The sequence below is a fragment of the Rhipicephalus microplus genome, chromosome 5 (assembly GCF_043290135.1).
Source record: "Rhipicephalus microplus isolate Deutch F79 chromosome 5, USDA_Rmic, whole genome shotgun sequence".
Classification (NCBI taxonomy): Eukaryota; Metazoa; Arthropoda; class Arachnida; order Ixodida; family Ixodidae; genus Rhipicephalus; species Rhipicephalus microplus.
In genome coordinates, this window is record NC_134704.1 from 161,884,018 (window position 1) to 161,956,106 (window position 72,089).

At 46.4% G+C, this 72,089-nt stretch overlaps 7 non-coding genes across 7 annotated transcripts; all 7 read right to left on the bottom strand.

Moving 5' to 3' along the window:
- Window positions 1-7,542: 7,542 nt before the first annotated feature.
- TRNAW-CCA (transfer RNA tryptophan (anticodon CCA)) lies at window positions 7,543-7,614 on the bottom strand. The gene has a single exon. It is a non-coding gene; the product is annotated as a tRNA-Trp (tRNA).
- Window positions 7,615-14,520: 6,906 nt separating this feature from the next.
- TRNAW-CCA (transfer RNA tryptophan (anticodon CCA)) lies at window positions 14,521-14,592 on the bottom strand. Its single transcript has one exon. It is a non-coding gene; the product is annotated as a tRNA-Trp (tRNA).
- Window positions 14,593-17,279: 2,687 nt separating this feature from the next.
- On the bottom strand, window positions 17,280-17,351 carry TRNAW-CCA (transfer RNA tryptophan (anticodon CCA)). The gene has a single exon. It is a non-coding gene; the product is annotated as a tRNA-Trp (tRNA).
- A 6,285-nt stretch (window positions 17,352-23,636) lies between these two features.
- On the bottom strand, window positions 23,637-23,708 carry TRNAL-CAA (transfer RNA leucine (anticodon CAA)). The gene has a single exon. It is a non-coding gene; the product is annotated as a tRNA-Leu (tRNA).
- A 1,616-nt stretch (window positions 23,709-25,324) lies between these two features.
- On the bottom strand, window positions 25,325-25,396 carry TRNAW-CCA (transfer RNA tryptophan (anticodon CCA)). The gene has a single exon. It is a non-coding gene; the product is annotated as a tRNA-Trp (tRNA).
- A 1,619-nt stretch (window positions 25,397-27,015) lies between these two features.
- Window positions 27,016-27,087, bottom strand: TRNAW-CCA (transfer RNA tryptophan (anticodon CCA)). Its single transcript has one exon. It is a non-coding gene; the product is annotated as a tRNA-Trp (tRNA).
- A 10,714-nt stretch (window positions 27,088-37,801) lies between these two features.
- Window positions 37,802-37,873, bottom strand: TRNAW-CCA (transfer RNA tryptophan (anticodon CCA)). Its single transcript has one exon. It is a non-coding gene; the product is annotated as a tRNA-Trp (tRNA).
- Window positions 37,874-72,089: the final 34,216 nt, after the last annotated feature.

A 72,089-nucleotide genomic window follows, 5' to 3' on the forward strand; every position in this document is an offset into this window, starting at 1 on the left:
GTACACTTAGTGTAGCCGTTCGCACGAACGCGGTAGCATGTTTTGCTCGGCCTTCTGTCGATGAAGCACAGGTAAAGAGACAAGTAATTGTAGACAGACAAAGAAGTGAATAGACAGATGAAAATAATAAAAAAAAGAATTTGACCCGGACTTGATTCGAACACGCAACCATCTCATCTGGAGTCAGACGTGCTAAAGTTGCGCCACTGAGTCCGCTTAGAGTAAACTTTCGCACACACGCGGTAGCATGATTTGCTCGGCCTTCTGTCGATGAAGCACAGGTAAAGAGACAAGTCATTGCAGACAGAGAAATAAGTAGATAGAGAGATAGATGAAAATACTAAAGAGAGAGTTTGACGCGGACGTGATTAGAACACGCAACCTTCTGATCTGGAATCAGACGTGCTAAAGTGGCGCCACCGAGTCCGCTTAGGGTAGCCGTTCGCACACACGTGGTAGCATGTTTTGCACGGCCTTATGTCGATGAAGCACAGGTAAAGGGACAAGTCATTTTAGACAGACAAATAAGTAGATAGACGGATAGATGAAAATAACAAAAGAGAGAACTTCACATCGACGTGATTCGAACACGCACCCTTCTGATCTGGAGTCAGACGTCCTACCGGGTCGCCACCGAGTTGACTTAGTGTAGCCGTTCGCACACACACAGTAGCATGTATTGCTCGGCCTTCTGTCGATGAAGCATAGGTTAAGAGAGAAGTCATTGTAGACAGACAAATAAGTAGACAGATAGTTGAAAACATTAAAAAAGAGAATTTGACCCCGACGTGATTCGAACCCGCAACCTTCTGATCTGGAGTCGGACGTGCTACCGTGTCGCCACCGAGTCCACTTAGTGAAGCCGTTCGTACACACGCGGTAGCATGTTTCGCTCGGCCTTCTGTCGATGAAGCGCAGGTAAAGAGACAAGTCATCGTAGACAGACAAATAAAAAGATAAACAGATGAAAATAATAAAAAAGAGAATTTGACCCGGACGCGATTCGAACACGCAACCTTCTGATCTTGAGTCAGACGCGCTAACAGTTCGCCACCGAGTCCACTTAGAGTAGCCGTTCGCACACACGTGGTAGCATGTTTTGCTCGGCCTTCTATCGATGAAGCACAGGTAAAGAAACAAGTCGTTGTACACAGACAAAAAGGTAGATAGACAGATGAAAATAACAAAAACGAGAACTTAACACCGACGTGATTCGAACACGCAACCCTCTGATCTGGAGTAATACGCGCTACCGTGTCGCCACCGAATCCACTTAGCGTAGCCGTTCGCACACACGCGGTAGCTTGTTTTGCTCGGCCTTCTGTCGATGAAGTACAGGTAACGAGACAAGTCATTGTAGACAGACAAAAAAGTAGATAGACAATTAGATGAAAATAATAAAAAAGAGAATTTGACCCGGACGTAATTCGAACATTTAACCTACTGATCTGGAGTCAGACGCGCTACCGTTGAACCTCCGAGTCCGCTCAGGGCAGCCGTTCGCACACACGTGGTAGCATGATTTGCTCGGCCTTCTGTCGATGAAGCACACCTGAAGAGAAGAGTCATTGTAGACAGACAAGTAAGTAGATAGACAGATAGATGAAAATAGTAAAAAAGAGAACTTGAACCGAACGTGATTCGAACCCGCAACCTTCTGATCTGGAGTCGGACGTGCTACCGTGTCGCCACCGAGTCCTTTTTTTTTCTTTATTGCCTGTTTTCGGCTCACATAAACAATACACATATTAACTGATACACAACACAATCCAAAACATTGTAAAAACCGTGGCTCAAACGATGTGGCCACGCATCTGTTAAAATGATGTTTTTATCGTCGATAGTAATTCGACGCACGGCAACCATTCTGGGGGGAATTCCTGCAACTTTTGTTCATCCACAAAATTTCTTATATACTCTTTGAAGTACTGGGTGGGTGCTCGTGCATCTACATCAAAGTGCATGGCTGCCATCCTGGATTTCCAAATGCTATGAAGAGCCATAAGCATTATCATATCATATGGGGTACCATCGTCACTTTGTATATGCAAATAGCGGATGCTTATGCATTTATGGGGAAGTCTTTTTTGATCGTGCGCTGGAGCACGTCCCAAAGAAAGACAGCATCCCAGCAGTCAATGAATACATGCTCAATTGTCTCCTCCTTTCTGCATATTATGCAATGCGTGCCCCAAGGAACGTAGAACCCCTTTGCAGCCATCCAGGTTTTGACGGTCAGCGTACCGGTATGTAATTTAAAAAAGAAATTCTTAGCACCTGGCGATATTTTCATCGCCTTGATGCGCTTTAGTACAGTGTGGCCATGGCATACATTGTAAAGGGACCGATACATAGGCACTGGTAAAAACACATCACATAGGTCCTTGTACAACTTTCTTCGTCGGACTTGACTCAAATATTCAAGTGAAAACCGCACTGACAGAAACCTACAAGAAAGTACAACTTCGCGGAGAAAGCCATAAACACCACCAGGTACGCTGCAGGTTGATACAACCATGTTAGGCAAGTGTTGCCCCAGGCGAAGTTGACAGACAGTGCGAAGGAATGGGTTGTCGACGTCTCTAAAAAAACAAAATCGATTGACTACCTGTCTTAAAAACAAATGCGACAAGCCCAGTCCTCCATTTCGCACTCGAAGAAATAAATTGGTCCGACTCGATCTTTCCCAAGACGATTCCCTCACAAAGACAGCGAACACACGGTGAAATTTCTGGATGTTTACCCTTGAACAATGTAAGACTTGTAAGATGTACCAAATTTTACTCACTAAGAATATGTTGCAAATTGTGGCTTTAGAAAACATAGACCAATTCCAGCCATTCCACTTGTTCACTCTTTCCCGCAGGTTATCCACTTGGCTCCTCCAGTACGAGTAGCTGTCTTTGTAGCATTCGAGGGGGGCACCCAAGTATTTCACCGGTGTCGTAACAAACCTTATGCTGGAAAAACTGTCCGGGGTTTCTGCCCAGTCATTGTGCCAAAAGCCAAGGCATTTTCCCCAGTTTACAGCGCTGCCACTTGCAGCACAGAAGTTAGTAACGCATTTGACAGCATCTGCTATGCTGTCAGAGTCCGCGCAAAAAATGGCAATATCGTCCGCATAAGCCAACAGTCGGACTTCAACCTCGTGCAGCTTAAACCCACGGACACAGTCATTCTCTATGACACTCAAACAAAAGGACTCTATGTACAAGCAAAACAATAGTGGTGAGAGAGGACAACCCTGACGGACCGAACGCTTGACTGGGATGCGCTTCCCCACCACCTTGTTAACAATTAGCCGCGTTGAGCAGTCTCGGTACGCCATGACAACCCCCTCTTTGATTATTTTCCCTAAATTCACATTATCTAGGATGCACAGCAGAATTTCATGAGGCACCCTGTCAAAAGCTTTCTCGAGGTCGATTTGCAGCATTGCGACTCGCGCACCAATAGCGTCGCAACATTCGAGGATGCTCCGGGCTGCGTGTATATTCGTGAGGATAGTTCGACCTTTAATGCCGCACGTCTGATGCGGCCCCACGAGCTCCGTAATGACTGTTTGCAACCTTTTAGCTAGGATTTTCATGAATATCTTGTAATCTCCATTAGTGAGGCAGACATGGCGGTAAGAATTTACTTTGCGCAGTGCAACGGGGTCTTCCAATTTTGGTATAAGAACAGTGTGAGATGATGAAAAGGACGGGGGTAATATTTTCAGCTCGAATGCCTCATTATAAACGTCAGCTAAGACTGGTGTTATTTCAAACTTGAAACACTTATAAAAGGCGGAAGTCAGACCATCAGGGCCAGGCGATTTCCCGGGATGCATACTTTCAATAGCACTGTTAACTTCCTCTTCCGAAATGGGTTCTTCCAATAATTCTTTTGCATTATTGTCAAGCTTTGGCATCAGCGGTAAAAAATCTTTTTTAAAACGATCGACATCAACTAAGCTGGCGGCGAATAAACCATGGAAGTGCTCAAAGAAAGCACGCTCGATAACATCTGCGACATCGCTGACTTCACCCTCGTGTTCAATTTCTGTTATCTGATTACGACGCGCATGCCACTTTTCTGAGCCCAACGCCCTTTTTGACGGTGCTTCTGCCGTTATCAGTCGCTCGGCTCTTGCCCGCACCATAGCACCGCGGTATCTTTCGACATCGAACCGCTCAATTTTACTTTTCAACGCGCGAATATCTTCAAGAAACATGCCGGGCATTCTACATTCTTCGAGGAGCAATTTTTCCAGGTTTCTGCGCATGAGCTTTTCTTCTGCTCCTTTTTCTCTGCTTATAGCGCTCGAGCGTTCCAATGCCTTTAATTTAACGACCTGCTTGAAGTTCTCCCATTTTTCTCTAAACGTCTTTTTACTGCGAACTTTCATTTTTTCAACATGCGTCATTACTTCCTCCATAAATTGTTCATCACTTAGCAGATTCGAATTCAATTTCCATAGTTGCCACTCGAAGGCCCTTTTCGTTTCTTTCGTGCTAGCTACTACAAAGCTAACCAAGCAGTGGTCACTAAATGAAACGGCGTTAACACGTTATGCCTTGCAAAGCGGTACCAATTCTACACTCACGTACGCCCTATCTAGTCGGGCGTGGCTGGCTGCCTGAAAGTGGGTGTACTGCATAGCCCGGCCACCACCGAGACATTCAGCCACATCCTCCAAACCATGTTCTCTTACTATATCGCTTAAGACAGCCGTACTTGCATCCCTGTAATGTCGTTCGCTAGTTTTGTCTTTGGCTGAAAGGACGCAGTTGAAATCACCAATAATGATTAGGAGCCTATTACAATTGGTATACTGCTTTAGTTGTTCGAAAAATATGCGTCTTTCGTCAGTGACAGTCGGTGCGTACAAGCATATTACGCGCCATTCCCATCCCGAAAACAAAAGATCACAAACAATGAGCCGACCAGACGGACATGACGTTGAGGCTTCTACTTTAGCACCCAGACTCTGTCTGACGAACAAAACGCAACCGGAAGAAGTCCCTATGGCATGGCTAACTATAACAGAATACCGCGGCAAGAATTGGCGCACCATGCCCCCAGTTTCATCGTCGCCATGGACTTTAGTCTCTTGGACTGCCAGTATGTCAAGGTCAAGGTCGCTTACTAACCGATAAAGTTGACATTGTTTTCTCCGTGAGGCCAGGCCACGCACATTTAAAGTGGCCACACGGATTGAATTTTCTATTTGCACCATTGTAAGGCTACGAAAAACCCAGGGGCATGGCGCTTACCTTACAACTGCAATTCCTTCCTGGACGCCTTGTCTCAGTACAGTCCTTAAGTTGGCGAAGGCGGCTTTTCCGCCGTCTTGCGCTCCGACGAAATGATTGGCCGTGGCCGGATGAGAGGCCGCCGAGCGGGAGTCGTTTTGGCGGGTGGTTCGTCCGGCGAGGCAGCAGTGGTGCCCTTGTCTTTTTTCCCTTCGTCACGGGGACGCTTCCCCATCACAGTGACACTGTCGCTTTCAATCCCAGTCATCGGTTCAGCCTCCGAGGGGGTCTCGTCTGCTGAGCCAAGACACGTGTCGCCGGTGCTGCTTGCATCCACCTTTTCACTACTTTCGCCTACGCCTTCATATGGAAGCCCGGTGTCGGGCTTACCTGGTGCTTCACACACTCCCTCTTCTTGACGGCATGACGACCCATCTTCCACAGCAGAGCTCGGGTTAACTCCTGCTGTTTCTTCCGAGTCTGCTTCGTCCATGAGGTGCTCCAGTGCATCACTTTCCTGCGCTGGTCCAGTCACACTGGCATATGTCTTCGCGCAGTCGGCGTCTTCGTGGCCGAAGCGGCGACAACGACTGCAGCGGGGTACTCGGCAGTCGCGACGTATGTGACCGGTACTCTTGCACCGTAGGCACAACGGTGCATGGCCCGGAACGACAACGAGAGTCAGCTCTCCGGCAATCTTGAGCTGGTGCGGAATGTCATCCACCTTGACGTCGGAGTGCAGCTTTAGTCCCACAGACCGCGTCGTTGAGCCCTTTTCTGTGATGCCCGGTGCTCGCCACTTCTCCCGTTTCACTTCGAACACTTTCCCATAGAGAGTCAAGGCAACACGCACGTCTTCGTCGGTCACGCCGTGCAGCAACCAGTGAAGCTTCATGCGAACCTCGTGGTTATTCGGGTCAATGAGCAAACATGGGCGATCCTTTACCTTCACATCGATGGCGGAGAGCAACTTGCGAGCAGCCTCAGCACTCGTCAGTGTCACAGCCCATACGTGGTTCATTTGATACGCCCCCGACGCCAAAACGTCGTCGAGCGCACCAAGCTTGGCCAAAGTGTCCCTGTAGTCTTCGACGCGGTAAGGCCGGGCTCTCGGATCACCATGCATGAAAATGGTATTCGCAGCGATGCGTCCGGAAGGCAGATTGGGCAAAATCACCTGATAATCGTCGGCGCTAGGCGCAAAGACCCTGTCACCGCGGCCCGGTCGGGCCGCTGATACCACTCCGTCGGAGCCGAACATTCCGCGACCGTATCGCTCGAAAGCTGGAAGTGGAATGCCAGTTCGCCACAGAGTCCGCTTAGGGTGGCCATTCGCACACACGTGGTAGCATGTTTTGCTCGGCCTTCTATCGATTAAGCACAGGTGAAGAGACAAGTCATTGTAGACAGACAAACAAGTAGATAGACAGATAGATGAAAATAATAAAAAAAAGAATTTGACCCGGGCGTGATTCGAACACGCAACCTTCTGATCTGGAGTCAGACGTGCTACCGAGTCGCCATCAAGTCCACTTAGGGTAGCCGTTCGCACACACGCGGTAGCATGTTTTGCTCGGCCTTCTGCCGATGAAGCACAGGTAAAGAGACAAATCATTGTAGAATGACAAATAAGTAGATAGATAAAAATAACAAAAAAGAGAATTTGACCCAGACGTGATTCGAACACGCAAACATCTGATCTGGAGTTAGACGTGGTACCGTTGCGCAACCGAGTCCGCCTATAGGGTAGCCCTTCGCACACACGCGGTAGCATGCTTTTTTTGGCCTTCTGTCGATGAAGCACAGGTAAAGAGAGAAGTAATTGTAGACAGACAAATGAGTAGATAGACAGACAGATGAAAGTAATAAAAAAGAACCTAACACGAACGTGATTCGAACACGCAAACTTCTGATCTGGAGTCAGACGTGCTACTGTGTCGCCACCGAGTCCACTTAGCGCAGCCTTTCGCACACACGTGGTAGCATGTTTTGCTCGGCCTTCTGTCGATGAAGCACAGGTAAAGAGACAAGTCATTGCAGAATGAAAATAAGTACATAGACAGATAGTTGAAAATAATAAAAGAGATAATTTATCCTAGACGTGATTCGAACACGCAACCTTCCGATGTGGAGTCAGACGCGCTACCGTTGCGCCACCGAGTCCGTTTAGGGTCGCCGTTCGCACGCACGCGGTAGCATGTTTTGCTCGGCCTTGTGTCGATGAAGCACAGATAAAGGGACAAGTCATTGTAGACAGACAAATAAGTAGATAGACAGATAGATGAAAATATTAAAAAAGAGAATTTGACCCGGACGTGATTCGAACACGCAACCTTCTGATCTGGAGTCAGACGTGCTAAAGTTGCACCACCGAGTCCGCTTAAGGTAGCCGTTCGCACACACGCTGTAGCATGTTTTGCTCGTACTTGTGTCGATGAAACACAGGTAAAGAGACAAGTCATTGTAGACAGACAAATAAATAGCTAGACAGATAGTTGAAAATAATAAAAAAGAGAATTTGACCCAGACGTGATTCGAACCCGCAACCTTCTGATCTGGAGTCGGACGTGCTACCGTGTCGCCACCGAGTCCACTTAGTGAAGCCGTTCGTACACACGCGGTAGCATGTTTCGCTCGGCCTTCTGTCGATGAAGCGCAGGTAAAGAGACAAGTCATCGTAGACAGACAAATAAAAAGATAAACAGATGAAAATAATAAAAAAGAGAATTTGACCCGGACGCGATTCGAACACGCAACCTTCTGATCTTGAGTCAGACGCGCTAACAGTTCGCCACCGAGTCCACTTAGAGTAGCCGTTCGCACACACGTGGTAGCATGTTTTGCTCGGCCTTCTATCGATGAAGCACAGGTAAAGAAACAAGTCGTTGTACACAGACAAAAAGGTAGATAGACAGATGAAAATAACAAAAACGAGAACTTAACACCGACGTGATTCGAACACGCAACCCTCTGATCTGGAGTAATACGCGCTACCGTGTCGCCACCGAATCCACTTAGCGTAGCCGTTCGCACACACGCGGTAGCTTGTTTTGCTCGGCCTTCTGTCGATGAAGTACAGGTAACGAGACAAGTCATTGTAGACAGACAAAAAAGTAGATAGACAATTAGATGAAAATAATAAAAAAGAGAATTTGACCCGGACGTAATTCGAACATTTAACCTACTGATCTGGAGTCAGACGCGCTACCGTTGAACCTCCGAGTCCGCTCAGGGCAGCCGTTCGCACACACGTGGTAGCATGATTTGCTCGGCCTTCTGTCGATGAAGCACACCTGAAGAGAAGAGTCATTGTAGACAGACAAGTAAGTAGATAGACAGATAGATGAAAATAGTAAAAAAGAGAACTTGAACCGAACGTGATTCGAACCCGCAACCTTCTGATCTGGAGTCGGACGTGCTACCGTGTCGCCACCGAGTCCTTTTTTTTTCTTTATTGCCTGTTTTCGGCTCACATAAACAATACACATATTAACTGATACACAACACAATCCAAAACATTGTAAAAACCGTGGCTCAAACGATGTGGCCACGCATCTGTTAAAATGATGTTTTTATCGTCGATAGTAATTCGACGCACGGCAACCATTCTGGGGGGAATTCCTGCAACTTTTGTTCATCCACAAAATTTCTTATATACTCTTTGAAGTACTGGGTGGGTGCTCGTGCATCTACATCAAAGTGCATGGCTGCCATCCTGGATTTCCAAATGCTATGAAGAGCCATAAGCATTATCATATCATATGGGGTACCATCGTCACTTTGTATATGCAAATAGCGGATGCTTATGCATTTATGGGGAAGTCTTTTTTGATCGTGCGCTGGAGCACGTCCCAAAGAAAGACAGCATCCCAGCAGTCAATGAATACATGCTCAATTGTCTCCTCCTTTCTGCATATTATGCAATGCGTGCCCCAAGGAACGTAGAACCCCTTTGCAGCCATCCAGGTTTTGACGGTCAGCGTACCGGTATGTAATTTAAAAAAGAAATTCTTAGCACCTGGCGATATTTTCATCGCCTTGATGCGCTTTAGTACAGTGTGGCCATGGCATACATTGTAAAGGGACCGATACATAGGCACTGGTAAAAACACATCACATAGGTCCTTGTACAACTTTCTTCGTCGGACTTGACTCAAATATTCAAGTGAAAACCGCACTGACAGAAACCTACAAGAAAGTACAACTTCGCGGAGAAAGCCATAAACACCACCAGGTACGCTGCAGGTTGATACAACCATGTTAGGCAAGTGTTGCCCCAGGCGAAGTTGACAGACAGTGCGAAGGAATGGGTTGTCGACGTCTCTAAAAAAACAAAATCGATTGACTACCTGTCTTAAAAACAAATGCGACAAGCCCAGTCCTCCATTTCGCACTCGAAGAAATAAATTGGTCCGACTCGATCTTTCCCAAGACGATTCCCTCACAAAGACAGCGAACACACGGTGAAATTTCTGGATGTTTACCCTTGAACAATGTAAGACTTGTAAGATGTACCAAATTTTACTCACTAAGAATATGTTGCAAATTGTGGCTTTAGAAAACATAGACCAATTCCAGCCATTCCACTTGTTCACTCTTTCCCGCAGGTTATCCACTTGGCTCCTCCAGTACGAGTAGCTGTCTTTGTAGCATTCGAGGGGGGCACCCAAGTATTTCACCGGTGTCGTAACAAACCTTATGCTGGAAAAACTGTCCGGGGTTTCTGCCCAGTCATTGTGCCAAAAGCCAAGGCATTTTCCCCAGTTTACAGCGCTGCCACTTGCAGCACAGAAGTTAGTAACGCATTTGACAGCATCTGCTATGCTGTCAGAGTCCGCGCAAAAAATGGCAATATCGTCCGCATAAGCCAACAGTCGGACTTCAACCTCGTGCAGCTTAAACCCACGGACACAGTCATTCTCTATGACACTCAAACAAAAGGACTCTATGTACAAGCAAAACAATAGTGGTGAGAGAGGACAACCCTGACGGACCGAACGCTTGACTGGGATGCGCTTCCCCACCACCTTGTTAACAATTAGCCGCGTTGAGCAGTCTCGGTACGCCATGACAACCCCCTCTTTGATTATTTTCCCTAAATTCACATTATCTAGGATGCACAGCAGAATTTCATGAGGCACCCTGTCAAAAGCTTTCTCGAGGTCGATTTGCAGCATTGCGACTCGCGCACCAATAGCGTCGCAACATTCGAGGATGCTCCGGGCTGCGTGTATATTCGTGAGGATAGTTCGACCTTTAATGCCGCACGTCTGATGCGGCCCCACGAGCTCCGTAATGACTGTTTGCAACCTTTTAGCTAGGATTTTCATGAATATCTTGTAATCTCCATTAGTGAGGCAGACATGGCGGTAAGAATTTACTTTGCGCAGTGCAACGGGGTCTTCCAATTTTGGTATAAGAACAGTGTGAGATGATGAAAAGGACGGGGGTAATATTTTCAGCTCGAATGCCTCATTATAAACGTCAGCTAAGACTGGTGTTATTTCAAACTTGAAACACTTATAAAAGGCGGAAGTCAGACCATCAGGGCCAGGCGATTTCCCGGGATGCATACTTTCAATAGCACTGTTAACTTCCTCTTCCGAAATGGGTTCTTCCAATAATTCTTTTGCATTATTGTCAAGCTTTGGCATCAGCGGTAAAAAATCTTTTTTAAAACGATCGACATCAACTAAGCTGGCGGCGAATAAACCATGGAAGTGCTCAAAGAAAGCACGCTCGATAACATCTGCGACATCGCTGACTTCACCCTCGTGTTCAATTTCTGTTATCTGATTACGACGCGCATGCCACTTTTCTGAGCCCAACGCCCTTTTTGACGGTGCTTCTGCCGTTATCAGTCGCTCGGCTCTTGCCCGCACCATAGCACCGCGGTATCTTTCGACATCGAACCGCTCAATTTTACTTTTCAACGCGCGAATATCTTCAAGAAACATGCCGGGCATTCTACATTCTTCGAGGAGCAATTTTTCCAGGTTTCTGCGCATGAGCTTTTCTTCTGCTCCTTTTTCTCTGCTTATAGCGCTCGAGCGTTCCAATGCCTTTAATTTAACGACCTGCTTGAAGTTCTCCCATTTTTCTCTAAACGTCTTTTTACTGCGAACTTTCATTTTTTCAACATGCGTCATTACTTCCTCCATAAATTGTTCATCACTTAGCAGATTCGAATTCAATTTCCATAGTTGCCACTCGAAGGCCCTTTTCGTTTCTTTCGTGCTAGCTACTACAAAGCTAACCAAGCAGTGGTCACTAAATGAAACGGCGTTAACACGTTATGCCTTGCAAAGCGGTACCAATTCTACACTCACGTACGCCCTATCTAGTCGGGCGTGGCTGGCTGCCTGAAAGTGGGTGTACTGCATAGCCCGGCCACCACCGAGACATTCAGCCACATCCTCCAAACCATGTTCTCTTACTATATCGCTTAAGACAGCCGTACTTGCATCCCTGTAATGTCGTTCGCTAGTTTTGTCTTTGGCTGAAAGGACGCAGTTGAAATCACCAATAATGATTAGGAGCCTATTACAATTGGTATACTGCTTTAGTTGTTCGAAAAATATGCGTCTTTCGTCAGTGACAGTCGGTGCGTACAAGCATATTACGCGCCATTCCCATCCCGAAAACAAAAGATCACAAACAATGAGCCGACCAGACGGACATGACGTTGAGGCTTCTACTTTAGCACCCAGACTCTGTCTGACGAACAAAACGCAACCGGAAGAAGTCCCTATGGCATGGCTAACTATAACAGAATACCGCGGCAAGAATTGGCGCACCATGCCCCCAGTTTCATCGTCGCCATGGACTTTAGTCTCTTGGACTGCCAGTATGTCAAGGTCAAGGTCGCTTACTAACCGATAAAGTTGACATTGTTTTCTCCGTGAGGCCAGGCCACGCACATTTAAAGTGGCCACACGGATTGAATTTTCTATTTGCACCATTGTAAGGCTACGAAAAACCCAGGGGCATGGCGCTTACCTTACAACTGCAATTCCTTCCTGGACGCCTTGTCTCAGTACAGTCCTTAAGTTGGCGAAGGCGGCTTTTCCGCCGTCTTGCGCTCCGACGAAATGATTGGCCGTGGCCGGATGAGAGGCCGCCGAGCGGGAGTCGTTTTGGCGGGTGGTTCGTCCGGCGAGGCAGCAGTGGTGCCCTTGTCTTTTTTCCCTTCGTCACGGGGACGCTTCCCCATCACAGTGACACTGTCGCTTTCAATCCCAGTCATCGGTTCAGCCTCCGAGGGGGTCTCGTCTGCTGAGCCAAGACACGTGTCGCCGGTGCTGCTTGCATCCACCTTTTCACTACTTTCGCCTACGCCTTCATATGGAAGCCCGGTGTCGGGCTTACCTGGTGCTTCACACACTCCCTCTTCTTGACGGCATGACGACCCATCTTCCACAGCAGAGCTCGGGTTAACTCCTGCTGTTTCTTCCGAGTCTGCTTCGTCCATGAGGTGCTCCAGTGCATCACTTTCCTGCGCTGGTCCAGTCACACTGGCATATGTCTTCGCGCAGTCGGCGTCTTCGTGGCCGAAGCGGCGACAACGACTGCAGCGGGGTACTCGGCAGTCGCGACGTATGTGACCGGTACTCTTGCACCGTAGGCACAACGGTGCATGGCCCGGAACGACAACGAGAGTCAGCTCTCCGGCAATCTTGAGCTGGTGCGGAATGTCATCCACCTTGACGTCGGAGTGCAGCTTTAGTCCCACAGACCGCGTCGTTGAGCCCTTTTCTGTGATGCCCGGTGCTCGCCACTTCTCCCGTTTCACTTCGAACACTTTCCCATAGAGAGTCAAGGCAACACGCACGTCTTCGTCGGTCACGCCGTGCAGCAACCAGTGAAGCTTCATGCGAACCTCGTGGTTATTCGGGTCAATGAGCAAACATGGGCGATCCTTTACCTTCACATCGATGGCGGAGAGCAACTTGCGAGCAGCCTCAGCACTCGTCAGTGTCACAGCCCATACGTGGTTCATTTGATACGCCCCCGACGCCAAAACGTCGTCGAGCGCACCAAGCTTGGCCAAAGTGTCCCTGTAGTCTTCGACGCGGTAAGGCCGGGCTCTCGGATCACCATGCATGAAAATGGTATTCGCAGCGATGCGTCCGGAAGGCAGATTGGGCAAAATCACCTGATAATCGTCGGCGCTAGGCGCAAAGACCCTGTCACCGCGGCCCGGTCGGGCCGCTGATACCACTCCGTCGGAGCCGAACATTCCGCGACCGTATCGCTCGAAAGCTGGAAGTGGAATGCCAGTTCGCCACAGAGTCCGCTTAGGGTGGCCATTCGCACACACGTGGTAGCATGTTTTGCTCGGCCTTCTATCGATTAAGCACAGGTGAAGAGACAAGTCATTGTAGACAGACAAACAAGTAGATAGACAGATAGATGAAAATAATAAAAAAAAGAATTTGACCCGGGCGTGATTCGAACACGCAACCTTCTGATCTGGAGTCAGACGTGCTACCGAGTCGCCATCAAGTCCACTTAGGGTAGCCGTTCGCACACACGCGGTAGCATGTTTTGCTCGGCCTTCTGCCGATGAAGCACAGGTAAAGAGACAAATCATTGTAGAATGACAAATAAGTAGATAGATAAAAATAACAAAAAAGAGAATTTGACCCAGACGTGATTCGAACACGCAAACATCTGATCTGGAGTTAGACGTGGTACCGTTGCGCAACCGAGTCCGCCTATAGGGTAGCCCTTCGCACACACGCGGTAGCATGCTTTTTTTGGCCTTCTGTCGATGAAGCACAGGTAAAGAGAGAAGTAATTGTAGACAGACAAATGAGTAGATAGACAGACAGATGAAAGTAATAAAAAAGAACCTAACACGAACGTGATTCGAACACGCAAACTTCTGATCTGGAGTCAGACGTGCTACTGTGTCGCCACCGAGTCCACTTAGCGCAGCCTTTCGCACACACGTGGTAGCATGTTTTGCTCGGCCTTCTGTCGATGAAGCACAGGTAAAGAGACAAGTCATTGCAGAATGAAAATAAGTACATAGACAGATAGTTGAAAATAATAAAAGAGATAATTTATCCTAGACGTGATTCGAACACGCAACCTTCCGATGTGGAGTCAGACGCGCTACCGTTGCGCCACCGAGTCCGTTTAGGGTCGCCGTTCGCACGCACGCGGTAGCATGTTTTGCTCGGCCTTGTGTCGATGAAGCACAGATAAAGGGACAAGTCATTGTAGACAGACAAATAAGTAGATAGACAGATAGATGAAAATATTAAAAAAGAGAATTTGACCCGGACGTGATTCGAACACGCAACCTTCTGATCTGGAGTCAGACGTGCTAAAGTTGCACCACCGAGTCCGCTTAAGGTAGCCGTTCGCACACACGCTGTAGCATGTTTTGCTCGTACTTGTGTCGATGAAACACAGGTAAAGAGACAAGTCATTGTAGACAGACAAATAAATAGCTAGACAGATAGTTGAAAATAATAAAAAAGAGAATTTGACCCAGACGCGATTCAAACACGCAACCATGTGATCTGGATTCAGACGTGCTACCGTATCGCCACCGAGTCCACTTAGTGTAGGCGTTCGCACACACGCGGTAGCACGTTTTGCTTGGCCTTCTGTCGATGAAGCACAGGTAAAGACACAAGTCATTGTAGACAGACAAATAAGTATAAAGACAGATGAAAATAATAAGAAAGAGAATTTAACCGGAACGTGATTACAACACGCAACCTTCTGATCTGGAGTCAGACGCGCTACCGTTGCGCAACCGAGTCCGTTTAGGGTAGCCGTTCGCACACACGCGGTAGCATGTTTTGCACGGCCTTCAGTCGAGGAAGCACAGGTAAAGAGACAAGTCATTGTAGAAGGACAAGTAGGTATAGACAGATAGATGAAAATATTAAAAAGAGAATTTGACCCGGACGTGATTAGAACACGCAACCTTTTGATCTGGAGTCAGACGTGCTAAAGTTGCGCCACCGAGTCCGCTTAGGGTAGCCGTTCGCACACACGCGGTAGCATGTTTTGCTCGGCCTTCTGTCGATGAAGCACAGGTAAAGGGACAAGTCATTGCAGACAGACAAATAAATAGATAGACAGAGAGATGAAAATAATAAAAAGAGAATTTGACCCGGACGTGATTAGAACACGCAACCTTCTGATCTGGAGTCAGACGTGCTAAAGTTGCGCCAGCGAATCCGCTTAGGGTAGCCGTTCGCACAAACGTGGTAGGATGTTTTGCACGGGCTTATGTCGATGAAGCACAGGTAAAGAGACAAGTCATTGTAGACCGACAAATAAGTAGACACACAGATAGATGAAAATAATAAAAGGAGAATTTGACCCAGACGTGATTAGAGCACCCAACCTTCTGATCTGGAGTCAGACGCGCTACCGTTGCGTCACCGAGTCCGTTTAGTGTCGCCGTTCGCACACACGCGGTAGCATGTTTTGCTCGGCCTTGTGTCGATGAAGCACAGGTAAAGAGACAAGTCATTGGGGACAGACAAATAATGAGATAGACAGATAGCTGAAAACAATAAAAATGAGAATTTGACCCGGACGTGATTTGAACATGCAACCTACTGATCTGTAGTCAGACGCGCTACCATTGCGCCTCCGAGTTTGCTCAGGGCAGCCGTTCGCACACACGTGGTAGCATGTATTGCTCGGCCTTCTGTCGATGAAGCACAGGTAAAGACAGAAGTCATTGTAGACAGACAAATAAGTAGATAGACAGATGAAAATAATAAAAAAGAGAATTTGACCCGGACGTCATTCGAACACGCAACTTTCTGATCTGGTGTCAGACGCGCTTCCGGTTCGCCACAGAGTCCGCTTAGGGTTGCCGTTCGCACACACGTGGTAGAATGTTTTGGTCGGCCTTCTATTGATGAAGCATAGGTTAAGAGAGAAGTCATTGTAGACAGACAAATAAGTAGACAGATAGTTGAAAACAATAAAAAAGAGAATTTGACCCAGACGCGATTCGAACACGCAAACATCTGATCTGGAGTTAGACGTGGTACCGTTGCGCAACCGAGTCCGCCTATAGGGTAGCCCTTCGCACACACGCGGTAGCATGCTTTTTTTGGCCTTCTGTCGATGAAGCACAGGTAAAGAGAGAAGTAATTGTAGACAGACAAATGAGTAGATAGACAGACAGATGAAAGTAATCAAAAAGAACCTAACACGAACGTGATTCGAACACGCAAACTTCTGATCTGGAGTCAGACGTGCTACTGTGTCGCCACCGAGTCCACTTAGCGCAGCCTTTCGCACACACGTGGTAGCATGTTTTGCTCGGCCTTCTGTCGATGAAGCACAGGTAAAGAGACAAGTCATTGCAGAATGAAAATAAGTACATAGACAGATAGTTGAAAATAATAAAAGAGAGAATTTATCCTAGACGTGATTCGAACACGCAACCTTCCGATCTGGAGTCAGACGCGCTACCGTTGCGCCACCGAGTCCGCTTAGGGTAGCCGTTCGCACAAACGTGGTAGCATGTTTTGCTCGGCCTACTGTCGATGAACCCCATGTAAAGGGACAAGTCATTGTAGACAGACAAATAAGTAGATATTCAGATAGATGAAAATAATAAAAAGAGAATTTGACCAAAACGTGATTCGAACACACAACCTTCTGATCTGGAGTCAGACGTGCTACCGTGTCGCCACCGAGTCCACTTAGTGTAGCCGTTCGCACTCACGCGGTAGCATGTTTTGTTCGTCCTTCTGTCGATGCAGCACAGGTAAAGAGACAAGTCATTGTAGACAGACAAATAGGTAGATAGACAGATGAAAATGATAAAAAAGAAAATTTGACCCGGATGTGATTCGAACACGCAACCTACTGATCTGGAGTCAGACGCGCTACTGTTGCGTCACCGAGTCCGTTTAGGGTCGCCGTTCGCACGCACGCGGTAGCATGTTTTGCTCGGCCTTGTGTCGATGAAGCACAGATAAAGGGACAAGTCATTGTAGACAGACAAATAAGTAGATAGACAGATAGATGAAAATATTAAAAAAGAGAATTTGACCCGGACGTGATTCGAACACGCAACCTTCTGATCTGGAGTCAGACGTGCTAAAGTTGCACCACCGAGTCCGCTTAAGGTAGCCGTTCGCACACACGCTGTAGCATGTTTTGCTCGTACTTGTGTCGATGAAACACAGGTAAAGAGACAAGTCATTGTAGACAGACAAATAAATAGCTAGACAGATAGTTGAAAATAATAAAAAAGAGAATTTGACCCAGACGCGATTCAAACACGCAACCATGTGATCTGGATTCAGACGTGCTACCGTATCGCCACCGAGTCCACTTAGTGTAGGCGTTCGCACACACGCGGTAGCACGTTTTGCTTGGCCTTCTGTCGATGAAGCACAGGTAAAGACACAAGTCATTGTAGACAGACAAATAAGTATAAAGACAGATGAAAATAATAAGAAAGAGAATTTAACCGGATCGTGATTACAACACGCAACCTTCTGATCTGGAGTCAGACGCGCTACCGTTGCGCCACCGAGTCCGTTTAGGGTAGCCGTTCGCACACACGCGGTAGCATGTTTTGCACGGCCTTCAGTCGAGGAAGCACAGGTAAAGAGACAAGTCATTGTAGAAGGACAAGTAGGTATAGACAGATAGATGAAAATATTAAAAAGAGAATTTGACCCGGACGTGATTAGAACACGCAACCTTTTGATCTGGAGTCAGACGTGCTAAAGTTGCGCCACCGAGTCCGCTTAGGGTAGCCGTTCGCACACACGCGGTAGCATGTTTTGCTCGGCCTTCTGTCGATGAAGCACAGGTAAAGGGACAAGCCATTGCAGACAGACAAATAAATAGATAGACACAGAGATGAAAATAATAAAAAGAGAATTCGACCCGGACGTGATTAGAACACGCAACCTTCTGATCTGGAGTCAGACGTGCTAAAGTTGCGCCAGCGAATCCGCTTAGGGTAGCCGTTCGCACAAACGTGGTAGCATGTTTTGCACGGGCTTATGTCGATGAAGCACAGGTAAAGAGACAAGTCATTGTAGACCGACAAATAAGTAGACAGACAGATAGATGAAAATAATAAAAGGAGAATTTGACCCAGACGTGATTAGAGCACCCAACCTTCTGATTTGGAGTCAGACGCGCTACCGTTGCGTCACCGAGTCCGTTTAGTGTCGCCGTTCGCACACACGCGGTAGCATGTTTTGCTCGGCCTTGTGTCGATGAAGCACAGGTAAAGAGACAAGTCATTGGGGACAGACAAATAATGAGATAGACAGATAGCTGAAAACAATAAAAATGAGAATTTGACCCGGACGTGATTTGAACATGCAACCTACTGATCTGTAGTCAGACGCGCTACCATTGCGCCTCCGAGTTTGCTCAGGGCAGCCGTTCGCACACACGTGGTAGCATGTATTGCTCGGCCTTCTGTCGATGAAGCACAGGTAAAGACAGAAGTCATTGTAGACAGACAAATAAGTAGATAGACAGATGAAAATAATAAAAAAGAGAATTTGACCCGGACGTCATTCGAACACGCAACTTTCTGATCTGGTGTCAGACGCGCTACCGGTTCGCCACAGAGTCCGCTTAGGGTTGCCGTTCGCACACACGTGGTAGAATGTTTTGGTCGGCCTTCTATTGATGAAGCATAGGTTAAGAGAGAAGTCATTGTAGACAGACAAATAAGTAGACAGATAGTTGAAAACAATAAAAAAGAGAATTGGACCGCGACGTGATTCGAACACGCAACCTTCTGATCTGTAGTCAGACGGACTACCGTTGCGCCACCGAGTCCGCATAGGGTAGCCGTTCGCACACACGTGGTAGCATGTTTTCTCGGCCTTCTGTCGATGAAGCACAGGTAAAGAGACAAGTCATTGTAGACAGACAAATACGTAGATAGACAGATTGATGAAAATAAGAAAAAAGGAAATTTGATCCAGACGTGATTCATACTCGCAACCTTCTGATCTGGAGTCAGACATGCTAACATGTCGCGACCGAGTCCGTTTAGGGTGACCGTTCGCACACACGTGGTAGCATGCTTTGCTCGGCCTTCTGTCGAGAAAGCACAGCTAAATAGAAGAGTCATTGTAGAGAGACAAATAAGTAGATAGAGAGATGGATGAAAATACTAAAGAGAGAGTTTGACGCGGACGTGATTAGAACACGCAACCTTCTGATCTGGAATCAGACGTGCTAAAGTTGCGCCACCGAGTCCGCTTAGGGTAGCCGTTCGCACACACGCGGTAGCATGATTTGCTCGGCCTTCTGTCGATGACGCACAGGTAAAGAGCCATGTCATTGTAGACAGACAAATAAGTAGATAAACAGATGAAAATAATAAAAAAGAGAATTTGACCCGGACGTGATTCGAACACGCAACCTTCTGATCAGGAGTCAGACGTGCTACTGTGTCGCACCGAGTCCACTTAGTGTAGCTGTTCGCACACACGTGGTAGCATGTTTTGCTTGGCCTTCTATCGATGAAGCACAGCTAAAGAGACAAGTCGTTGTAGACAGACAAATAAGTAGATAGACAGATAGATGAAAATAATAAAAAAGAGAACCTAACACGGACGTGATTCGAACACGCAACCCTCTGATCTGGAGTCAGACGTGCTACCGTGTCGCCACCGAATGCACTTAGCGGAGCCGTTCGCACACACGCGGTACCTTGTTTTGCTCGGCCTTCTGTCGATCAAGCACAAGTAAAGAGACAAGTCATTGTAGACAGACAAATAAGTAGATAGACAGATAGATGAAAATAATAAAAAAGCGAATTTGACCCGGACGTGATTCAAACTCGCAACCTTCTGATCTGGAGTCAGACGTGCTACCGGGTTGCCACCGAGTCCACTCAGTGTAGCCTTATGCACACACGCGGTAGCATGTTTTGCTCGGCCTTCTGTCGATGAAGCAGAGGTAAAGAGACAAGTCTTTGTAGACAGACAAATAAGTAGATAGACAGATGAAAATAATAAGAAAGAGAATTTGACGCGGACGCGATTCGAACACGCAACCTTCTAATCTTGAGTCGGACGCGCTAACAGTTCACCACCGAGTCCACTTAGAGTAGCCGTTCGCACACACGTGGTAGCATGTTTTGCTCGGCCTTCTATCGATGAAGCACAGGTAAAGAAACAAGTCGTTGTACACAGACAAAGAGGTAGATAGACAGATGAAAATAACAAAAATGAGAACTTAACACGGACGTGATTCGAACACGCAACCCTCTGATCTGGAGTAATACGCGCTACCGTGTCGCCACCGAATCTACTTAGCGTAGCCGTTCGCACACACGCGGTAGCTTGTTTTGCTCGGCCTTCTGTCGATGAAGCACACCTAAAGAGAAGAGTCATTGTAGACAGACAAGTAAGTAGATAGACAGATAGATGAAAATAGTAAAAAAGAGAACTTGACCCGAACGTGATTCGAACCCGCAACCTTCTGATCTGGAGTCGGACGTGCTACCGTGTCGCCACCGAGTCCACTTAGTGAAGCCGTTCGTACACACGCGGTAGCATGTTTCGCTCGGCCTTCTGTCGATGAAGCACAGGTAAAGAGACAAGTCATGGTAGACAGACAAATAAAAAGATAAACAGATGAAAATAATACAAAAGAGAATTTGACCCGGACGTGATTCGAACACGCAATCTTGTGATCTGGAGTCAGATGTGCTACCATATCGCCACCGAGTACACTTAGTGTAGCCGTTCGCACACACGCGGTAGCATGTTTTGCTCAGCCTTCTGTCGATGAAGCACAGGTAAGGAGACAAGTCATTGTAGACAGACAAATAGGTGGATAGACAGATGAAAATAATAAAAAAATTTGACCCGGACTTGATTCGAACACGCAACCTTCTGATCTGGAGTCAGACGTGCTAAAGTTGCGCCACCAAGTCCGCTCAGGGCAGCCGTTCGCACACACGTGGTAGCATGTTTTCTCGACCTTCTGTCGATGAAGCACAGGTAAAGAGACAAGTCATTGTAGACAGAAAATAAGTAGATAGAACGATTGATGAAAATAAGACAACAGGAAATTTGATCCAGACGTGATTCATACTCGCAACCTTCTGATCTGGAGTCAGACATGCTAACATGTCGCCACCGAGTCCGTTTAGGGTGGCCGTTCGCACACACGTGGTAGCATGCTTTGCTCGGCCTTCTGTCGAGGAAGCACAGCTAAAGAGAAGAGTCATTGTGGACAGACAAATAAGTAGATAGACAGATAGATGAAAATAATAAAAAGAGACTTTTACACGGACGTGATTCGAACTCGCAACCTTCTGATCTGGAGTCAGACGTGCTATCGTGTCGCCACCGAGTCCGCTTAGGGTAGCCGTTCGCACACACGCGGTAGCATGATTTGCTCGGCCTTCTGTCGATGAAGCACAGGTAAAGAGACAAGTCTTTGTAGACAGACAAATACGTAGATACACAGATAGACGAAAATAATAAATAAGCGAATTTGACCCGGACGTGATTCAAACTCGCAACCTTCTGATCTGGATTCAGACGTGCTACCGTGTCGCCACCGCGTCCGTTTAGGGTAGCCGTTCGCACACACGTGGTAGCATGATTTGCTCGGCCTTCTGTCGATGAAGCACACATAAAGAGAAGAGTCATTGTAGACAGACAAATAAGTAGATAGACAGACAGATGAAAATAGTAAAAAAGAGAACTCGACCCGAACGTGATTCCAACCCGCAACCTTCTGATCTGGAGTCACACGTGCTACTGTGTCACCACCGAGTCCACTTTGTGTAGCCGTTCGCACACACGCGGTAGCATGTTTTGCTCGGCCTTCTGTCGATGCAGCACAGGTAAAGAGACAAGTCATTGTAGACAGACAAATAAGTAGATACACAGATGAAAATAATAAAGAGAATTTGACCCGGACGCGATTCGAACACGCAACCTTCTGATCTCGAGTCGGACGCGCTAACAGTTCGCCACCGAGTCCACTGAGGAAGCCGTTCGCACACACGTGGTAGCATGTTTTGCTCGGCCTTCTATCGATGAAGCACAGGTAAAGAGACAAGTCGTTGTAGACAGACAAATAAGTAGATAGACAGATGGATTAAAATAATAAAAAAGAGAACCTAACACGGACGTGATTCGAACACGCAATCCTCTGATCGGGAGTCAGACGTGCTACCGTGTCGCCACCGAATCCACTTAGCCTAGCCGTTCGCACACACGCGGTACCTTGTTTTGCTCGGCCTTCTGTCGATCAAGCACAGCTAAAGAGACTAGTCATTGTAGACAGACAAATAAGTAGATAGACAGAGAGATGAAAATAATAAAAAAGCGAATTTGACCCGGACGTGATTCAAACTCGCAACCTTCTGATCTGGTGTCAGACGTGCTACCGTGTCGCCACCGCGTCCGTTTAGGGCAGCCGTTCGCACACACGTGGTAGCATGATTTGCTCGGCCTTCTGTCGATGAAGCACACCTAAAGAGAAGACTCATTGTAGACAGACAAATAAGTAGATAGACAGATAGATGAAAATAGTAAAAAAAAGAACTTGACCCGAACGTGATTCGAACCCGCAACCTTATGATCAGGTGTCAGACGTGCTACTGTGTCGCCACCGAGTCCACTTAGTGTAGCTGTTCGCACACACGTGGTAGCATGTTTTGCTTGGCCTTCTATCGATGAAGCACAGGTAAAGAGACAAGTCGTTGTAAACAGACAAATAAGTAGATAGACAGATGGATGAAAATAATAAAAAAGAGAACCTAACACGGACGTGATTCGAACACGCAACCCTCTGATCGGGAGTCAGACGTGCTACCGTGTCGCCACCGAATCCACTTAGCGTAGCCGTTCGCACACACACGGTACCTTGTTTTGCTCGGCCTTCTGTCGATCAAGCACAGGTAAAGAGACAAGTCATTGTAGACAGACCAATAAGTAGATAGACAGATAGATGAAAATAATAATAAAACGAATTTGACCCGGACGTGATTCAAACTCGCAACCTTCTGGTCTGGAGTCAGACGTGCTACCGTGTCGCCACCGAATCCACTTAGGGTAGCCGTTCGCACACACGTGGTACCATGTTTTCCTCGGCCTGCTGTCGATGCAGCACAGGTAAAGAGACAATTCATTGTAGACAGACAAATAAGTAGATAGACAGATGAAAATAATAAGAAAGAGAATTTGACCCGGACGCGATTCGAACACGCAATCTTGTGATCTGGAGTCAGATGTGCTACCATATCGCCACCGAGTACACTTAGTGTAGCCGTTCGCACTCACGCGGTAGCATGTATTGCTCGGCCTTCTGTCGATGAAGCATAGGTTAAGAGAGAAGTCATTGTAGACAGACAAATAAGCAGACAGATAGTTGAAAACAATAAAAAAGAGAATTTGACCCCGACGTGATTCGAACACGCAACCTTCTGATCTTGAGTCAGACGCACTACCGTTGCGCCACCGAGTCCGCATAGGGTAGCCGTTCGCACACACGTGGTAGCATGTTTTCTCGGCCTTCTGTCGATGAAGCACAGGTAAAGAGACAAGTCATCGTAGACAGACAAATAAGTAGATAGACAGATTGATGAAAATAAGAAAAAAGGAAATTTGATCCAGACGTGATTCATACTCGCAACCTTCTGATCTGGAGTCAGACATGCTAACATGTCGCGACACAGTCCGTTTAGGGTGACCGTTCGCACACACGTAGCATGCTTTGCTCGGCCTTCTGTCGAGAAAGCACAGCTAAATAGAAGAGTCATTGTAGACAGACAAATAAGTAGATAGACAGATAGATGAAAATACTAAAGAGAGAGTTTGACGCGGACCTGATTAGAACACGCAACCTTCTGATCTGGAATCAGACGTGCTAAAGTTGCGCCACCGAGTCCGCTTAGGGTAGCCGTTCGCACACACGCGGTAGCATGATTTGCTCGGCCTTCTGTCGATGACGCACAGGTAAAGAGCCATGTCATTGTAGACAGACAAATAAGTAGATAAACAGATGAAAATAATAAAAAAGAGAATTTGACCCGGACGTGATTCGAACACGCAACCTTCTGATCAGGAGTCGGACGCGCTAACAGTTCGCCACCGAGTCCACTGAGGAAGCCGTTCGCACACACGTGGTAGCATGTTTTGCTCGGCCTTCTATCGATGAAGCACAGGTAAAGAAACAAGTCCTTGTAGACAGACAAAGAGGTAGATAGACAGATGAAAATAACAAAAACGAGAACTTAACACGGACGTGATTCGAACACGCAACCCTCTGATCTGGAGTAAGACGCGCTACCGTGTCGCCACCGAATCCACTTAGCGTAGCCGTTCTCACACACGCGGTAGCTTGTTTTGCACGGCCTTCTGTCGATGAAGCACAGGTAACGAGACAAGTCATTGTAGACAGACAAATAAGTAGATAGACAAATAGATGACAATAATAAAAAAGATAATTTCACCCGGACGTGATTCGAACACGCAACCTTCTAATCTGGAGTCAGACGTGCTACCGTGTCGCCACCGAGTCCACTTAGTGAAGCCGTTCGTACACACGCGGTAGCATTTTTCGCTCGGCCTTCTGTCGATGAAGCACAGGTAAAGAGACAAGTCATCGTAGACAGACAAATAAAAAATAAACGGATGAAAATAATAAAAAAAGAGAATTTGACCCGGACGTGATTCGAACACGCAACCTTCTAATCTGGAGTCATACGTGCTACCGTGTCGCCACCGAGTCCGTTAGGTAACTATTCGCACAAACGTGGTAGCATGTTTTGCTCGGCCTTCTGTCGATAAAGCACAGGTAAAGAGGCAAGTCATTGTAGACATACAGATAAGTAGATAGACAGATAGATGAAAATAATAAAAAAGAGGATTTGACCCGGACGTGATTCGAACACGCAATCTTGTGATCTGGAGTCAGATGTGCTACCATATCGCCACCGAGTACACTTAGTGTAGCCGTTCGCACTCACGCGGTAGCATGTATTGCTCGGCCTTCTGTCGATGAAGCATAGGTTAAGAGAGAAGTCATTGTAGACAGACAAATAAGTAGACAGATAGTTGAAAACAATAAAAAAGAGAATTTGACCCCGACGTGATTCGAACACGCAACCTTCTGATCTGGAGTCAGACGCACTACCGTTGCGCCACCGAGTCCGCATAGGGTAGCCGTTCGCACACACGTGGTAGCATGTTTTCTCGGCCTTCTGTCGATGAAGCACAGGTAAAGAGACAAGTCATTGTAGACAGACAAATAAGTAGATAGACAGATTGATGAAAATAAGAAAAAAGGAAATTTGATCCAGACGTGATTCATACTCTCAACCTTATGATCTGGAGTCAGACATGCTAACATGTCGCGACCGAGTCCGTTTAGGGTGACCGTTCGCACACACGTGGTAGCATGCTTTGCTCGGCCTTCTGTCGAGAAAGCACAGCTAAATAGAAGAGTAATTGTAGACAGACAAATAAGTAGATAGACAGATAGATGAAAATACTAAAGAGAGAGTTTGACGCGGACGTGATTAGAACACGCAACCTTCTGATCTGGAATCAGACGTGCTAAAGTTGCGCCACCGAGTCCGCTTAGGGTAGCCGTTCGCACACACGCGGTAGCATGATTTGCTCGGCCTTCTGTCGATGACGCACAGGTAAAGAGCCATGTCATTGTAGACAGACAAATAAGTAGATAAACAGATGAAAATAATAAAAAAGAGAATTTGACCCGGACGTGATTCGAACACGCAACCTTCTGATCAGGAGTCGGACGCGCTAACAGTTCGCCACCGAGTCCACTGAGGAAGCCGTTCGCACACACGTGGTAGCATGTTTTGCTCGGCCTTCTATCGATGAAGCACAGGTAAAGAAACAAGTCCTTGTAGACAGACAAAGAGGTAGATAGACAGATGAAAATAACAAAAACGAGAACTTAACACGGACGTGATTCGAACACGCAACCCTCTGATCTGGAGTAAGACGCGCTACCGTGTCGCCACCGAATCCACTTAGCGTAGCCGTTCTCACACACGCGGTAGCTTGTTTTGCACGGCCTTCTGTCGATGAAGCACAGGTAACGAGACAAGTCATTGTAGACAGACAAATAAGTAGATAGACAAATAGATGACAATAATAAAAAAGATAATTTCACCCGGACGTGATTCGAACACGCAACCTTCTAATCTGGAGTCAGACGTGCTACCGTGTCGCCACCGAGTCCACTTAGTGAAGCCGTTCGTACACACGCGGTAGCATTTTTCGCTCGGCCTTCTGTCGATGAAGCACAGGTAAAGAGACAAGTCATCGTAGACAGACAAATAAAAAATAAACGGATGAAAATAATAAAAAAAGAGAATTTGACCCGGACGTGATTCGAACACGCAACCTTCTAATCTGGAGTCATACGTGCTACCGTGTCGCCACCGAGTCCGTTAGGTAACTATTCGCACAAACGTGGTAGCATGTTTTGCTCGGCCTTCTGTCGATAAAGCACAGGTAAAGAGGCAAGTCATTGTAGACATACAGATAAGTAGATAGACAGATAGATGAAAATAATAAAAAAGAGGATTTGACCCGGACGTGATTCGAACACGCAATCTTGTGATCTGGAGTCAGATGTGCTACCATATCGCCACCGAGTACACTTAGTGTAGCCGTTCGCACTCACGCGGTAGCATGTATTGCTCGGCCTTCTGTCGATGAAGCATAGGTTAAGAGAGAAGTCATTGTAGACAGACAAATAAGTAGACAGATAGTTGAAAACAATAAAAAAGAGAATTTGACCCCGACGTGATTCGAACACGCAACCTTCTGATCTGGAGTCAGACGCACTACCGTTGCGCCACCGAGTCCGCATAGGGTAGCCGTTCGCACACACGTGGTAGCATGTTTTCTCGGCCTTCTGTCGATGAAGCACAGGTAAAGAGACAAGTCATTGTAGACAGACAAATAAGTAGATAGACAGATTGATGAAAATAAGAAAAAAGGAAATTTGATCCAGACGTGATTCATACTCTCAACCTTATGATCTGGAGTCAGACATGCTAACATGTCGCGACCGAGTCCGTTTAGGGTGACCGTTCGCACACACGTGGTAGCATGCTTTGCTCGGCCTTCTGTCGAGAAAGCACAGCTAAATAGAAGAGTAATTGTAGACAGACAAATAAGTAGATAGACAGATAGATGAAAATACTAAAGAGAGAGTTTGACGCGGACGTGATTAGAACACGCAACCTTCTGATCTGGAATCAGACGTGCTAAAGTTGCGCCACCGAGTCCGCTCAGGGTAGCCGTTCGCACACACGCGGTAGCATGATTTGCTCGGCCTTCTGTCGATGACGCACAGGTAAAGAGCCATGTCATTGTAGACAGACAAATGAGTAGATAAACAGATGAAAATAATAAAAAAGAGAATTTGACCCGGACGTGATTCGAACACGCAACCTTCTGATCAGGAGTCAGACGTGCTACCGTGTCGCCACCGAATCCACTTAGCGTAGCCGTTCGCACACACACGGTACCTTGTTTTGCTCGGCCTTCTGTCGATCAAGCACAGGTAAAGAGACAAGTCATTGTAGACAGACAAATAAGTAGATAGACAGATAGATGAAAATAATAATAAAACGAATTTGACCCGGACGTGATTCAAACTCGCAACCTTCTGATCTGGAGTCAGACGTGCTACCGTGTCGCCAACGCGTCCGTTTAGGGTAGCCGTTCGCACACACGTGGTACCATGTTTTGCTCGGCCTTCTGTCGATGCAGCACAGGTAAAGAGACAATTCATTGTAGACAGACAAATAAGTAGATAGACAGATGAAAATAATAAGAAAGAGAATTTGACCCGGACGTGATTCGAACACGCAACCTTTTGATCTCGAGTCGGACGGGCTAACAGTTCGCCACCGAGCCCACTGAGGTAGCCGTTCGCACACACGTGGTAGCATGTTTTGCTCGGCCTTCTATCGATGAAGCACAGGAAAAGAAACAAGTCGTTGTAGACAGACAAAGAGGTAGATAGACAGATGAAAATAACAAAAACGAGAACCTAACACGGACGTGATTCGAACACGCAACCCTCTGATCTGGAGTAAGACGCGCGACCGTGTCGCCACCGAATCCACTTAGCGTAGCCGTTCGCACACACGCGGTAGCATGATTTGCTCGGCCTTCTGTCGATGACGCACAGGTAAAGAGCCATGTCATTGTAGACAGACAAATAAGTAGATAAACAGATGAAAATAATAAAAAAGAGAATTTGACCCGGACGTGATTCGAACACGCAACCTTCTGATCAGGAGTCAGACGTGCTACTGTGTCGCACCGAGTCCACTTAGTGTAGCTGTTCGCACTCACGTGGTAGCATGTTTTGCTTGGCCTTCTATCGATGAAGCACAGCTAAAGAGACAAGTCGTTGTAGACAGACAAATAAGTAGATAGACAGATAGATGAAAATAATAAAAAAGAGAACCTAACACGGACGTGATTCGAACACGCAACCCTCTGATCTGGAGTCAGACGTGCTACCGTGTCGCCACCGAAAGCACTTAGCGGAGCCGTTCGCACACACGCGGTACCTTGTTTTGCTCGGCCTTCTGTCGATCAAGCACAAGTAAAGAGACAAGTCATTGTAGACAGACAAATAAGTAGATAGACAGATAGATGAAAATAATAAAAAAGCGAATTTGACCCGGACGTGATTCAAACTCGCAACCTTCTGATCTGGAGTCAGACGTGCTACCGGGTTGCCACCGAGTCCACTCAGTGTAGCCTTATGCACACACGCGGTAGCATGTTTTGCTCGGCCTTCTGTCGATGAAGCAGAGGTAAAGAGACAAGTCTTTGTAGACAGACAAATAAGTAGATAGACAGATGAAAATAATAAGAAAGAGAATTTGACGCGGACGCGATTCGAACACGCAACCTTCTAATCTTGAGTCGGACGCGCTAACAGTTCGCCACCGAGTCCACTTAGAGTAGCCGTTCGCACACACGTGGTAGCATGTTTTGCTCGGCCTTCTATCGATGAAGCACAGGTAAAGAAACAAGTCGTTGTACACAGACAAAGAGGTAGATAGACAGATGAAAATAACAAAAATGAGAACTTAACACGGACGTGATTCGAACACGCAACCCTCTGATCTGGAGTAATACGCGCTACCGTGTCGCCACCGAATCTACTTAGCGTAGCCGTTCGCACACACGCGGTAGCTTGTTTTGCTCGGCCTTCTGTCGATGAAGCACACCTAAAGAGAAGAGTCATTGTAGACAGACAAGTAAGTAGATAGACAGATAGATGAAAATAGTAAAAAAGAGAACTTGACCCGAACGTGATTCGAACCCGCAACCTTCTGATCTGGAGTCGGACGTGCTACCGTGTCGCCACCGAGTCCACTTAGTGAAGCCGTTCGTACACACGCGGTAGCATGTTTCGCTCGGCCTTCTGTCGATGAAGCACAGGTAAAGAGACAAGTCATGGTAGACAGACAAATAAAAAGATAAACAGATGAAAATAATACAAAAGAGAATTTGACCCGGACGTGATTCGAACACGCAATCTTGTGATCTGGAGTCAGATGTGCTACCATATCGCCACCGAGTACACTTAGTGTAGCCGTTCGCACACACGCGGTAGCATGTTTTGCTCAGCCTTCTGTCGATGAAGCACAGGTAAGGAGACAAGTCATTGTAGACAGACAAATAGGTGGATAGACAGATGAAAATAATAAAAAAATTTGACCCGGACTTGATTCGAACACGCAACCTTCTGATCTGGAGTCAGACGTGCTAAAGTTGCGCCACCAAGCCCGCTCAGGGCAGCCGTTCGCACACACGTGGTAGCATGTTTTCTCGACCTTCTGTCGATGAAGCACAGGTAAAGAGACAAGTCATTGTAGACAGAAAATAAGTAGATAGAACGATTGATGAAAATAAGACAACAGGAAATTTGATCCAGACGTGATTCATACTCGCAACCTTCTGATCTGGAGTCAGACATGCTAACATGTCGCCACCGAGTCCGTTTAGGGTGGCCGTTCGCACACACGTGGTAGCATGCTTTGCTCGGCCTTCTGTCGAGGAAGCACAGCTAAAGAGAAGAGTCATTGTAGACAGACAAATAAGTAGATAGACAGATAGATGAAAATAATAAAAAGAGACTTTTACACGGACGTGATTCGAACTCGCAACCTTCTGATCTGGAGTCAGACGTGCTATCGTGTCGCCACCGAGTCCGCTTAGGGTAGCCGTTCGCACACACGTGGTAGCATGTTTTCTCGGCCTTCTGTCGATGAAGCACAGGTAAAGAGACAAGTCATTGTAGACAGACAAATAAGAATATAGAACGATTGATGAAAATAAGAAAAAAGGAAATCTGATCCAGACGTGATTCATACACGCAACCTTCTGATCTGGAGTCAGACATGCTAACATGTCGCCACCGAGTCCGTTTAGGGTGGCCGTTCGCACACACGTGGTAGCATGTTTTGCTTGGCCTCCTGTCGAGGAAGCACAGCTAAAGAGAAGAGTCATTGTAGACAGACAAATAAGTAGATAGACAGATAGATGAAAATATAAAAAGAGACTTTTACCCGGACGTGATTCGAACACGCAACCTTCTGATCTGGAGTCAGACGTGCTATCGTGTCACCATCGAATCCGCTTAGGGTAGCCGTTCGCACACACGCGGTAGCATGATTTGCTCGGCCTTCTGTCGATGAAGCACAGGTAAAGAGACAAGTCTTTGTAGACAGACAAATACGTAGATACACAGATAGACGAAAATAATAAATAAGCGAATTTGACCCGGACGTGATTCAAACTCGCAACCTTCTGATCTGGATTCAGACGTGCTACCGTGTCGCCACCGCGTCCGTTTAGGGTAGCCGTTCGCACACACGTGGTAGCATGATTTGCTCGGCCTTCTGTCGATGAAGCACACATAAAGAGAAGAGTCATTGTAGACAGACAAATAAGTAGATAGACAGACAGATGAAAATAGTAAAAAAGAGAACTCGACCCGAACGTGATTCCAACCCGCAACCTTCTGATCTGGAGTCACACGTGCTACTGTGTCACCACTGAGTCCACTTTGTGTAGCCGTTCGCACACACGCGGTAGCATGTTTTGCTCGGCCTTCTGTCGATGCAGCACAGGTAAAGAGACAAGTCATTGTAGACAGACAAATAAGTAGATACACAGATGAAAATAATAAAGAGAATTTGACCCGGACGCGATTCGAACACGCAACCTTCTGATCTCGAGTCGGACGCGCTAACAGTTCGCCACCGAGTCCACTGAGGAAGCCGTTCGCACACACGTGGTAGCATGTTTTGCTCGGCCTTCTATCGATGAAGCACAGGTAAAGAGACAAGTCGTTGTAGACAGACAAATAAGTAGATAGACAGATGGATGAAAATAATAAAAAAGAGAACCTAACACGGACGTGATTCGAACACGCAATCCTCTGATCGGGAGTCAGACGTGCTACCGTGTCGCCACCGAATCCACTTAGCGTAGCCGTTCGCACACACACGGTACCTTGTTTTGCTCGGCCTTCTGTCGATCAAGCACAGGTGAAGAGACAAGTCATTGTAGACAGACAAATAAGTAGATAGACAGATAGATGAAAATAATAATAAAACGAATTTGACCCGGACGTGATTCAAACTCGCAACCTTCTGATCTGGAGTCAGACGTGCTACCGTGTCGCCAACGCGTCCGTTTAGGGTAGCCGTTCGCACACACGTGGTACCATGTTTTGCTCGGCCTTCTGTCGATGCAGCACAGGTAAAGAGACAATTCATTGTAGACAGACAAATAAGTAGATAGACAGATGAAAATAATAAGAAAGAGAATTTGACCCGGACGTGATTCGAACACGCAACCTTTTGATCTCGAGTCGGACGCGCTAACAGTTCGCCACCGAGCCCACTGAGGTAGCCGTTCGCACACACGTGGTAGCATGTTTTGCTCGGCCTTCTATCGATGAAGCACAGGAAAAGAAACAAGTCGTTGTAGACAGACAAAGAGGTAGATAGACAGATGAAAATAACAAAAACAAGAACCTAACACGGACGTGATTCGAACACGCAACCCTCTGATCTGGAGTAAGACGCGCGACCGTGTCGCCACCGAATCCACTTAGCGTAGCCGTTCGCACACACGCGGTAGCTTGTTTTGCTCGGCCTTCTGTCGATGAAGCACAGGTAACGAGACAAGTCATTGTAGACAGACAAATAAGTAGATAGACAAATAGATGAAAATAATAAAAAAGAGAATTTGACCCGGACGTGATTCGAAAACGCAACCTTCTGATCTGGAGCCAGACATGCTACCGTGTCGCCACCGAGTCCTCTTAGTGAAGCCGTTCGTACACACGCGGTAGCATTTTTCGCTCGGCCTTCTGTCAATGAAGCACAGGTAAAGAGACAAGTCATCGTAGACAGACAAATAAAAAATAAACAGATGAAAATAATAAAAAAGAGAGTTTGAGCCGGACGTGATTCGAACACGCAACATTCTGTTCTGAAGTCAGACGTGCTACCGTGTCGCCACCGAGTCCGTTAGGTAACCATTCGCACACACGTGGTAGCATGTTTTGCTCGGCCTTCTGTCGATGTAGCACAGGTATAGAGACAAGTCATTGTAGACATACAGATAAGTAGATAGACAGATAGATGAAAATAATAAAAAGAGGATTTTACCCGAACGTGATTCGAACACGCAACCTTGTGATCTGGAGTGAGACGTGCTACCGTATCGCCACCCAGTACACTTAGTGTAGCCGTTCGCACACACGCGGTAGCATGTTTTGCTCGGCCTTCTCTCGATGAAGCACAGGTAAAGAGACAAGTAATTGTAGACAGACAAATAAGTGAATAGACAGATGAAAATAATAAAAAAAGAATTTGACGCAGACGTGATTAGAACACGCAACCTTCTGATCTGAAATCAGACGTGCTAAAGTTGCGCCACCGAGCCCGCTTAGGGTAGCCGTTCGCACACACGTGGTAGCATGTTTTGCACGGCCTTATGTCGATGAAGCACAGGTAAAGGGACAAGTCATTTTAGACAGACAAATAAGTAGATAGACGGATAGATGAAAATAACAAAAGAGAGAGTTTCACATCGACGTGATTCGAACACGCACCCTTCTGATCTGGAGTCAGACGTCCTACCGGGTCGCCACCGAGTTGACTTAGTGTAGCCGTTCGCACACACGCAGTAGCATGTATTGCTCGGCCTTCTGTCGATGAAGCATAGGTTAAGAGAGAAGTCATTGTAGACAGACAAATAAGTAGACAGATAGTTGAAAACAATAAAAAAGAGAATTTGACCCCGACGTGATTCGAACACGCAACCTTCTGATCTGGAGTAAGACGCACTACCGTTGCGCCACCGAGTCCGCATAGGGTAGCCGTTCGCACACACGTGGTAGCATGCTTTGCTCGGCCTTCTGTCGAGAAAGCACAGCTAAAGAGAAGAGTCATTGTAGACAGACAAATATGTAGATAGACAGATAGATGAAAATACTAAAGAGAGAGTTTGACGCGGACGTGATTAGAACACGCAACATTCTGATCTGGAATCAGACGTGCTAAAGTTGCGCCACCGAGTCCGCTTAGGGTAGCCGTTCTGACACACGCGGTAGCATGATTTGCTCGGCCTTCTATCGATGACGCACAGGTAAAGAGACATGTCATTGTAGACAGACAAAAAGGTAGATAGGCAGATGAAAATAATAAAAAGAGAACTTGACCTGGACGTGATTCGAACACGAAACCTTCTGATCTGGAGTCAGACGTGCTACCGGGTTGCCACCGAGTCCACTCAGTGTAGCCGTATGCACACACGCGGTAGCATGTTTTGCTCGGCCTTCTGTCGATGAAGCACAGGTAAAGAGACAAGTCTTTGTAGACAGACAAATAAGTAGATAAACAGATGAAAATAATAAAAAAGAGAATTTGACCCAGACGTGATTCGAACACGCAACCTTCTGATCAGGAGTCAGACGTGCTACTGTGTCACCACCGAGTCCACTTAGTGTAGCTGTTCGCACACACGTGGTAGCATGTTTTGCTTGGCCTTCTATCGATGAAGCACAGCTAAAGAGACAAGTCGTTGTAGACAGACAAATAAGTAGATAGACAGATAGATGAAAATAATAAAAAAGAGAACCTAACACGGACGTGATTCGAACACGCAACCCTCTGATCTGGAGTCAGACGTGCTACCGTGTCGCCACCGAATCCACTTAGCGGAGCCGTTCGCACACACGCGGTACCTTGTTTTGCTCGGCCTTCTGTCGATCAAGCACAGGTAAAGAGACAAGTCATTGTAGACAGACAAATAAGTAGATAGACAGATAGATGAAAATAATAAAAAAGCAAATTTGACCCGGACGTGATTCAAACTCGCAACCTTCTGATCTGGAGTCAGACGTGCTACCGTGTCACCACGGAGTCCACTTTATGTAGCCGTTCGCACACACGCGGTAGCATGTTTTGCTCGGCCTTCTGTCGATGCAGCACAGGTAAAGAGACAAGTCATTGTAGACAGACAAATAAGTAGATAGACAGATGAAAATAATAAGAAAGAGAATTCGACCCGGACGTGATTAGAACACGCAACCTTCTGATCTGGAATCAGACGCGCTAACAGTTCGCCACCGAGTCCACTTAGAGTAGCCGTTCGCACACACGTGGTAGCATGTTTTGCTCGGCCTTCTATCGATGAAGCACAGGTAAAGAAACAAGTCGTTGTACACAGACAAAGAGGTAAATAGACAGATGAAAATAACAAAAATGAGAACTTAACACGGACGTGATTCGAACACGCAACCCTCTGATCTGGAGTAATACGCGCTACCGTGTCGCCACCGAATCCACTTAGCGTAGCCGTTCGCACACACGCGGTAGCTTGTTTTGCTCGGCCTTCTGTCGATGAAGCACACCCAAAGAGAAGAGTCATTGTAGACAGACAAGTAAGTAGATAGACAGATAGATGAAAATAGTAAAAAAGAGAACTTGACCCGAACGTGATTCGAACCCGCAACCTTCTGATCTGGAGTCGGACGTGCTACCGTGTCGCCACCGAGTCCACTTAGTGAAGCCGTTCGTACACACGCGGTAGCATGTTTTGCTCGGCCTTCTGTCGATGCAGCACAGGTAAAGAGACAAGTCATTGTAGACAGACAAATAAGTAGATAGACAGATGAAAATAATAAGAAAGAGAATTCGACCCGGACGTGACTAGAACACGCAACCTTCTGATCTGGAATCAGACGCGCTAACAGTTCGCCACCGAGTCCACTTAGAGTAGCCGTTCGCACACACGTGGTAGCATGTTTTGCTCGACCTTCTATCGATGAAGCTCAGGTAAAGAAACAAGTCGTTGTACACAGACAAAGAGGTAGATAGACAGATGAAAATAACAAAAATGAGAACTTAACACGGACGTGATTCGAACACGCAACCCTCTGATCTGGAGTAATACGCGCTACCGTGTCGCCACCGAATCCACTTAGCGTAGCCGTTCGCACACACGCGGTAGGTTGTTCTGCTCGGCCTTCTCTCGATGAAGCACACCCAAAGAGAAGAGTCATTGTAGACAGACAAGTAAGTAGATAGACAGATAGATGAAAATAGTAAAAAAGAGAACTTTACCCGAACGTGATTCGAACCCGCCACCTTCTGATCTGGAGTCGGACGTGCTACCGTGTCGCCACCGAGTCCACTTAGTGAAGCCGTTCGTACACACGCGGTAGCATGTTTCGCTCGGCCTTCTGGCGATGAAGCACAGGTAAATAGACAAGTCATGGTAGACAGACAAATAAGTAGATAGAAAGATAGATGAAAATAATAAAAAAGAGGATATGACCCGGACGTGATTCGAACACGCAATCTTGTGATCTGGAGTCAGATGTGCTACCATATCGCCACCGAGTACACTTAGTGCAGCCGTTCGCACACACGCGGTAGCATGTTTTGCTCGGCCTTCTGTCGATGAAGCACAGGTAAGGAGACAAGTCATTGTAGACAGACAAATAGGTGGATAGACAGATGAAAATAATAAAAAAAATTTGACCCGGACTTGATTCGAACACGCAACCTTCTGATCTGGAGTCAGACGTGCTAAAGTTGCGCCGCCAAGTCCGCTCAGGGCAGCCGTTCGCACAGACGTGGTAGCATGTTTTCTCGGCCTTCTGTCATTAAGCACAGGTAAAGAGACAAGTGATTGTAGACAGAAAATAAGTAGATAGAACGATTGATGAAAATAAGACAAAAGGAAATTTGATCCAGACGTGATTCATACTCGCAACCTTCTGATCTGGAGTCAGACATGCTAACATGTCGCCACCGAGTCCGTTTAGGGTGGCCGTTCGCACACACGTGGTAGCATGCTTTGCTCGGCCTTCTGTCGAGGAAGCTCAGCTAAAGAGAAGAGTCATTGTAGACAGACAAATAAGTATATAGACAGATAGATGAAAATAATAAAAAGAGACTTTTACACGGACGTGATTCGAACTCGCAACCTTCTGATCTGGAGTCAGACGTGCTATCGTGTCGCCACCGAGTCCGCTTAGGGTAGCCGTTCGCACACACGTGGTAGCATGTTTTCTCGGCCTTCTGTCGATGAAGCACACGTAAAGAGACAAGTCAGTGTAGACAGACAAATAAGTAGATAGAACGATTGATGAAAATAAGAAAAAAGGAAATCTGATCCAGACGTGATTCATACTCGCAACCTTCTGATCTGGAGTCAGACATGCTAACATGTCGCCACGGAGTCCGTTTAGGGTGGCCGTTCGCACACACGTGGTAGCATGTTTTGCTTGGCCTCCTGTCGAGGAAGCACAGCTAAAGAGAAGAGTCATTGTAGACAGACAAATAAGTAGATAGACAGATAAGTGAAAATAATAAAAAGAGACTTTTACCCGGACGTGATTCGAACACGCAACCTTCTGATCTGGAGTCAGACGTGCTATCGTGTCACCATCGAATCCGCTTAGGGTAGCCGTTCGCACACACGCGGTAGCATGATTTGCTCGGCCTTCTGTCGATGAAGCACAGGTAAGGAGACAAGTCATTGTAGACAGACAAATAAGTAGATACACAGATGAAAATAATAAGAAAGAGAATTTGACCCGGACGCGATTCGAACACGCAACCTTCTGATCTCGAGTCGGACGCGCTAACAGTTCGCCACCGAGTCCACTGAGGTAGCTGTTCGCACACACGTGGTAGCATGTTTTGCTCGGCCTTCTATCGATGAAGCACAGGTAAAGAAACAAGTCCTTGTAGACAGACAAAGAGGTAGATAGACAGATGAAAATAACAAAAACGAGAACTTAACACAGCCGTGATTCGAACACGCAACCCTCTGATCTGGAGTAAGACGCGCTACCGTGTCGCCACCGAATCCACTTAGCGTAGCCGTTCTCACACACGCGGTAGCTTGTTTTGCACGGCCTTCTGTCAATGAAGCACAGGTAACGAGACAAGTCATTGTAGACAGACAAATAAGTAGAGAGACAAATAGATGAAAATAATAAAAAAGAGAATTTGACCCAGACGTGATTCGAACACGCAACCTTCTGATCTGGAGTCAGACGTGCTACCGTTTCGCCACCGAGTCCACTCAGTGAAGCCGTTCGTACACACGCGGTAGCATTTTTCGCTCGGCCTTCTGTCGATGAAGCACAGGTAAAGAGACAAGTCATCGTAGACAGACAAATAAAATATAAACAGATGAAAATAATAAAAAAGAGGATTTGACCCGGACGTGATTCGAACACGCAACCTTGTGATCTGGAGTGAGACGTGCTACCGTATCGCCACCCAGTACACTTAGTGTAGCCGTTCACACACACGCGGTAGCATGTGTTGCTCGGCCTTCTGTCGATGAAGCATAGGTTAAGAGAGAAGTCATTGTAGACAGACAAATAAGTAGACAGATAGTTGAAAACAATAAAAGAGAATTTGACCCCGACGTGATTCGAACACGCAACCTTCTGATCTGGAGTAAGACGCACTACCGTTGCGCCACCGAGTCCGCATAGGGTAGCCGTTCGCACACACGTGGTAGCATGTTTTCTCGGCCTTGTGTCGATGAAGCACAGGTAAAGAGACAAGTCATTGTAGACAGACAAATAATTAGATAGACAGATTGATGAAAATAAGAAAAAAGGAAATTTGATCCAGACGTGATTCATACTCGCAACCTTCTGATCTGGAGTCAGACATGCTAACATGTCGCGGCCGAGTCCGTTTAGGGTGACCGTTCGCACACACGTGGTAGCATGCTTTGCTCGGCCTTCTGTCGAGAAAGCACAGCTAAAGAGAAGAGTCATTGTAGACAGACAAATAGGTAGATAGACAGATAGATGAAAATACTAAAGAGAGAGTTTGACGCGGACGTGATTAGAACACGCAACCTTCTGATCTGGAATCAGACGTGCTAAAGTTGCGCCACCGAGTCCGCTTAGGGTAGCCGTTCGCACACACGCGGTAGCATGTTTTGCTCGGCCATCTGTCGATGAAGCACAGGTAAAGAGACAAGTCTTTGTAGACAGACAAATAAGTAGATAAACAGATGAAAATAATAAAAACGAGAATTTGACCCGGACGTGATTCGAACACGCAACCTTCTGATCAGGAGTCAGACGTGCTACTGTGTCACCACCGAGTCCACTTAGTGTAGCTGTTCGCACACACGTGGTAGCATGTTTTGCTTGGCTTTCTATCGATGAAGCACAGCTAAAAAGACAAGTCGTTGTAGACAGACAAATAAGTAGATATACAGATAGATGAAAATAATAAAAAAGAGAACCTAACACGGACGTGATTCGAACACGCAACCCTCTGATCTGGAGTCAGACGTGCTACCGTGTCGCCACCGAATCCACTTAGCGGAGCCGTTCGCACACACGCGGTACCTTGTTTTGCTCGGCCTTCTGTCAATCAAGCACAGGTAAAGAGACAAGTCATTGTAGACAGACAAATAAGTAGATAGACAGATAGATGAAAATAATAATAAAAGCGAATTTGACTTGGACGTGATTCAAACTCGCAACCTTCTGATCTGGAGTCAGACGTGCTACCGTGTCACCACGGAGTCCACTTTGTGTAGCCGTTCGCACACACGCGGTAGCATGTTTTGCTCGGCCTTCTGTCGATGCAGCACAGGTAAAGAGACAAGTCATTGTAGACAGAAAAATAAGTAGATAGACAGATGAAAATAATAAGAAAGAGAATTCGACCCGGACGTGATTAGAACACGCAACCTTCTGATCTGGAATCACACGCGCTAACAGTTCGCCACCGAGTCCACTTAGAGTAGGCGTTCGCACACACGTGGTAGCATGTTTTGCTCGGCCTTCTATCGATGAAGCACAGGTAAAGAAACAAGTCGTTGTACACAGACAAAGAGGTAGATAGACAGATGAAAATAACAAAAATGAGAACTTAACACGGACGTGATTCGAACACGCAACCCTCTGATCTGGAGTAATACGCGCTACCGTGTCGCCACCGAATTCACTTAGCGTAGCCGTTCGCACACACGCGGTAGCTTGTTTTGCTCGGCCTTCTGTCGATGAAGCACACCCAAAGAGAAGAGTCATTGTAGACAGACAAGTAAGTAGATAGACAGATAGATGAAAATAGTAAAAAAGAGAACTTGACCCGAACGTGATTTGAACCCGCAACCGTCTGATCTGGAGTCGGACGTGCTACCGTGTCGCCACCGAGTCCACTTAGTGAAGCCGTTCGTACACACGCGGTAGCATGTTTCGCTCGGCCTTCTGTCGATGAAGCACAGGTAAAGAGACAAGTCATGGTAGACAGACAAATAAGTAGATAGAAAGATAGATGAAAATAATAAAAAAGAGGATTTGACCCGGACGTGATTCGAACACGCAATCTTGTGATCTGGAGTCAGATGTGCTACCATATCGCCACCGAGTACACTTAGTGTAGCCGTTCGCACACACGCGGTAGCATGTTTTGCTCGGCCTTCTGTCGATGAAGCACAGGTAAGGAGACAAGTCATTGTAGACAGACAAATAGGTGGATAAACAGATGAAAATAAGAAAAAAAATTTGACCCGGACTTGATTCGAACACGCAACCTTCTGATCTGGAGTCAGACGTGCTAAAGTTGCGCCACCAAGTCCGCTCAGGGCAGCCGTTCGCACACACGTGGTAGCATGTTTTCTCGGCCTTCTGTCGATGAAGCACAGGTAAAGAGACAAGTCATTGTAGACAGAAAATAAGTAGATAGAACGATTGATGAAAATAAGACAAAAGGAAATTTGATCCAGACGTGATTCATACTCGCAACCTTCTGATCTGGAGTCAGACATGCTAACATGTCGCCACCTAGTCCGTTTAGGGTGGCCGTTCGCACACACGTGGTAGCATGCTTTGCTCGGCCTTCTGTCGAGGAAGCACAGCTAAAGAGAAGAGTCATTGTAGACAGACAAATAAGTAGATAGACAGATAGATGAAAATAATAAAAAGAGACTTTTACGCGGACGTGATTCGAACTCGCAACCTTCTGATCTGGAGTCAGACGTGCTATCTTGTCGCCACCGAGTCCGCTTAGGGTAGCCGTTCGCACACACGTGGTAGCATGTTTTCTCGGCCTTCTGTCGATGAAGCACAGGTAAAGAGACAAGTAATTGTAGACAGACAAATAAGTAGATAGAACGATTGATGAAAATAAGAAAAAAGGAAATCTGATCCAGACGTGATTCATACTTGCAACCTTCTGATCTGGAGTCAGACATGCTAACATGTCGCCACGGAGTCCGTTTAGGGTGGCCGTTCGCACACACGTGGTAGCATGTTTTGCTTGGCCTCCTGTCGAGGAAGCACAGCTAAAGAGAAGAGTCATTGTAGACAGACAAATAAGTAGATAGACAGATAAGTGAAAATAATAAAAAGAGACTTTTACCCGGACGTGATTCAAACACGCAACCTTCTGATCTGGATTCAGACGTGCTACCGTGTCGCCACCGCGTCCGTTTAGGGTAGCCGTTCGCACACACGTGGTAGCATGATTTGCTCGGCCTTCTGTCGATCAAGCACACATAAAGAGAAGAGTCATTGTAGACAGACAAATAAGTAGATAGACAGATAGATGAAAATAGTAAAAAAGAGAACTTGACCCGAACGTGATTCAAACTCGCAACCTTCTGATCTGGAGTCAGACGTGCTACCGTGTCACCACGGAGTCCACTTTGTGTAGCCGTTCGCACACACGCGGTAGCATGTTTTGCTCGGCCTTCTGTCGATGCAGCACAGGTAAAGAGACAAGTCATTGTAGACAGACAAATAAGTAGATAGACAGATGAAAATAATAAGAAAGAGAATTCGACCCGGACGTGATTAGAACACGCAACCTTCTGATCTGGAATCATACGCGCTAACAGTTCGCCACCGAGTCCACTTAGAGTAGGCGTTCGCACACACGTGGTAGCATGTTTTGCTCGGCCGTCTATCGATGAAGCACAGGTAAAGAAACAAGTCGTTGTACACAGACAAAGAGGTAGATAGACAGATGAAAATAACAAAAATGAGAACTTAACACGGACGTGATTCGAACACGCAACCCTCTGATCTGGAGTAATACGCGCTACCGTGTCGCCACCGAATCCACTTAGCGTAGCCGTTCGCACACACGCGGTAGCTTGTTTTGCTCGGCCTTCTGTCGATGAAGCACACCCAAAGAGAAGAGTCATTGTAGACAGACAAGTAAGTAGATAGACAAATAGATGAAAATAATAAAAAAGAGAATTTGACCCGGACGTGATTCGAACACGCAACCTTCTGATCTGGAGCCAGACATGCTACCGTGTCGCCACCGAGTCCTCTTAGTGAAGCCGTTCGTACACACGCGGTAGCATTTTTCGCTCGGCCTTCTGTCAATGAAGCACAGGTAAAGAGACAAGTCATCGTAGACAGACAAATAAAAAATAAATAGATGAAAATAATAAAAAAGAGAGTTTGAGCCGGACGTGATTCGAACACGCAACATTCTGTTCTGAAGTCAGACGTGCTACCGTGTCGCCACCGAGTCCGTTAGGTAACCATTCGCACACACGTGGTAGCATGTTTTGCTCGGCCTTCTGTCGATGTAGCACAGGTATAGAGACAAGTCATTGTAGACATACAGATAAGTAGATAGACAGATAGATGAAAATAATAAAAAGAGGATTTTACCCGAACGTGATTCGAACACGCAACCTTGTGATCTGGAGTGAGACGTGCTACCGTATCGCCACCCAGTACACTTAGTGTAGCCGTTCGCACACACGCGGTAGCATGTTTTGCTCGGCCTTCTGTCGATGAAGCACAGGTAAAGAGACAAGTAATTGTAGACAGACAAATAAGTGAATAGACAGATGAAAATAATAAAAAAAGAATTTGACGCAGACGTGATTAGAACACGCAACCTTCTGATCCTAAATCAGACGTGCTAAAGTTGCGCCACCGAGTCCGCTTAGGGTAGCCGTTCGCACACACGTGGTAGCATGTTTTGCACGGCCTTATGTCGATGAAGCACAGGTAAATGGACAAGTCATTTTAGACAGACAAATAAGTAGATAGACGGATAGATGAAAATAACAAAAGAGAGAGTTTCACATCGACGTGATTCGAACACGCACCCTTCTGATCTGGAGTCAGACGTCCTACCGGGTCGCCACCGAGTTGACTAAGTGTAGCCGTTCGCACAAACGCAGTAGCATGTATTGCTCGGCCTTCTGTCGATGAAGCATAGGTTAAGAGAGAAGTCATTGTAGACAGACAAATAAGTAGACAGATAGTTGAAAACAATAAAAAAGAGAATTTTACCCCGACGTGATTCGAACACGCAACCTTCTGATCTGGAGTAAGACGCACTACCGTTGCGCCACCGAGTCCGCATAGGGTAGCCGTTCGCACACACGTGGTAGCATGTTTTCTCGGCCTTCTGTCGATGAAGCACAGGTAAAGAGACAAGTCATTGTATACAGACAAATAGGTAGATAGACAGATTGATGAAAATAAGAAAAAAGGAAATTTGATCCAGACGTGATTCATACTCGCAACCTTCTGATCTGGAGTCAGACATGCTAACATGTCGCGACCGAGTCCGTTTAGGTTGACCGTTCGCACACCCGTGGTAGCATGCTTTGCTCGGCCTTCTGTCGAGAAAGCACAGCTAAAGAGAAGAGTCATTGTAGACAGACAAATATGTAGATAGACAGATAGATGAAAATACTAAAGAGAGAGTTTGACGCGGACGTGATTAGAACACGCAACCTTCTGATCTGGAATCAGACGTGCTAAAGTTGCGCCACCGAGTCCGCTTAGGGTAGCCGTTCTGACACACGCGGTAGCATGATTTGCTCGGCCTTCTATCGATGACGCACAGGTAAAGAGACATGTCATTGTAGACAGACAAAAAGGTAGATAGGCAGATGAAAATAATAAAAAGAGAACTTGACCTGGACGTGATTCGAACACGCAACCTTCTGATCTGGAGTCAGACGTGCTACCGGGTTGCCACCGAGTCCACTCAGTGTAGCCGTATGCACACACGCGGTAGCATGTTTTGCTCGGCCTTCTGTCGATGAAGCACAGGTAAAGAGACAAGTCTTTGTAGACAGACAAATAAGTAGATAAACAGATGAAAATAATAAAAAAGAGAATTTGACCCAGACGTGATTCGAACACGCAACCTTCTGATCAGGAGTCAGACGTGCTACTGTGTCACCACCGAGTCCACTTAGTGTAGCTGTTCGCACACACGTGGTAGCATGTTTTGCTTGGCCTTCTATCGATGAAGCACAGCTAAAGAGACAAGTCGTTGTAGACAGACAAATAAGTAGATAGACAGATAGATGAAAATAATAAAAAAGAGAACCTAACACGGACGTGATTCGAACACGCAACCCTCTGATCTGGAGTCAGACGTGCTACCGTGTCGCCACCGAATCCACTTAGCGGAGCCGTTCGCACACACGCGGTACCTTGTTTTGCTCGGCCTTCTGTCGATCAAGCACAGGTAAAGAGACAAGTCATTGTAGACAGACAAATAAGTAGATAGACAGATAGATGAAAATAATAAAAAAGCAAATTTGACCCGGACGTGATTCAAACTCGCAACCTTCTGATCTGGAGTCAGACGTGCTACCGTGTCACCACGGAGTCCACTTTGTGTAGCCGTTCGCACACACGCGGTAGCATGTTTTGCTCGGCCTTCTGTCGATGCAGCACAGGTAAAGAGACAAGTCATTGTAGACAGACAAATAAGTAGATAGACAGATGAAAATAATAAGAAAGAGAATTCGACCCGGACGTGATTAGAACACGCAACCTTCTGATCTGGAATCAGACGCGCTAACAGTTCGCCACCGAGTCCACTTAGAGTAGCCGTTCGCACACACGTGGTAGCATGTTTTGCTCGGCCTTCTATCGATGAAGCACAGGTAAAGAAACAAGTCGTTGTACACAGACAAAGAGGTAAATAGACAGATGAAAATAACAAAAATGAGAACTTAACACGGACGTGATTCGAACACGCAACCCTCTGATCTGGAGTAATACGCGCTACCGTGTCGCCACCGAATCCACTTAGCGTAGCCGTTCGCACACACGCGGTAGCTTGTTTTGCTCGGCCTTCTGTCGATGAAGCACACCCAAAGAGAAGAGTCATTGTAGACAGACAAGTAAGTAGATAGACAGATAGATGAAAATAGTAAAAAAGAGAACTTGACCCGAACGTGATTCGAACCCGCAACCTTCTGATCTGGAGTCGGACGTGCTACCGTGTCGCCACCGAGTCCACTTAGTGAAGCCGTTCGTACACACGCGGTAGCATGTTTTGCTCGGCCTTCTGTCGATGCAGCACAGGTAAAGAGACAAGTCATTGTAGACAGACAAATAAGTAGATAGACAGATGAAAATAATAAGAAAGAGAATTCGACCCGGACGTGACTAGAACACGCAACCTTCTGATCTGGAATCAGACGCGCTAACAGTTCGCCACCGAGTCCACTTAGAGTAGCCGTTCGCACACACGTGGTAGCATGTTTTGCTCGACCTTCTATCGATGAAGCTCAGGTAAAGAAACAAGTCGTTGTACACAGACAAAGAGGTAGATAGACAGATGAAAATAACAAAAATGAGAACTTAACACGGACGTAATTCGAACACGCAACCCTCTGATCTGGAGTAATACGCGCTACCGTGTCGCCACCGAATCCACTTAGCGTAGCCGTTCGCACACACGCGGTAGGTTGTTCTGCTCGGCCTTCTGTCGATGAAGCACACCCAAAGAGAAGAGTCATTGTAGACAGACAAGTAAGTAGATAGACAGATAGATGAAAATAGTAAAAAAGAGAACTTTACCCGAACGTGATTCGAACCCGCAACCTTCTGATCTGGAGTCGGACGTGCTACCGTGTCGCCACCGAGTCCACTTAGTGAAGCCGTTCGTACACACGCGGTAGCATGTTTCGCTCGGCCTTCTGGCGATGAAGCACAGGTAAAGAGACAAGTCATGGTAGACAGAGAAATAAGTAGATAGAAAGATAGATGAAAATAATAAAAAAGAGGATATGACCCGGACGTGATTCGAACACGCAATCTTGTGATCTGGAGTCAGATGTGCTACCATATCGCCACCGAGTACACTTAGTGCAGCCGTTCGCACACACGCGGTAGCATGTTTTGCTCGGCCTTCTGTCGATGAAGCACAGGTAAGGAGACAAGTCATTGTAGACAGACAAATAGGTGGATAGACAGATGAAAATAATAAAAAAAATTTGACCCGGACTTGATTCGAACACGCAACCTTCTGATCTGGAGTCAGACGTGCTAAAGTTGCGCCGCCAAGTCCGCTCAGGGCAGCCGTTCGCACAGACGTGGTAGCATGTTTTCTCGGCCTTCTGTCATTAAGCACAGGTAAAGAGACAAGTCATTGTAGACAGAAAATAAGTAGATAGAACGATTGATGAAAATAAGACAAAAGGAAATTTGATCCAGACGTGATTCATACTCGCAACCTTCTGATCTGGAGTCAGACATGCTAACATGTCGCCACCGAGTCCGTTTAGGGTGGCCGTTCGCACACACGTGGTAGCATGCTTTGCTCGGCCTTCTGTCGAGGAAGCTCAGCTAAAGAGAAGAGTCATTGTAGACAGACAAATAAGTATATAGACAGATAGATGAAAATAATAAAAAGAGACTTTTACACGGACGTGATTCGAACTCGCAACCTTCTGATCTGGAGTCAGACGTGCTATCGTGTCGCCACCGAGTCCGCTTAGGGTAGCCGTTCGCACACACGTGGTAGCATGTTTTCTCGGCCTTCTGTCGATGAAGCACACGTAAAGAGACAAGTCAGTGTAGACAGACAAATAAGTAGATAGAACGATTGATGAAAATAAGAAAAAAGGAAATCTGATCCAGACGTGATTCATACTCGCAACCTTCTGATCTGGAGTCAGACATGCTAACATGTCGCCACGGAGTCCGTTTAGGGTGGCCGTTCGCACACACGTGGTAGCATGTTTTGCTTGGCCTCCTGTCGAGGAAGCACAGCTAAAGAGAAGAGTCATTGTAGACAGACAAATAAGTAGATAGACAGATAAGTGAAAATAATAAAAAGAGACTTTTACCCGGACGTGATTCGAACACGCAACCTTCTGATCTGGAGTCAGACGTGCTATCGTGTCACCATCGAATCCGCTTAGGGTAGCCGTTCGCACACACGCGGTAGCATGATTTGCTCGGCCTTCTGTCGATGAAGCACAGGTAAAGAGACAAGTCTTTGTAGACAGACAAATACGTAGATACACAGATAGATGAAAATAGTAAAAAAGAGAACTTGACCCGAACGTGATTCCAACCCGCAACCTTCTGATCTGGAGTCAGACGTGCTACTGTGTCACCACCGAGTCCACTTTGTGTAGCCGTTCGCACACACGCGGTAGCATGTTTTGCTCGGCCTTCTGTCGATGCAGCACAGGTAAAGAGACAAGTCATTGTAGACAGACAAATAAGTAGATACACAGATGAAAATAATAAGAAAGAGAATTTGACCCGGACGCGATTCGAACACGCAACCTTCTGATCTCGAGTCGGACGCGCTAACAGTTCGCCACCGAGTCCACTGAGGTAGCTGTTCGCACACACGTGGTAGCATGTTTTGCTCGGCCTTCTATCGATGAAGCACAGGTAAAGAAACAAGTCCTTGTAGACAGACAAAGAGGTAGATAGACAGATGAAAATAACAAAAACGAGAACTTAACACAGCCGTGATTCGAACACGCAACCCTCTGATCTGGAGTAATACGCGCTACCGTGTCGCCACCGAATCCACTTAGCGTAGCCGTTCGCACACACGCGGTGGCTTGTTTTGCTTGGCCTTCTGTCGATGAAGCACACCCAAAGAGAAGAGTCATTGTAGACAGACAAGTAAGTAGATAGCCAGATAGATGAAAATAGTAAAAAAGAGAACTTGACCCGAACGTGATTTGAACCCGCAACCTTCTGATCTGGAGTCGGACGTGCTACCGTGTCGTCACCGAGTCCACTTAGTGAAGCCGTTCGTACACACGCGGTAGCATGTTTCGCTCGGCCTTCTGTCGATGAAGCACAGGTAAAGAGACAAGTCATGGTAGACAGACAAATAAGTAGATAGAAAGATAGATGAAAATAATAAAAAAGAGGATTTGACCCGGACGTGATTCGAACACGCAATCTTGTGATCTGGAGTCAGATGTGCTACCATATCGCCACCGAGTACACTTAGTGTAGCCGTTCGCACACACGCGGTAGCATGTTTTGCTCGGCCTTCTGTCGATGAAGCACAGGTAAGGAGACAAGTCATTGTAGACAGACAAATAGGTGGATAGACAGATGAAAATAAGAAAAAAATTTGACCCGGACTTGATTCGAACACGCAACCTTCTGATCTGGAGTCAGACGTGCTAAAGTTGCGCCACCAAGTCCGCTCAGGGCAGCCGTTCGCACACACGTGGTAGCATGTTTTCTCGGCCTTCTGTCGATGAAGCACAGGTAAAGAGACAAGTCATTGTAGACAGAAAATAAGTAGATAGAACGATTGATGAAAATAAGACAAAAAGAAATTTGATCCCGACGTGATTCATACTCGCAACCTTCTGATCTGGAGTCAGACATGCTGACATGTCGCCACCGAGTCCGTTTAGGGTGGCCGTTCGCACACACGTGGTAGCATGCTTTGCTCGGCCTTCTGTCGAGGAAGCACAGCTAAAGAGAAGAGTCATTGTAGACAGACAAATAGGTAGATAGACAGATAGATGAAAATAATAAAAAGAGACTTTTACGCGGACGTGATTCGAACTCGCAACCTTCTGATCTGGAGTCAGACGTGCTATCTTGTCGCCACCGAGTCCGCTTAGGGTAGCCGTTCGCACACACGTGGTAGCATGTTTTCTCGGCCTTCTGTCGATGAAGCACAGGTAAAGAGACAAGTAATTGTAGACAGACAAATAAGTAGATAGAACGATTGATGAAAATAAGAAAAAAGGAAATCTGATCCAGACGTGATTCATACTCGCAACCGTCTGATCTGGAGTCAGACATGCTAACATGTCGCCACGGAGTCCGTTTAGGGTGGCCGTTCGCACACACGTGGTAGCATGTTTTGCTTGGCCTCCTGTCGAGGAAGCACAGCTAAAGAGAAGAGTCATTGTAGACAGACAAATAAGTAGATAGACAGATAAGTGAAAATAATAAAAAGAGACTTTTACCCGGACGTGATTCAAACACGCAACCTTCTGATCTGGATTCAGACGTGCTACCGTGTCGCCACCGCGTCCGTTTAGGGTAGCCGTTCGCACACACGTGGTAGCATGATTTGCTCGGCCTTCTGTCGATGAAGCACACATAAAGAGAAGAGTCATTGTAGACAGACAAATAAGTAGATAGACAGATAGATGAAAATAGTAAAAAAGAGAACTTGACCCGAACGTGATTCCAACCCGCAACCTTCTGATCTGGAGTCAGACGTGCTACTGTGTCACCACCGAGTCCACTTTGTGTAGCCGTTCGCACACACGCGGTAGCATGTTTTGCTCGGCCTTCTGTCGATGCAGCACAGGTAAAGAGACAAGTCATTGTAGACAGACAAATAAGTAGATACACAGATGAAAATAATAAGAAAGAGAATTTGACCCGGACGCGATTCGAACACGCAACCTTCTGATCTCGAGTCGGACGCGCTAACAGTTCGCCACCGAGTCCACTGAGGTAGCTGTTCGTACACACGTGGTAGCATGTTTTGCTCGGCCTTCTATCGATGAAGCACAGGTAACAAGACAAGTCATTGTAGACAGACAAATAAGTAGATAGACAAATAGATGAAAATAATAAAAAAGAGGATTTGACCCGGACGTGATTCGAACACGCAACCTTGTGATCTGGAGTGAGACGTGCTACCGTATCGCCACCCAGTACACTTAGTGTAGCCGTTCGCACACACGCGGTAGCATGTTTTGCTCGGCCTTCTGTCGATGAAGCACAGGTAAAGAGACAAGTAATTGTAGACAGACAAATAAGTGAATAGACAGATGAAAATAATAAAAAAAAGAATTTGACCCTGACTTGATTCGAACACGCAACCTTCTATTCTGGAGTCAGACGTGCTAAAGTTACGCCACTGAGTCCGCATAGAGTAACCGTACACACACACGCGGTAGCATGTTTTGCTCGGCCTTCTGTCGATGAAGCACAGGTAAAGGGACAAGTCATTGCAGACAGAGAAATAAGTAGATAGACAGATAGATGAAAATACTAAAGAGAGAGTTTGACGCGGACGTGATTAGAACACGCAACCTTCTGATCTGGAGTCAGACATGCTAACATGTCGCGACCGAGTCCGTTTAGGGTGGCCGTTCGCACACACGTGGTAGCATGCTTTGCTCGGCCTTCTGTCGATGTAGCACAGGTATAGAGACAAGTCATTGTAGACATACAGATAAGTAGAGAGACAGATAGATGAAAATAATAAAAAGAGGATTTTACCCGAACGTGATTCGAACACGCAACCTTGTGATCTGGAGTGAGACGTGCTACCGTATCGCCACCCAGTACACTTAGTGTAGCCGTTCGCACACACGCGGTAGCATGTTTTGCTCGGCCTTCTGTCGATGAAGCACAGGTAAAGAGACAAGTTATTGTAGACAGACAAATAAGTGAATAGACAGATGAAAATAATAAAAAAAAAGAATTTGACGCAGACGTGATTAGAACACGCAACCTTCTGATCTGGAATCAGACGTGCTAAAGTTGCGCCACTGAGTCCGCATAGAGTAACCGTACACACACACGCGGTAGCATGTTTTGCTCGGCCTTCTGTCGATGAAGCACAGGTAAAGGGACAAGTCATTGCAGACAGAGAAATAAGTAGATAGACAGATAGATGAAAATACTAAAGAGAGAGTTTGACGCGGACGTGATTCGAACACGCAACCCTCTGATCTGGAGTAATACGCGCTACCGTGTCGCCACCGAATCCACTTAGCGTAGCCGTTCGCGCACACGCGGTAGCTTGTTTTGCTCGGCCTTCTGTCGATGAAGCACACCCAAAGAGAAGAGTCATTGTAGACAGACAAGTAAGTAGATAGACAGATAGATGAAAATAGTAAAAAAGAGAACTTGACCCGAACGTGATTCGAACCCGCAACCTTCTGATCTGGAGTCGGACGTGCTACCGTGTCGCCACCGAGTCCACTTAGTGAAGCCGTTCGTACACACGCGGTAGCATGTTTTGCTCGGCCTTCTGTCGATGCAGCACAGGTAAAGAGACAAGTCATTGTAGACAGACAAATAAGTAGATAGACAGATGAAAATATAAGAAAGAGAATTCGACCCGGACGTGATTAGAACACGCAACCTTCTGATCTGGAATCAGACGCGCTAACAGTTCGCCACCGAGTCCACTTAGAGTAGCCGTTCGCACACACGTGGTAGCATGTTTTGCTCGGCCTTCTATCGATGAAGCACAGGTAAAGAAACAAGTCGTTGTACACAGACAAAGAGGTAGATAGACAGATGAAAATAACAAAAATGAGAACTTAACACGGACGTGATTCGAACACGCAACCCTCTGATCTGGAGTAATACGCGCTACCGTTGCGCCACCGAGTCCGCATAGGGTAGCCGTTCGCACACACGTGGTAGCATGTTTTCTCGGCCTTCTGTCGATGAAGCACAGCTAAAGAGAAGAGTCATTGTAGACAGACAAATAAGTAGATAGACAGATAGATGAAAATACTAAAGAGAGAGTTTGACGCGGACGTGATTAGAACACGCAACCATCTGATCTGGAATCAGACGTGCTAAAGTTGCGCCACCGAGTCCGCTTAGGGTAGCCGTTCGCACACACGCGGTAGCATGATTTGCTCGGCCTTCTGTCGATGACGCACAGGTAAAGAGACATGTCATTGTAGACAGACAAATAAGTAGATAGGCAGATGAAAATAAATAAAAAGAGAACTTGACCTGGATGTGATTCGAACACGCAACCTTCTGATCTGGAGTCAGACGTGCTACCGGGTTGCCACCGAGTCCACTCAGTGTAGCCGTATGCACACACGCGGTAGCATGTTTTGCTCGGCCTTCTGTCGATGAAGCACAGGTAAAGAGACAAGTCTTTGTAGACAGACAAATAAGAAGATAAACAGATGAAAATAATAAAAAAGAGAATTTGACCCGGACGTGATTCGAACACGCAACCTTCTGATCAGGAGTCAGACGTGCTACTGTGTCACCACTGAGTCCACTTAGTGTAGCTGTTCGCACACACGTGGTAGCATGTTTTGCTTGGCCTTCTATCGATGAAGCACAGCTAAAGAGACAAGTCGCTGTAGACAGACAAATAAGTAGATAGACAGATAGATGAAAATAATAAAAAAGAGAACCTAACATGGACATGATTCGAACACGCAACCCTCTGATCTGGAGTCAGACGTGCTACCGTGTCGCCACCGAATCCACTTAGCGGAGCCGTTCGCACACACGCGGTACCTTGTTTTGCTCGGCCTTCTGTCGATCAAGCACAGGTAAAGAGACAAGTCATTGTAGACAGACAAATAAGTAGATAGACAGATAGATGAAAATAATAAAAAAGCGAATTTGACTCGGACGTGATTCAAACTCGCAACCTTCTGATCTAGAGTAAGACGTGCTACCGTGTCACCACGGAGTCCACTTTGTGTAGCCGTTCGCACACACGCGGTAGCATGTTTTGCTCGGCCTTCTGTCGATGCAGCACAGGTAAAGAGACAAGTCATTGTAGACAGACAAATAAGTAGATAGACAGATGAAAATAATAAGAAAGAGAATTCGACCCGGACGTGATTAGAACACGCAACCTTCTGATCTGGAATCAGACGCGCTAACAGTTCGCCACCGAGTCCACTTAGAGTAGCCGTTCGCACACACGTGGTAGCATGTTTTGCTCGGCCTTCTATCGATGAAGCACAGGTAAAGAAACAAGTCGTTGTACACAGACAAAGAGGTAGATAGACAGATGAAAATAACAAAATTGAGAACTTAACACGGACGTGATTCGAACACGCAACCCTCTTATCTGGAGTAATACGCGCTACCGTGTCGCCACCGAATCCACTTAGCGTAGCCGTTCGCACACACGCGGTAGCTTGTTTTGCTCGGCCTTCTGTCGATGAAGCACACCCAAAGAGAAGAGTCATTGTAGACAGACAAGGAAGTAGATAGACAGATAGATGAAAATAGTAAAAAAGAGAACTTGACCCGAACGTGATTCGAACCCGCAACCTTCTGATCTGGAGTCGGACGTGCTACCGTGTCGCCACCGAGTCCACTTAGGGAAGCCGTTCGTACACACGCGGTTGCAAGTTTCGCTCGGCCTTCTGTCGATGAAGCACAGGTAAAGAGACAAGTCATGGTAGACAGACAAATAAGTAGACAGAAAGATAGATGAAAATAATAAAAAAGAGGATTTGACCCGGACGTGATTCGAACACGCAATCTTGTGATCTGGAGTCAGATGTGCTACCATATCGCCACCGAGTACACTTAGTGTAGCCGTTCGCACACACGCGGTAGCATGTTTTGCTCGGCCTTCTGTCGATGAAGCACAGGTAAGGAGACAAGTCATTGTAGACAGACAAATAGGTGGATAGACAGATGAAAATAATAAAAAAAATTTGACCCGGACTTGATTCGAACACGCAACCTTCTGATCTGGAGTCAGACGTGCTAAAGTTGCGCCACCCAGTCCGCTCAGGGCAGCCGTTCGCACACACGTGGTAGCATGTTTTCTCGGCCTTCTGTCGATGAAGCACAGGTAAAGAGACAAGTCATTGTAGACAGAAAATAAGTAGATAGAACGATTGATGAAAATATGACAAAAGGAAATTTGATCCAGACGTGATTCATACTCGCAACCTTCTGATCTGGAGTCAGACATGCTAACATGTCGCCACCGAGTCCGTTTAGGGTGGCCGTTCGCACACACGTGGTAGCATGCTTTCTCGGCCTTCTGTCGAGGAAGCACAGCTAAAGAGAAGAGTCATTGTAGACAGACAAATAAGTAGATAGACAGATAGATGAAAATAATAAAAAGAGACTTTTACACGGACGTGATTCGAACTCGCAACCTTCTGATCTGGAGTCAGACGTGCTATCGTGTCACCACCGAGTCCGCTTAGGGTAGCCGTTCGCACACACGTGGTAGCATGTTTTCTCGGCCTTCTGTCGATGAAGAACAGGTAAAGAGACAAGTCATTGTAGACAGACAAATAAGTAGATAGAACGATTGATGATATTAAGAAAAAAGGAAATCTGATCCAGACGTGATTCATACTCGCAACTTTCTGATCTGGAGTCAGACATGCTAACATGTCGCCACGGAGTCCGTTTAGGGTGGCCATTCGCACACACGTGGTAGCATGTTTTGCTTGGCCTCCTGTCGAGGAAGCACAGCTAAAGAGAAGAGTGATTGTAGACAGACAAATAAGTAGATAGACAGATAAGTGAAAATAATAAAAAGAGACTTTTACCCGGACGTGATTCCAACACGCAACCTTCTGATCTGGAGTCAGACGTGCTATCGTGTCACCATCGAATCCGCTTAGGGTAGCCGTTCGCACACACGCGGTAGCATGATTTGCTCGGCCTTCTGTCGATGAAGCACAGGTAAAGAGACAAGTCTTTGTAGACAGACAAATACGTAGATACACAGATAGATGAAAATAATAAATAAGCGAATTTGACCCGGACGTGATTCAAACTCGCAACCTTCTGATCTGGATTCAGACGTGCTACCGTGTCGCCACCGCGTCCGTTTAGGGTAGCCGTTCGCACACACGCGGTAGCATGTTTTGCTCGGCCTTCTGTCGATGCAGCACAGGTAAAGAGACAAGTCATTGTAGACAGACAAATAAGTAGATGCACAGATGAAAATAATAATAAAGAGAATTTGACCCGGACGCGATTCGAACACGCAACCTTCTGATCTCGAGTCGGACGCGCTAACAGTTCGCCACCGAGTCCACTGAGGTAGCTGTTCGCACACACGTGGTAGCACGTTTTGCTCGGCCTTCTATCGATGAAGCACAGGTAAAGAAACAAGTCCTTGTAGACAGACAAAGAGGTAGATAGACAGATGAAAATAACAAAAACGAGAACTTAACACGGACGTGATTCGAACACGCAACCCTCTGATCTGGAGTCATACGTGCTACCGTGTCGCCACCGAGTCCGTTAGGTAACCATTCGCACAAACGTGGTAGCATGTTTTGCTCGGCCTTCTGTCGATGAAGCACAGGTAAAGAGGCAAGTCATTGTAGACAGACAGATAAGTAGATAGACAGATAGATGAAAATAATAAAAAAGAGGATTTGACCCGGACGTGATTCGAACACGCAACCTTGTGATCTGGAGTGAAACGTGCTACCGTATCGCCACCAAGTACACTTAGTGTAGCCGTTCGCACACACGCGGTAGCATGTTTTGCTCGGCCTTCTGTCGATGAAGCACAGGTAAAGAGACAAGTAATTGTAGACAGACAAATAAGTGAATAGACAGATGAAAATAATAAAAAAAAGAATTTGACCCTGACTTGATTCGAACACGCAACCTTCTATTCTGGAGTCAGACGTGCTACCGTGTCGCCACCGTGTCCGTTTAGGGTAGCCGTTCACACACATGCGGTAGCATGTTTTGCTCGGCCTTCTGTCGATGAAGCACAGGTAAAGGGACAAGTCATTGCAGACAGAGAAATAAGTAGATAGACAGATAGATGAAAATACTAAAGAGAGTTTGACGCGGACGTGATTAGAACACGCAACCTTCTGATCTGGAGTCAGACATGCTAACATGTCGCGACCAAGTCCGTTTAGGGTGGCCGTTCGCACACACGTGGTAGCATGCTTTGCTCGGCCTTCTGTCGAGAAAGCACAGCTAAAGAGAAGAGTGTTTGTAGACAGACAAATAAGTAGATACACAGATAGAATAAAATAATAAATAAGCGAATTGGACCCGGACGTGATTCAAACTCGCAACCTTCTGATCTGGAGTCAGACGTGCTACCGTGTCGCCACCGCGTCCGTTTAGGGTAGCCGTTCGCACACACGTGGTAGCATGATTTGCTCGGCCTTCTGTCGATGAAGCACAGGTAAAGAGACAAGTCATTGTAGACAGACAAATAAGTAGATAAACAGATGAAAATAATAAAAAAGAGAATTGGACCCGGACGTGATTCGAACACGCAGCCTTCTTATCAGGTGTCAGACGTTCTACTGTGTCGCCACCGAGTCCACTTAGTGTAGCTGTTCGCACACACGTGGTAGCATGTTTTGCTTGGCCTTCTATAGATGAAGCACAGGTAAAGAGATAAGTCGTTGTAGACAGACAAATAAGTAGATAGACAGATAGATGAAAATAATAAAAAAGCGAATTTGACCCGGACGTGATTCAAACTCGCAACCTTCTGATCTGGTGTCAGACGTGCTACCGTGTCGCCACCGTGTCCGTTTAGGGTAGCCGTTCACACACACGCGGTAGCATGTTTTGCTCGGCCTTCTGTCGATGAAGCACAGGTAAAGGGACAAGTCATTGCAGACAGAGAAATAAGTAGATAGACAGATAGATGAAAATACTAAAGAGAGAGTTTGACGCGGACGTGATTAGAACACGCAACCTTCTGATCTGGAGTCAGACATGCTAACATGTCGCGACCGAGTCCGTTTAGGGTGGCCGTTCGCACACACGTGGTAGCATGCTTTCCTCGACCTTCTGTCGAGAAAGCACAGCTTAAGAGAAGAGTCTTTGTAGACAGACAAATAAGTAGATACACACATAGAATAAAATAATAAATAAGCGAATAGGACCCGGACGTGATTCAAACTCGCAACCTTCTGATCTGGAGTCAGACGTGCTACCGTGTCGCCACCGCGTCCGTTTAGGGTAGCCGTTCGCACACACGTGGTAGCATGATTTGCTCGGCCTTCGGTCGATGAAGCACAGGTAAAGAGACAAGTCATTGTAGACAGACAAATAAGTAGATAAACAGATGAAAATAGTAAAAAAAAGAACTTGACCCGAACGTGATTCGAACCCCCAACCTTATGATCAGGTGTCAGACGTGCTACTGTGTCGCCACCGAGTCCACTTAGTGTAGCTGTTCGCACACACGTGGTAGCATGTTTTGCTTGGCCTTCTATCGATGAAGCACAGGTAAAGAGACAAGTCGTTGTAGACAGACAAATAAGTAGATAGACAAATGGATGAAAATAATAAAAAAGCGAACCTAACACGGACGTGATTCGAACACGCAACCCTCTGATCGGGAGTCAGACGTGCTACCGTGTCGCCACCAAATCCACTTAGCGTAGCCGTTCGCACACACGCGGTACCTTGTTTTGCTCGGCCTTCTGTCGATCAAGCACAGGTAAAGAGACAAGTCATTGTAGACAGACAAATAAGTAGATAGACAGATAGATGAAAATGATAATAAAACGAATTTGACCCGGACGTGATTCAAACTCGCAACCTTCTGATCTGGAGTCAGACGTGCTACCGTGTCGCCAACGCGTCCGTTTAGGGTAGCCGTTCGCACACACGTGGTACCATGTTTTGCTCGGCCTTCTGTCGATGCAGCACAGGTAAAGAGACAATTCATTGTAGACAGACAAATAAGTAGATAGACAGATGAAAATAATAAGAAAGAGAATTTGACCCGGACGCGATTCGAACACGCAACCTTCTGATCTCGAGTCGGACATGCTAACATGTCGCCACCGAGTCCGTTTAGGGTGGCCGTTCGCACACACGTGGTAGCATGCTTTGCTCGGCCTTCTGGCGAGGAAGTACAGCTAAAAAGAAGAGTCATTGTAGACAGACAAATAAGTAGATAGACAGATAGATGAAAATAATAAAAAGAGACTTTTACCCGGACGTGATTCGAACTAACAACCTTCTGATCTGGAGTCAGACGTGCTATCGGTTCGCCACCGAGTCCGCTTAGGGTAGCCGTTCGCACACACGTGGTAGCATGTTTTCTCGGCCTTCTGTCGATGAAGCACAGGTAAAGAGACAAGTCATTGTAGAGAGACAAATAAGTAGATAGAACGATTGATGAAAATAAGAAAAAAGGAAATCTGATCCAGACGTGATTCATACTCGCAACCTTCTGATCTGGAGTCAGACATGCTAACGTGTCGCCACCGAGTCCGTTTAGGGTGGCCGTTCGCACACACGTGGTAGCATGTTTTGCTTGGCCTCCTGTCGAGGAAGCACAGCTAAAGAGAAGAGTCATTGTAGACAGACAAATAAGTAGATAGACAGATAGATAAAAATAATAAAAAGAGACTTTTACCCGGACGTGATTCGAACACGCAACCTTCTGATCTGGAGTCAGACGTGCTATCGTGTCACCATCGAATCCGCTTAGGGTAGCCGTTCGCACACACGCGGTAGCATGATTTGCTCGGCCTTCTGTCGATGAAGCACAGGTAAAGAGACAAGTCTTTGTAGACAGACAAATAAGTAGATACACAGATAGATGAAAATAATAAATAAGCGAATTTGACCCGGACATGATTCAAACTCGCAACCTTCTGATCTGGATTCAGACGTGCTACCGTGTCGCCACCGCGTCCGTTTAGGGTAGCCGTTCGCACACACGTGGTAGCATGATTTGCTCGGCCTTCTGTCGATGAAGCACACATAAAGAGAAGAGTCATTGTAGACAGACAAATAAGTAGATAGACAGATAGATGAAAATAGTAAAAAAGAGAACTTGACCCGAACGTGATTCGAACCCGCAACCTTCTGATCTGGAGTCAGACGTGCTACTGTGTCACCACCGAGTCCACTTTGTGTAGCCGTTCGCACACACGCGGTAGCATGTTTTGCTCGGCCTTCTGTCGATGCAGCACAGGTAAAGAGACAAGTCATTGTAGACAGACAAATAAGTAGATAGACAGATGAAAATAATAAGAAAGAGAATTTGACCCGGACGCGATTCGAACACGCAACCTTCTGATCTCGAGTCGGACATGCTAACATGTCGCCACCGAGTTCGTTTAGGGTGGCCGTTCGCACACACGTGGTAGCATGCTTTGCTCGGCCTTCTGGCGAGGAAGCACAGCTAAAGAGAAGAGTCATTGTAGACAGACAAATAAGTAGATAGATCATAGATGAAAATAATAAAGAGAGACTTTTACCCCGACGTGATTCGAACACGCAACCTTCTGATCTGGAGTCAGATGTGCTACCATATCGCCACCGAGTACACTTAGTGTAGCCGTTCGCACACACGCGGTAGCATGTTTTGCTCGGCCTTCTGTCGATGAAGCACAGGTAAGGAGACAAGTCATTGTAGACAGACAAATAGGTGGATAGACAGATGAAAATAATAAAAAAAATTTGACCCGGACTTGATTCGAACACGCAACCTTCTGATCTGGAGTCAGACGTGCTAAAGTTGCGCCACCAAGTCCGCTCAGGGCAGCCGTTCGCACACACGTGGTAGCATGTTTTCTCGGCCTTCTGTCGATGAAGCACAGGTAAAGAGACAAGTCATTGTAGACAGAAAATAAGTAGATAGAACGATTGATGAAAATAAGACAAAAGGAAATTTGATCCAGACGTGATTCATACTCGCAACCTTCTGATCTGGAGTCAGACATGCTAACATGTCGCCACCGAGTCCGTTTAGGGTGGCCGTTCGCACACACGTGGTAGCATGCTTTGCTCGGCCTTCTGTCGAGGAAGCACAGCTAAAGAGAAGAGTCATTGTAGACAGACAAATAAGTAGATAGACAGATAGATGAAAATAATAAAAAGAGACTTTTACGCGGACGTGATTCGAACTCGCAACCTTCTGATCTGGAGTCAGACGTGCTATCGTGTCGCCACCGAGTCCGCTTAGGGTAGCCGTTCGCACACACGTGGTAGCATGTTTTCTCGGCCTTCTGTCGATGAAGCACAGGTAAAGAGACAAGTCATTGTAGACAGACAAATAAGTAGATAGAACGGTTGATGAAAATAAGAAAAAAGGAAATCTGATCCAGACGTGATTCAAACTCGCAACCTTCTGATCTGGAGTCAGACATGCTAACGTGTCGCCACCGAGTCCGTTTAGGGTGGCCGTTCGCACACACGTGGTAGCATGTTTTGCTTGGCCTCCTGTCGAGGAAGCACAGCTAAAGAGAAGAGTCATTGTAGACAGACAAATAAGTAGATAGACAGATAGATAAAAATAATAAAAAGAGACTTTTACCCGGACGTGATTCGAACACGCAACCTTCTGATCTGGAGTCAGACGTGCTATCGTGTCACCATCGAATCCGCTTAGGGTAGCCGTTCGCACACACGCGGTAGCATGATTTGCTCGGCCTTCTGTCGATGAAGCACAGGTAAAGAGACAAGTCTTTGTAGACAGACAAATAAGTAGATACACAGATAGATGAAAATAATAAATAAGAGAACTTGACCCGAACGTGATTCCAACCCGCAACCTTCTGATCTGGAGTCAGACGTGCTACTGTGTCACCACCGAGTCCACTTTGTGTAGCCGTTCGCACACACGCGGTAGCATGTTTTGCTCGGCCTTCTGTCGATGCAGCACAGGTAAAGAGACAAGTTATTGTAGACAGACAAATAAGTAGATACACAGATGAAAATAATAAGAAAGAGAATTTGACCCGGACGCGATTCGAACACGCAACCTTCTGATATCGAGTCGGACGCGCTAACAGTTCGCCACCGAGTCCACTGAGGTAGCTGTTCGCACACACGTGGTAGCATGTTTTGCTCGGCCTTCTATCGATGAAGCACAGGTAAAGAAACAAGTCCTTGTAGACAGACAAAGAGGTAGATAGACAGATGAAAATAACAAAAACGAGAACTTAACACGGACGTGATTCGAACACGCAACCCTCTGATCTGGAGTAAGACGCGCTACCGTGTCGCCACCGAATCCACTTAGCGTAGCCGTTCTCACACACGCGGTAGCTTGTTTTGCACGGCCTTCTGTCAATGAAGCACAGGTAACGAGGCAAGTCATTGTAGACAGACAAATAAGTAGATAGACAAATAGATGAAAATAATAAATAAGAGAATTTGACCCAGACGTGATTCGAACACGCAACCTTCTGATCTGGAGTCAGACGTGCTACCGTGTCGCCACCGAGTCCACTTAGTGAAGCCGTTCGTACACACGCGGTAGCATTTTTCGCTCGGCCTTCTGTCGATGAAGCACAGGTAAAGAGACAAGTCATCGTAGACAGACAAATAAAATATAAACAGATGAAAATAATAAAAAAGAGAATTTGACCCGGACGTGATTCGAACACGCAACCTTCTAATCTGGAGTCATACGTGCTACCGTGTCGCCACCGAGTCTGTTAGGTAACCATTCGCACAAACGTGGTAGCATGTTTTGCTCGGCCTTCTGTCGATGAAGCACAGGTAAAGAGGCAAGTCATTGTAGACATACAGATAAGTAGATAGAAAGATAGATGAAAATTATAAAAAAAGAGGATTTGACCAGGACGTGATTCGAACACGCAACCTTGTGATCTGGAGTGAGACGTGCTACCGTATCGCCACCCAGTACACTTAGTGTAGCCGTTCGCACACACGCGGTAGCATGTTTTGCTCGGCCTTCTGTCGATGAAGCACAGGTAAAGAGACAAGTAATTGTAGACAGACAAATAAGTGAATAGACAGATGAAAATAATAAAAAAAGAATTTGACGCAGACGTGATTAGAACACGCAACCTTCTGATCTGGAATCAGACGTGCTAAAGTTGCGCCACCGAGTCCGCTTAGGGTAGCCGTTCGCACACACGTGGTAGCATGTTTTGCACGGCCTTATGTCGATGAAGCACAGGTAAAGGGACAAGTCATTTTAGACAGACAAATAAGTAGATAGACGGATAGATGAAAATAACAAAAGAGAGAGTTTCACATCGACATGATTCGAACACGCACCCTTCTGATCTGGAGTCAGACGTCCTACCGGGTCGCCACCGAGTTGACTTAGTGTAGCCGTTCGCACACACGCAGTAGCATGTATTGCTCGGCCTTCTGTCGATGAAGCATAGGTTAAGAGAGAAGTCATTGTAGACAGACAAATAAGTAGACAGATAGTTGAAAACAATAAAAAAGAGAATTTGACCCCGACGTGATTCGAACACGCAACCTTCTGATCTGGAGTAAGACGCACTACCGTTGCGCCACCGAGTCCGCATAGGGTAGCCGTTCGCACACACGTGGTAGCATGTTTTCTCGCCCTTCTGTCGATGAAGCACAGGTAAAGAGACAAGTCATTGTAGACAGACAAATAAGTAGATAGACAGATTGATGAAAATAAGAAAAAAGGAAATTTGATCCAGACGTGATTCATACTCGCAACCTTCTGATCTGGAGTCAGACATGCTAACATGTCGCGACCGAGTCCGTTTAGGGTGACCGTTCGCACACACGTGGTAGCATGCTTTGCTCGGCCTTCTGTCGAGAAAGCACAGCTAAAGACAAGAGTCATTGTAGACAGACAAATAAGTAGATAGACAGATAGATGAAAATACTAAAGAGAGAGTTTGACGCGGACGTGATTAGAACACGCAACCTTCTGATCTGGAATCAGACGTGCTAAAGTTGCGCCACCGAGTCCGCTTAGGGTAGCCGTTCGCACACACGCGGTAGCATGATTTGCTCGGCCTTCTGTCGATGACGCACAGGTAAAGAGACATGTCATTGTAGACAGACAAATAAGTAGATAGGCAGATGAAAATAATAAAAAGAGAACTTGACCTGGACGTGATTCGAACACGCAACCTTCTGATCTGGAGTCAGACGTGCTATCGGGTTGCCACCGAGTCCACTCAGTGTAGCCGTATGCACACACGCGGTAGCATGTTTTGCTCGGCCTTCTGTCGATGAAGCACAGGTAAAGAGACAAGTCTTTGTAGACAGACAAATAAGTAGATAAACAGATGAAAATAATAAAAAAGAGAATTTGACCCGGACGTGATTCGAACACGCAATCTTCTGATCAGGAGTCAGACGTGCTACTGTGTCACCACCGAGTCCACTTAGTGTAGCTGTTCGGACACACTTGGTAGCATGTTTTGCTTGGCCTTCTATCGATGAAGCACAGCTAAAGAGACAAGTCGTTGTAGACAGACAAATAAGTAGATAGACAGATAGATGAAAATAATAAAAAAGAGAACCTAACACGGACGTGATTCGAACACTCAACCCTCTGATCTGGAGTCAGACGTGCTACCGTGTCGCCACCGAATCCACTTAGCGGAGCCGTTCGCACACACGCGGTACCTTGTTTTGCTCGGCCTTCTGTCAATCAAGCACAGGTAAAGAGACAAGTCATTGTAGACAGACAAATAAGTAGATAGACAGATAGATGAAAATAATAAAAAAAGCGAATTTGACCCGGACGTGATTCAAACTCGCAACCTTCTGATCTGGAGTCAGACGTGCTACCGTGTCACCACGGAGTCCACTTTGTGTAGCCGTTCGCACACACGCGGTAGCATGTTTTGCTCGGCCTTCTGTCGATGCAGCACAGGTAAAGAGACAAGTCATTGTAGACAGACAAATAAGTAGATAGACAGATGAAAATAATAAGAAAGAGAATTCGACCCGGACGTGATTAGAACACGCAACCTTCTGATCTGGAATCAGACGCGCTAACAGTTCGCCACCGAGTCCACTTAGAGTAGCCGTTCGCACACACGTGGTAGCATGTTTTGCTCGGCCTTCTATCGATGAAGCACAGGTAAAGAAACAAGTCGTTGTACACAGACAAAGAGGTAGATAGACAGATGAAAATAACAAAAATGAGAACTTAACACGGACGTGATTCGAACACGGAATCCTCTGATCTGGAGTAATACGCGCTACCATGTCGCCACCGAATCCACTTAGCGTAGCCGTTCGCACACACGCGGTAGCTTGTTTTGCTCGGCCTTCTGTCGATGAAGCACACCCAAAGAGAAGAGTCATTGTAGACAGACAAGTAAGTAGATAGACAGATAGATGAAAATAGTAAAAAAGAGAACTTGACCCGAACGTGATTTGAACCCGCAACCTTCTGATCTGGAGTCGGACGTGCTACCGTGTCGCCACCGAGTCCACTTAGTGAAGCCGTTCGTACACACGCGGTAGCATGTTTTGCTCGGCCTTCTGTCGATGAAGCACAGGTAAGGAGACAAGTCATTGTAGACAGACAAATAGGTGGATAGACAGATGAAAATAATAAAAAAAATTTGACCCGGACTTGATTCGAACACGCAACCTTCTGATCTGGAGTCAGACGTGCTAAAGTTGCGCCACCAAGTCCGCTCAGGGCAGCCGTTCGCACACACGTGGTAGCATGTTTTCTCGGCCTTCTGTCGATGAAGCACAGGTAAAGAGACAAGTCATTGTAGAGAGAAAATAAGTAGATAGAACGATTGATGAAAATAAGACAAAAGGAAATTTGATCCAGACGTGATTCATACTCGCAACCTTCTGATCTGGAGTCAGACATGCTAACATGTCGCCACCGAGTCCGTTTAGGGTGGCCGTTCGCACACACGTGGTAGCATGCTTTGCTCGGCCTTCTGTCGAGGAAGCACAGCTAAAGAGAAGAGTCATTGTAGACAGACAAATAAGTAGATAGACAGATAGATGAAAATAATAAAAAGAGACTTTTACGCGGACGTGATACGAACTCGCAACCTTCTGATCTGGAGTCAGACGTGCTATCGTGTCGCCACCGAGTCCGCTTAGAGTAGCCGTTCGCACACACGTGGTAGCATGTTTTCTCGGCCTTCTGTCGATGAAGCACACGTAAAGAGACAAGTCATTGTAGACAGACAAATGAGTAGATAGAACGATTGATGAAAATAAGAAAAAAGGAAATCTGATCCAGACGTGATTCATACTCGCAACCTTCTGATCTGGAGTCAGACATGCTAACATGTCGCCACGGAGTCCGTTTAGGGTGGCCGTTCGCACACACGTGGTAGCATGTTTTGCTTGGCCTCCTGTCGAGGAAGCACAGCTAAAGAGAAGAGTCATTGTAGACAGACAAATGAGTAGATAGACAGATAAGTGAAAATAATAAAAAAGAGAACTTGACCCGAACGTGATTCCAACCCGCAACCTTCTGATCTGGAGTCAGACGTGCTACTGTGTCACCACCGAGTCCACTTTGTGTAGCCGTTCGCACACACGCGGTAGCATGTTTTGCTCGGCCTTCTGTCGATGCAGCACAGGTAAAGAGACAAGTCATTGTAGACAGACAAATAGGTAGATACACAGATGAAAATAATAAGAAAGAGAATTTGCCCGGACGCGATTCGAACACGCAACCTTCTGATCTCAAGTCGGACGCGCTAACAGTTCGCCACCGAGTGCACTGAGGTAGCTGTTCGCACACACGTGGTAGCATGTTTTGCTCGGCCTTCTATCGATGAAGCACAGGTAAAGAAACAAGTCCTTGTAGACAGACAAAGAGGTAGATAGACAGATGAAAATAACAAAAACGAGAACTTAACACGGACGTGATTCGAACATGGAACCCTCTGATCTGGAGTAAGACGCGCTACCGTGTCGCCACCGAATCCACTTAGCGTAGCCGTTCTCACACACGCGGTAGCTTGTTTTGCACGGCCTTCTGTCGATGAAGCACAGGTAACGAGACAAGTCATTGTAGACATACAGATAAGTAGATAGACAGATAGATGAAAATAATAAAAAAGAGGATTTGACCCGGACGTGATTCGAACACGCAACCTTGTGATCTGGAGTGAGACGTGCTACCGTATCGCCACCCAGTACACTTAGTGTAGCCGTTCGCACACACGCGGTAGCATGTTTTGCTCGGCCTTCTGTCGATGAAGCACTGGTGAAGAGACAAGTAATTGTAGACAGACAAATAAGTGAATAGACAGATGAAAATAATAAAAAAAGAATTTGACCCTGACTTGATTCGAACACGCAACCTTCTATTCTGGAGTCAGACGTGCTAAAGTTGCGCCACTGAGTCCGCATAGAGTAACCGTACACACACACGCGGTAGCATGTTTTGCTCGGCCTTCTGTCGATGAAGCACAGGTAAAGGGACAAGTCATTGCAGACAGAGAAATAAGTAGATAGACAGATAGATGAAAATACTAAAGAGAGAGTTTGACGCGGACGTGATTAGAACACGCAACCTTCTGATCTGGAGTCAGACATGCTAACATGTCGCGACCGAGTCCGTTTAGGGTGGCCGTTCGCACACACGTGGTAGCATGCTTTGCTCGGCCTTCTGTCGATGTAGCACAGGTATAGAGACAAGTCATTGTAGACGTACAGATAAGTAGATAGACAGATAGATGAAAATAATAAAAAGAAGATTTTACCCGAACGTGATTCGAACACGCAACCTTGTGATCTGGAGTGAGACGTGCTACCGTATCGCCACCCAGTACACTTAGTGTAGCCGTTCGCACACACGCGGTAGCATGTTTTGCTCGGCCTTCTGTCGATGAAGCACAGGTAAAGAGACAAGTAATTGTAGACAGACAAATAAGTGAACAGACAGATGAAAATAATAAAAAAAAGAATTTGACGCAGACGTGATTAGAACACGCAACCTTCTGATCTGGAATCAGACGTGCTAAAGTTGCGCCACCGAGTCCGCTTAGGGTAGCCGTTCGCACACACGTGGTAGCATGTTTTGCACGGCCTTATGTCGATGAAGCACAGGTAAAGGGACAAGTCATTTTAGACCGACAAATAAGTAGATAGACGGATAGATGAAAATAACAAAAGAGAGAGTTTTACATCGACGTGATTCGAACACGCACCCTTCTGATCTGGAGTCAGACGTCCTACCGGGTCGCCACCGAGTTGACTTAGTGTAGCCGTTCGCACACACGCAGTAGCATGTATTGCTCGGTCTTCTGTCGATGAAGCATAGGTTAAGAGAGAAGTCATTGTAGACAGACAAATAAGAACACAGATAGTTGAAAACAATAAAAAAGAGAATTTGACCCCGACGTGATTCGAACACGCAACCTTCTGATCTGGAGTAGGACGCACTACCGTTGCGCCACCGAGTCTGCATAGGGTAGCCGTTCGCACACACGTGGTAGCATGTTTTCTCGGCCTTCTGTCGATGAAGCACAGGTAAAGAGACAAGTCATTGTAGACAGACAAATAAGTAGATAGACAGATTGATGAAAATAAGAAAAAAGGAAATTTGATCCAGACGTGATTCATACTCGCAACCTTCTGATCTGGAGTCAGACATGCTAACATGTCGCGACCGAGTCCGTTTAGGGTGACCGTTCGCACACACGTGGTAGCATGCTTTGCTCGGCCTTCTGTCGAGAAAGCACAGCTAAAGAGAAGAGTCATTGTAGACAGACAAATAAGTAGATAGACAGATAGATGAAAATACTAAAGAGAGAGTTTGACGCGGACGTGATTAGAACACGCAGCCTTCTGATCTGGAATCAGACGTGCTAAAGTTGCGCCACCGAGTCCGCTTAGGGTAGCCGTTCGCACACACGCGGTAGCATGATTTGCTCGGCCTTCTGTCGATGACGCACAGGTAAAGAGACATGTCATTGTAGACAGACAAATAAGTAGATAGACAGATAGATGAAAATAATAAAAAAGAGAACCTAACACGGACGTGATTCGAACACGCAACCCTCTGATCTGGAGTCAGACGTGCTACCGTGTCGCCACCGAATCCACTTAGCGGAGCCGTTCGCACACACGCGGTACCTTGTTTTGCTCGGCCTTCTGTCGATCAAGCACAGGTAAAGAGACAAGTCATTGTAGACAGACAAATAAGTAGATAGACAGATAGATGAAAATAATAAAAAAGCGAATTTGACCCGGACGTGATTCAAACTCGCAACCTTCTGATCTGGAGTAAGACGTGCTACCGTGTCACCACGGAGTCCACTTTGTGTAGCCGTTCGCACACACGCGGTAGCATGTTTTGCTCGGCCTTCTGTCGATGCAGCACAGGTAAAGAGACAAGTCATTGTAGACAGACAAATAAGTAGATAGACAGATGAAAATAATAAGAAAGAGAATTCGACCCGGACGTGATTAGAACACGCAACCTTCTGATCTGGAATCAGACGCGCTAACAGTTCGCCACCGAGTCCACTTAGAGTAGCCGTTCGCACACACGTGGTAGCATGTTTTGCTCGGCCTTCTATCGATGAAGCACAGGTAAAGAAACAAGTCGTTGTACACAGACAAAGAGGTAGATAGACAGATGAAAATAACAAAAATGAGAACTTAACACGGACGTGATTCGAACACGCAACCCTCTGATCTGGAGTAATACGCGCTACCGTGTCGCCACCGAATCCACTTAGCGTAGCCGTTCGCACACACGCGGTAGCTTGTTTTGCTCGGCCTTCTGTCGATGAAGCACACCCAAAGAGAAGAGTCATTGTAGACAGACAAGTAAGTAGATAGACAGATAGATGAAAATAGTAAAAAAGAGAACTTGACCCGAACGTGATTCGAACCCGCAACCTTCTGATCTGGAGTCGGACGTGCTACCGTGTCGCCACCGAGTCCACTTAGTGAAGCCGTTCGTACACACGCGGTAGCATGTTTCGCTCGGCCTTATGTCGACGAAGCACAGGTAAAGAGACAAGTCATGGTAGACAGACAAATAAGTAGATAGAAAGATAGATGAAAATAATAAAAAAGAGGATTTGACCCGGACGTGATTCGAACACGCAATCTTGTGATCTGGAGTCAGATGTGCTACCATATCGCCACCGAGTCCACTTAGTGAAGCCGTTCGTACACACGCGGTAGCATTTTTCGCTCGGCCTTCTGTCGATGAAGCACAGGTAAAGAGACAAGTCATCGTAGACAGACAAATAAAAAATAAACAGATGAAAATAATAAAAAAGAGAATTTGACCCGGACGTGATTCGCACATGCAACCTTCTAATCTGGAGTCATACGTGCTACCGTGTCGCCACCGAGTCCGTTAGGTAACCTTTCGCACAAACGTGGTAGCATGTTTCGCTCGGCCTTCTGTCGATGAAGCACAGGTAAAGAGGCAAGTCATTGTAGACAGACAGATAAGTAGATAGACAGATAGATGAAAATAATAAAAAAGAGGATTTGACCCGGACGTGATTCGAACACGCAACCTTGTGATCTGGAGTGAGACGTGCTACCGTATCGCCACCAAGTACACTTAGTGTAGCCGTTCACACACACGCGGTAGCATGTTTTGCTCGGCCTTCTGTCGATGAAGCACAGGTAAAGAGACAAGTAATTGTAGACAGACAAATAAGTGAATAGACAGATGAAAATAATAAAAAAAAGAATTTGACCCTGACTTGATTCGAACACGCAACCTTCTATTCTGGAGTCAGACGTGCTAAAGTTGCGCCACTGAGTCTGCATAGAGTAACCGTTCACATACACGCGGTAGCCTGTTTTGCTCGGCCTTCTGTCGATGAAGCACAGGTAAAGGGACAAGTCATTGCAGACAGAGAAATAAGTAGATAGACAGATAGATGAAAATACTAAAGAGAGAGTTTGACGCCGACGTGATTAGAACACGCAACCTTCTGATCTGGAGTCAGACATGCTAACATGTCGCGACCGAGTCCGTTTAGGGTGGCCGTTCGCACACACGTGGTAGCATGCTTTGCTCGGCCTTCTGTCGAGAAAGCACAGCTAAAGAGAAGAGTCTTTGTAGACAGACAAATAAGTAGATACACAGATAGAATAAAATAATAAATAAGCGAATTGGACCCGGACGTGATTCAAACTCGCAACCTTCTGATCTGGAGTCAGACGTGCTACCGTGTCGCCACCGCGTCCGCTTAGGGTAGCCGTTCGCACACACGTGGTAGCATGTTTTCTCGGCCTTCTGTCGATGAAGCACAGGTAAAGAGACAAGTCATTGTAGACAGACAAATAAGTAGATAGACAGATTGATGAAAATAAGAAAAAAGGAAATTTGATCCAGACGTGATTCATACTCGCAACCTTCTGATCTGGAGTCAGACATGCTAACATGTCGCGACCGAGTCCGTTTAGGGTGACCGTTCGCACACACGTGGTAGCATGCTTTGCTCGGCCTTCTGTCGAGAAAGCACAGCTAAAGAGAAGAGTCATTGTAGACAGACAAATAAGTAGATAGACAGATAGATGAAAATACTAAAGAGAGAGTTTGACGCGGACGTGATTAGAACACGCAGCCTTCTGATCTGGAATCAGACGTGCTAAAGTTGCGCCACCGAGTCCGCTTAGGGTAGCCGTTCGCACACACGCGGTAGCATGATTTGCTCGGCCTTCTGTCGATGACGCACAGGTAAAGAGACATGTCATTGTAGACAGACAAATAAGTAGATAGACAGATAGATGAAAATAATAAAAAAGAGAACCTAACACGGACGTGATTCGAACACGCAACCCTCTGATCTGGAGTCAGACGTGCTACCGTGTCGCCACCGAATCCACTTAGCGGAGCCGTTCGCACACACGCGGTACCTTGTTTTGCTCGGCCTTCTGTCGATCAAGCACAGGTAAAGAGACAAGTCATTGTAGACAGACAAATAAGTAGATAGACAGATAGATGAAAATAATAAAAAAGCGAATTTGACCCGGACGTGATTCAAACTCGCAACCTTCTGATCTGGAGTAAGACGTGCTACCGTGTCACCACGGAGTCCACTTTGTGTAGCCGTTCGCACACACGCGGTAGCATGTTTTGCTCGGCCTTCTGTCGATGCAGCACAGGTAAAGAGACAAGTCATTGTAGACAGACAAATAAGTAGATAGACAGATGAAAATAATAAGAAAGAGAATTCGACCCGGACGTGATTAGAACACGCAACCTTCTGATCTGGAATCAGACGCGCTAACAGTTCGCCACCGAGTCCACTTAGAGTAGCCGTTCGCACACACGTGGTAGCATGTTTTGCTCGGCCTTCTATCGATGAAGCACAGGTAAAGAAACAAGTCGTTGTACACAGACAAAGAGGTAGATAGACAGATGAAAATAACAAAAATGAGAACTTAACACGGACGTGATTCGAACACGCAACCCTCTGATCTGGAGTAATACGCGCTACCGTGTCGCCACCGAATCCACTTAGCGTAGCCGTTCGCACACACGCGGTAGCTTGTTTTGCTCGGCCTTCTGTCGATGAAGCACACCCAAAGAGAAGAGTCATTGTAGACAGACAAGTAAGTAGATAGACAGATAGATGAAAATAGTAAAAAAGAGAACTTGACCCGAACGTGATTCGAACCCGCAACCTTCTGATCTGGAGTCGGACGTGCTACCGTGTCGCCACCGAGTCCACTTAGTGAAGCCGTTCGTACACACGCGGTAGCATGTTTCGCTCGGCCTTATGTCGACGAAGCACAGGTAAAGAGACAAGTCATGGTAGACAGACAAATAAGTAGATAGAAAGATAGATGAAAATAATAAAAAAGAGAATTTGACCCGGACGTGATTCGCACATGCAACCTTCTAATCTGGAGTCATACGTGCTACCGTGTCGCCACCGAGTCCGTTAGGTAACCTTTCGCACAAACGTGGTAGCATGTTTCGCTCGGCCTTCTGTCGATGAAGCACAGGTAAAGAGGCAAGTCATTGTAGACAGACAGATAAGTAGATAGACAGATAGATGAAAATAATAAAAAAGAGGATTTGACCCGGACGTGATTCGAACACGCAACCTTGTGATCTGGAGTGAGACGTGCTACCGTATCGCCACCAAGTACACTTAGTGTAGCCGTTCACACACACGCGGTAGCATGTTTTGCTCGGCCTTCTGTCGATGAAGCACAGGTAAAGAGACAAGTAATTGTAGACAGACAAATAAGTGAATAGACAGATGAAAATAATAAAAAAAAGAATTTGACCCTGACTTGATTCGAACACGCAACCTTCTATTCTGGAGTCAGACGTGCTAAAGTTGCGCCACTGAGTCTGCATAGAGTAACCGTTCACATACACGCGGTAGCCTGTTTTGCTCGGCCTTCTGTCGATGAAGCACAGGTAAAGGGACAAGTCATTGCAGACAGAGAAATAAGTAGATAGACAGATAGATGAAAATACTAAAGAGAGAGTTTGACGCCGACGTGATTAGAACACGCAACCTTCTGATCTGGAGTCAGACATGCTAACATGTCGCGACCGAGTCCGTTTAGGGTGGCCGTTCGCACACACGTGGTAGCATGCTTTGCTCGGCCTTCTGTCGAGAAAGCACAGCTAAAGAGAAGAGTCTTTGTAGACAGACAAATAAGTAGATA